This window comes from Heteronotia binoei, chromosome 12 (genome assembly GCF_032191835.1).
Source record: "Heteronotia binoei isolate CCM8104 ecotype False Entrance Well chromosome 12, APGP_CSIRO_Hbin_v1, whole genome shotgun sequence".
NCBI lineage: Eukaryota > Metazoa > Chordata > Lepidosauria > Squamata > Gekkonidae > Heteronotia > Heteronotia binoei.
In genome coordinates, this window is record NC_083234.1 from 45364753 (window position 1) to 45429044 (window position 64292).

At 44.9% G+C, this 64292-nt stretch overlaps 1 protein-coding gene across 1 annotated transcript; it reads right to left on the bottom strand.

Annotated features, from left to right (window-relative positions):
- Positions 1-43312: 43312 nt before the first annotated feature.
- LOC132579990 (SH2 domain-containing protein 6-like) lies at positions 43313-60041 on the bottom strand. Its single transcript, XM_060250597.1, has 14 exons — positions 60000-60041; positions 58049-58223; positions 56326-56387; positions 54948-55017; positions 51339-51458; positions 49765-49793; positions 49558-49594; positions 49206-49263; positions 48412-48442; positions 47326-47350; positions 46521-46552; positions 45782-45865; positions 44438-44596; positions 43313-43839 (listed from the first exon to the last, which is right to left on the bottom strand). The coding sequence occupies exons 1-14, from the start codon at positions 60039-60041 to the stop codon at positions 43723-43725; spliced, it is 1041 nt and encodes a 346-aa protein (XP_060106580.1). The 3' UTR covers positions 43313-43722.
- Between the last annotated feature and the right edge of the window lie 4251 nt (positions 60042-64292).

Below are 64292 nucleotides of genomic sequence, written 5' to 3' on the forward strand. Positions count from 1 at the left end.
ACCCTATACTATGAATCTCAAAGTCTCAGAGCGGTCACAATCTCCTCTACCTCCCCCCCCACACACACACACACAAAAGACACCCTGTGAGGTAGGTGGGACTGAGAGAGCTTCTTATAGCAGCTGCCCTTTCAAGGACAACTCCTGTGAAAGCTATGGCTGATCCAAAGCCATTCCATCAGGTGCAAGTGGAGAAGTGGGGAATAAAACCCAGTTCTCCCAGATAAGAGTCTGTGCACTTAACCACTACACCAAACTGACTCTCTAACCATCAGGCACAGCTGGAAATATCGCAGCTTTTGCTGAACATCATCAGCTAGCGAGTGAGTTCTAATAGCATCATTGAAGCAAACTGTTCTAATAGCAAACTGTGGCACAACAACAAGAAGTGGCTGTGCTTTCTGTTGTCCCTCCCAGTCATGGTGGGAACTTAGCAGGATTTGGGGATTTATGGCCAACAGAGGCCCTCTTTCTATTCAGTGTACACTTATCTTCTCTGTGCTCAAACCTGCTGAGATTCTTTAGCCAGAACGCAATCACCCCTGATTTCAGAGGAGTGAATGGGACACTCTGTGACCATGAGTTTTTGAAAGCACTGCACAAGCATTTCTTGTCAGAGAGGAATGAAGGAAACCAAGGAGTCCTCATCTGAAGCACAGCCTCATTCTCCCTTGCTTACATAAGAACATAAGAGAAGCCATGTTGGATCAGGCCAATGGCCCATCCAGTCCAACAGTCTGTATCACACAGTGAACCTCATCTGCCATGTTGACAGGGTGCCACTCACCCAGCCTCAACAGATCCCTTTGGAGTTCCTCACAATCCTCTCTGGTTCTCACCACCCTGAACAATTTAGTGTCATCTGCAAACTTGGCCACTTCACTGCTCACTCCCAACTCCAAATCATTTATGAACAAGTTAAAGAGCATGGGACCCAGTGCTGAGCACTGTGGCACCGCACTGCTTACTGTACTCCACTGCAAAGACTGCCCATTTATACTCACTCTCTGCTTCCTATTAATTAGCCAGTTTTTGATCCACAAGAGGACCTGTCCTTTTACTCCATGACTCTCGAGCTTACTAAGGAGCCTTTGATGAGGAACTTTATCAAAAGCTTTCTGGAAGTCAAGGTAAACAACATCTATTAGGTCCCTTTTGTCCACATGCTTGTTCACCCCCTCAAAGAACTGTAACAGGTTAGTGAGGCAAGATCTTCCCTTACAGAACCCATGCTGAGTCTTCCTCAATAACTTGTGTTCATCAGTGTGCCTACCCATTCTGTCTTTGATAATGGCTTCTACCAACTTTCCTGGTATTGAAGTCAGACTGGCTGGCCTGTAATTTCCCAGATCTCCTCTGGAACCCTTTTTAAAGATGGGGGTGACATTTGCTACCTTCCAGTCCTCAGGAACGGAGGCAGATTTCAATGAAAGATTACATATTTTTGTCAGGAGATCCACAAGTTCAACTTTGAGTTCTTTCAGAATTCTTGGATGTATGCTATCCGGACCTGGCGACTTATTAGTTTTTAATTCGTCAATCAGTTGTAGGACCTCCTCTCTTGTCCCCTCAATCTTTCAACACCCCTTCCAAAATTAGTGGTTCTGGAGTGGGCAAACACTTCTCGTCTTCCACAGTGAAGATGGAGGCAAAAAATGCATTCAGCTTCTCAGCCATTTCCCTATCCTCCTTCAGTAATCCTTTGACCCCTTGGTCATCCAAGGGCCCCACTGCCTCCCTGGCTGTTTTCCTGCTTCTAATATATTTGAAGAAATTTTTATTGTTGGTCTTTATGTTTTTTGCAATATGCTCATAGTCCCTTTTTGCCCGCCTGATCTGCTTACTCTGCTTACAGTTTGCAGAGTCTTGTTTTTATAACAGAGAAGTGGTTTGGTCCTCCACATGCACTCTGTATGTACAAGAGTGTTTGCATATGTTTTGTCTTTATCTGGGCTTCTTCCGTACTGTTCCCTCTCCAAAAGCCAAGGAGCAGCTTGTGAGACTGATAAAAAGGTAAAGGTAGTCCCCTGTACAAGCACCAGTCGTTTTCGACACTGGGCTGACGTCACATCACAACGTTTTCATGGCAGACTTTTTATGGGGTGATTTGCCATTGTCTTCCCCAGTCATCTAAATTCCCCCCCACACCCCCAGCAAGCTGTGTACTCATTTTACCAACCTCGGAAGGATGGAAGGCTGAGTCAGCCTTGAGCAGGCTACCTGAACCCAGCTTCTGCCGGGATTGAACTCAGGTCGTGAGCAGAGCTTAGGACTGCAGTACTGCAGCTTTACCACTCTGCGTCACGGGGCTGATACCTGTTCTTTTAAACCTACAGTCTACAACAGATAGGTACAAGATACTCCTATTATTACGGCGACATGAAGGCACAGAAATAACATCCTCTAGTATTTGCTGCAGATTGAATGGTTAATAAAAGGGACAGCTAGAGAGGGACCAATTTAAAGTTAGCAACCCTAGACAGCAATGTACACTTTTCTAGGGATAAGATACCAGCTCATTATCTTTACTTTAAATTTACCAGTGAATTGGATGGCATGACAGCTATGCTTTTCATGCCATTCCCCCACCCTTTTTGTCTACCTTTCCTTTCCACTATGGAGCGCACAGCTCGCTCTAAGGGTTGGTGTGTAGTGGATGTAAGGGAGTACAGGGGGAATGGCCAGGAGAAACAGCCTCTATATCACTTCCTGCTTCAATTATGCATTTATTGCAGTGTTGTTTTTAATATAGCCTGCTTCTCATCCCATGTCAAAGCAGTTTACAGTAAAAACATATTGTAAAATGGAAGAAAACAAAATAACCCCAAAGGGCTATGCCCTGGCAATGTTAGTTTGGACACGAGGAAATAGAAAAATATTTGCCATGCCATGCCTAGTTTTTGCATTTGAGGCTGCTGTTAAAGATGAAGGAACAGAAGAGCAGTAAGGAAACATAAAGAAATAGCTAACAGCAATTAAAGAGTGCTAGGAATAGTATTTGTTTTTACAAGAAATGCTTAATCTTGCTTTTTACTTACTAAAGAAGGCTTCAGTAAACAGAGATTTAGTATACATATTATTTAAACACAGTAGGTAACCACCAAAAATGCTTCAAATTAATACTTGGCAGATGTGGTATTAAGAAATTAGTTATGTGGCTGCCTGTGCAGAAAATACTTTTGATGCACATAAGCTCAAAGACTCAGGTTTCTGAGAGTTTAATGTTTCACAGTGGGAAGAAAAAAAAAAGCAGGGAAGTAGGAAATGGTTCAAAGCCCTAAGGGTGGCCAGAAGTACATTTACTGAATGATCTCCCATTCCAAGGTTTACTATTTGTTTCAATACCTTTATGTCAATAATAAACACCACAGCTAGCTGCAAGAAAACACTCCATAGGAAGGTTTGGAAGCTCCAGATGTGCCTGATTTTCAGATCATGTAAAATTATTCTTCAGAAGCACCTCTGGTTCTGGCCAGTCAATTCTGCTGTGCAATGAGTAATTTGTTAAACAATTAATGGGTCTGGCCCCTAGCTATGCATGCATTCCTCATTTACCAGGGATATTTTCTATTTTCCAGCCATGGCCCCTGGTAAATCATTGTCTCCATTTTGTCCCTATATTTGCCTTCTGTTTAATCTACACATGTATTCATCCTGCATTTTGAGTCAAAGGAACTCAAACCTGCTTGAAGAGGTCTTGTTAAAACATTGTTTGTGCAAGTTGTTCTTCCTCCCAAAAACAGTTGAGTCTTCTGGGTATTCATATGTGTATGAATGCATTTTGACTATAGCATAGATGCTATTTACAAGCTGTCATGTTACACTCTGCAGCTGGAAAAGCTGATTTTGATGTGTCAGATATGTAGTATAAAATAATTATGTTTCCCTGACACAGCTTTAATCCAAAGAATGACACCCCACCATATGAACATATGAAGCTGCCTTATACTGAATCAGACCCTTGGTCCATCAAAGTCAATATTGTCTTCTCAGACTGGCAGCGGCTCTCCAGGGTCTCAAGCTGAGGTTTTTCCCACCTATTTGCCTGGACCCTTTTTTGGAGATGCCAGGGATTGAACCTGGGACCTTCTGCTTCCCAAGCAGATGCTCTACCACTGAGCCACCGTCCCTCCCCTATCTTTCAAGACAGTGCTGGACAGGCTTTTGCAGCCAGGTGGGAACTGGCAAGTGGGAATAGCAGCCTTTCAAGCATGCTCTTATTTCCATCTGTTAAATGCTGAAGATACAGCGATGCACATCAAAAGTTAAAATCCCTTTGCTTTAAAAAGGGTGAATGTTTGACCTTATTGATAACATGGTTGTAGTGATTATATTAAAAAACCATGCGTACATAACCCAATTCCCTGATTAATAGCACATTTGAGGGCAGTCTTCTCCTGGTATCCAGCATATGATGGTGCTTATTCATCCATCATTGTAGCTGCTTGTTGGTGACCAGGAAACGTACCTGTTGTATAGACCGATCCATGGTCAGGTTGATGAAGAACTCAATAGACTTGCATCAGTGCTTAAGCGTAATTAGTTTTTAAAGTATGAGAAAGAAGGAAGATCATCTTCTGGCTCTGCATGGTCATAAAATACTTTTAAATATAGGACATCCTGTTATGGAGTCATTTAGTCCATTCAAACCAAGCCTCATTTTACAATCTTGTGTGATTTAGAAACCTTTTCAGGAGAGGAATTCCTTGTGGCCATATGCAGAAAGCTGATGCAACCAAAACTCATCCCTGCCTTACAGGAAACATCCACAGTGAGTTTACTAACCTTGAAGGAAATGGTAATTAAGGAGCATTATTTATCTACTGCAATCATTTTTATCCCACATTCCCCTCAAGGAGCTCAGTGTGGCATACATAGTTCTCTCTTCTACATTTTATCCATTCAGCTACCTTGTGAGGTTGACAAAATATAACTGGCTCAGTGTCACCCAAAGAGTTTAATGGCACAGCAGAGATATGAGCATGGATCTTCAGTATCATAGCCTTATATTCTAATTGCTAAACACTGGTCCCTTAATTCATGCTATACTTTTTATTCCCAGAATACCATCCCCTGTAGATCCTCAAAGACTCCATAGATAAACTATATGGCGACAAATAACACAGTTGATGTAATCAAAGCATCAGAAGATTTCAACAGATGCAGCTGTCAGCTTCTTTATTTCAAAACTCCTGTTTCACCAAGGAAGTGCCAAGGGGGGGGGGGGGCGAAAGCAAAGATGAATCACGGACGGAAACTAGAAAAAACAGAATGAAAGGGGTCTGCAGCCTTTTATAATCATACAGCCAAAAACTGCATCAACATTCAGAGCAAGAGATCAACAGTTTAAGATTACTGATAATTCACATGTTGATTGATAATCCATAAAGTTTCTATGGTCCAAAAACTGACTGTTGTGAATCTTTTATTAGAAAGCAGCAGAGATGAAATCTCACAATAAGTAATAAATATGTACAGGAGCACATTGCAGAGTTTTATTAGTGCATTGGCATAAATCTGTCCATAAGTCACTTACAATTGCCAACCCTGAGATTGAGAAATACCTGGAGATTTTGGGTATGGAGCCCAAGGAGGGTGTAGTTTGGGAAGGGGAGGGACTTCAGTGAGGTATAATGCTATAAAGTCCACCTTCAAAACCAGCAATTTTTTTCCAGGAGAACTGATTTTTATCACCTGGAGGTCAGTTGTAGTCCCAGGAGATCTCCTGCCATCACCTGGAGGTTGGCAACCCTATCTGTTCTTTACCTCTATAATTTCCCTTTCTATACAGTATCTCTAATAAATCCTTCACAAAATCTTTTCCTGCTTTACTCCTCACATACTGTTTTAGTATCCTGCCTACCCTGACAATATATCTTAGCTTAATTATTTCATTTTATTTTTAAAAGCCATATTTGGTTCCAGGCTAAAGCCATATTTGGCTCTAGAGCCATAGGTTGTGGGTCCCTGAAAATGAGGATAGAATTTAGCAAGTCAAAAGTGTTCATCAGGACCTGGTTCAGCAGACGTGGAGTTAGGGTGGAGATTATCGGATTAGGAATCTGTTCCCCTCCATCGAATCTGTGTTCGGTAGATCTCAGACTAAGAGTGTAAGAGTCTTGCTTGAATCTACACCAAACTACATTTGTTCTCCATTGTGACCACTTCATGCCCCAAAGAAACGTAGGAGCAGAGCATGAAAGCAAAAAAACCCACATACCTTACCCTGAGTTGGAACTGTTATTCAGAGACTTAGTAGCCCCAAATCTAGAGATTCCATTTAGTTATCAGGGCTAAATGGAGTCAACTAATGCTGATTAACGTCTACCAAACAGTTTTGCTAAGCAGACGAGTGAAGCAAAGTCTGGTTAGTAAAGCTTAACAATTATTGGCAGAGATTTTACTAAGTAACTGACGTTTTGTACCCAACCTTGCATTTATCAGATGCAAAACCATAGAGTACAAAAGGGCAGGCAGCTGAGACACAGACTCTCTCATTTAAAGTGCACTACAATCTATAAAACTATTTTTATATCAGAATTAAACTGGTACTGCTATTCATCGTGGTGAGCAGAAGGAGCCATTGCATCCACCCAGACTCTCAGCCAATCAGATCTTTTCTGCCAATATAGCATTTTGTTTTGTTAGCTCAAGGGAAAAGAAGAGATAGGAGATGTGGAAGAAACTGTATCGGCAGGCAGAGCTTTGACCCTGAAGAAATAAGAACAGACTATGGGTACTGAACAAAGTTTTGTTATTTGAAGCCAGAAGTTTAAGAATCTCTATAAATTGCTTAAGTGCCAAGAATGAGCTGAAACAGAGTAAAACAATTAATTCAACCAGGGAGCTTTATATCAGCATAATTTCTATTTATGGAGTGGAGCAAGTAAAAACAAACTCCTGCAGGTGCTGCTGTTCTTAGTGTTTTGGCACTATGATACCAAATATCACTTGGAGCCCTTGACAATGAGAAGTGGATACACATGTTCTAATAAGTAATTTCATTTTTAAAATTGTCAGGAAAAAACAAGTTTAGCCTTCCCTCCAAGATGGGAGTTCCATGTTTAGAACTTCCAAGTACAAATAGTAGCCACTTGGTACTCTAGTCTGAGACCACAGAGCAGGGAATGGGCTGAATCCTTTTGCCAGCATTATTTTCATGACTTGAAATGACCCCACAGAATGAGATGATATTTGTCCCTTTGATGCCTGGAAGCTTACTCCAACAGGGTGAATAACAGCTGTATGGGTTCACTTCAAGTTGGAAATGTGCAGGGGAAAGGGCTAAATAAACACGATTTCCCCTGGGTCTCAACCTTGTCCCAATAGAGAACTGCTCATTTAATAAACACAAATCCCTAAGCAAGTGAAGCTTTCCTGGCAGGAAGAGAGATATTGCCTGCTTATTGCCCAATGGACATGCACATCAAACTGCTGTTAATTAGTCAGCTAGAGGGGAGATGATTTCAAAGTTAACAATTGTTGTTGTGACCCATCCCTCACGTATAGCTATTCAACATCTCCGTCTCTCTCTCACACACACATACTTTTATCTTTAATCCGAGTCCCTTCATTAAAGGACCATTCTACAACCAAGAAAAACTCTTCTGCACAAATTCATAGTGATGAAAAAAATACTCAGTTACCAACAGGGCTTTTTTTCTGGAGAGGTGCCAGAACTCTCAAGTGTGAAATGAAGGAGAAACACATGGGTGCCCCACATGAACATTTAAACATTTTTTGAAAATTTTGTTTTCACAAAGAGGTTATGGAACTCCATTCCATCATGTTCCCCCAGAAAAAAAGCCCTGTTTACCAACAACTTCAGGCCTGTCATCAGCACTGAAAATTCCCAGGACATAGCATGGAGGATCATGCAGATCTCTTTTCTAAGGATCAAAAAAGGAAGTGCCACCCACAACACCACTCTGAGAGCAGAGTCTAATTTAAAATGTCACCACTCACCTTGGTCTTGTCCCAAGCCATCTGGAGTAAGAATGCAATGAGCAGCTGAGAATGACAGTTCCTTAACTATGGCAGGGGAAACGCCAACTTAATTTCACCCTTGGAGCAATATTTCCCGACTTTTTACTAGGAATTGTGCAATATTTATTCCACAATTATATTCAGAGCTTTTTTTTTTAGAAGGAATGTGCAGGAATGCAGTTCCAGCTGGTTTGGTGTCAGGGTGTGTGGTTTAATATGCAAATTAATTCCTGCTGGGCTTTTTCATAGAGCCGTGTGTGTGTATAATTTTCATACATACCACATTTCTAGAACAGCTCAGAGCCAAGATTAACCAAATACTTGCTGTAAAAAAAAGGTCTTAGAACATTTTCAAAGCCAGGGCTTTTTTGGTAGAAAAAGTCCAGCAGAAACTCATTTGCACATTATGCCACACCCCCTGATGTCACCATTGTTCCACACGGCTTTTTGTAGAAAAAGCCCAGTAGGGACTCATTTGCATATTAGGTCACACTCCCTGATTCCACGCCAGTTGGAACTGTGTTCCTGCTCAAAAAAAGCCCAGTTCAAAACAATAAAAGAAATGGGTTTACTAACCACTGGAAGGATGTTTTACAGTTTAGGAGCTACAGCCTAAAGGAGCTACTTGTATCCAAATAATGGCAATCATAAAGTGCTTTACAGTAAGCAACATACTTCACAACTATCTAAGAAGTTCTAACAATCCTGCAAGGTAGGTCTATACGGTTACCCCATTTTCCATATTGCAAAATGGGACCTGAGGGAAGGGTTGCCAGCTCTGTTAGAAAATTCCTGGAGATTTTGGGAGCAGAGCCTGTGAAGGGCAAGGTTTGAGGAGGGAACTCAGCAGGGTATAGTGCCACCCTCGAAAACAGCCATTTTCTTTAGGGGTGCTGACCTCTGTCATCTTCTGGGAGATATCCAGGCCCCACTTGGAGGCTGGCAACCTTGCAGAGGGGTATACATTTTGAAATGTAGTAGGATAATTACATTTTTCTAGTATACCTGTAACCATCTTGACTTTTAAATCCATTTTAAAAAGTAACTAAAATACAGCATATAACAAGCAAAGACTTTTCAGCAATGTGTGGTATGGAGGTAAGGACCTCTAATAGGAATATTAGCTATGAAAATAGAGGGGTTACAACTTTAGCTGTATTTTTAACCTGTGAAATTCTGGAAAGCATGCATAAGGATTCAAAACAGGCTCCCACCCAGTCACTAACCAAACCTAGTTGCTTCTGCAAGGTTTAGCCAGCTGAAGCAGGTTAAAATAGAAGGCTGTGCACCACATGGTTTCTCCACAAGAAAGCGAAAGTACAATCAAAATGAATTTAACCATCATTTCACTCAAAATTTTAACTTCCACAGACCTTAAGGAAGGAGTTGAATCCTGAAGAACTGTATCTTGTCATACTAACAGCATTTTTTTAAAAAAGGATCCCCCATCAAAAAATAAAAACAACCCTCAAAGTATGGATAGTGATTTATCTGGAACATCCACCAAAACCAAAAGGAACTGTCCATGGCAAATAAAGACACTTGGGACATATTCTATTTGGAAATGTGTAAGCTGAACAACAGATTTTGAGTATTTAACTTTAGAAACATCTCCTCAAATACGTTATCCCTAATCCCCTCTAAATATCTTGCTATAGTAATTAATTAGATATAGATCCATTGTGGGGATTGGTGGGTAAAACTGGATAAGCCAAATTAGTGGAGCCCAGGGCATTTCCCCTTTTCCACCACATCAGCTGGCACTGTTTTCAGGGTAAACAGCCGAGCCTGGGTGAGTCATGCAAGGTGCATGGTGCAAGTCACCGAGTTCTTGCCTCTTGGCCCAGCCCAAACTGATTGCCTAGCAACACACACAACAACCACTCAGAGAACATTTGTTTCTGAAAGCTACAGGCACTGCTTCTGTAATTTGGGGCAGTTTAACACACATGCCCCCCCCACACACACACCTTTTTATAGATTTCAGATTTTTCTGCAAACCTGGAGTCTTTCCGTGTTTGTCAAAAGATCTATCCTGTCTGTTCATGGCTCCAGTCTCTGGATTTAAGTATCCACAGATTTGGTCATGTTGAGAGTTATACTGATGACCAGGTGCTTATAGGCATTGCTCAGAATCATAGTCAGGAGTTCCCATGAAGGATAATATTGCTTTGTGAGGGGTGAATGTTATGTGTGCATGAGCACATAAAAGCCTACCAATTCACTAGGGTTGCCAGGTCAAACTCAGGAAATATCTGGGACTTTGGGGATGGAGCCAGGAGACTTTGGGGATGTAAGCCAGGAGCAAGGGTATGACAAACACAATTGAACTCTGAAGGGAGTTCTGGCCATTACAGTTAAAGGGACCACATGCCTTCCCTCCATTTGGAAATAATGAAGAATTGGGGCGCCTTCTTTGTGGCTCATAGGATTGGACCAGGGGGTCCAATTCTATGATCCCCAAAATAAGGTGCCCCCATCCTTCATTACTGAAACTTGGGGGGGGGGTATTTTGAGAAGAAGCACCAGATGCTAAGCTTAAAATTTGGTGCCTTTGCCTCAAAAAACAGCCCCCCAGAGCCCCAGATACTCACAGATTGATTATCTATTATACTCTATAAGGACTGGTCTCCATAGGGTATAATGGAGTGCCCAGCAGACATTTCCCTCCTCCACCCCTGTTTTCTGATAACCCTGAAGTAGGAAGAGGGGGATCCCCTGCCCACAACTGGGGATTGAGCAACAAGCAAAGAGCTACGCAGATCAGGAACAAAGAGCAGAGAAACAAGGTTAGAAAAAACCTCCATGAAAACCAGCCTCCAAAGTTATACACAAATCATACACTTTATTAATTATTCAAAAATATTCAAAATTATTACAAATAATCTGTATAACAATAAGAGTATAGAAGGAACATATAGCCTCACCCAAAGTCATTCAGAAACAAGTAAAATGTCCAGTATCTCTCAAAATTTATATTCCAACAGGGAAGTCTTTCACAGAGAACAATGCTCCAAAAAGTTTCTCTTCTGTACAGCAAGGCACAGGAAGTGATCTGCAGTGTGGCAGTACTTTATCCCACATTTTTCATTCGCTTCTACGAGCTTTCAAAAATTTTTTATCTAATTCAAATGCTGATGCTTGTATTAACTTCTATTCGGTATGGTCAATTTCCACTATTGAACAATTTAATTTAAAACATAATAAATACATAAATAAAATGAAATCTCATTCAAAAAAGTAGAATTTGCCATGATCATCTAAAACAAATAATGGTCATGTTATCTTGGCAAGCTGAAAAAGATCTGCTTTCAAAATTTTGCTTCGTAAACGCGACTTGTTATTTTGAACAGGCCAATTTAGCATCATACTGTTGATGTGAAAGCATATTATGTTATTATAGCTTGTGATAGCAAAAACAACAAACAAACCTTCCTTGCTCAATAAATTCATAGGAATTATATTTGAATGAAGGGTAGGAATTATTTTGTTTTGTAATGTTACCTCCAGCCATAAGGGTATCCAGAAATGTTTAGCACTAAACCTCTTATACATAGAATGTAGAATCTGGTAATTTTACACTGTGATGTTGTCCCTTCCATCATTCAAAGATTCTAAATTATAGTTCCCACCAGCAGATGAAAGTGACCCTTCCTCTCCTCTTCCAATCTATTTGTGTATGTCCAGGTTTAGTCAGAGCAGCTGATGCACGCACCTGAGGGCTCTTTCTGCTCTTCAGCCTGCAGGTTCTAACACGCTGGCTTGCCGTCCATCTCAGGCTTCAGAACAGCACAGGGCTGGCTAGGCCTGAACAAGTTGCCATGGCAACCAGTGATTTGAAATACCATCTTGGAGTGAGCTTACTGAAGCAGCATTGAAAGAGCAGGAAGGAGGGGGAGAAAGTAAGTATGCAAAGGCTGGCCTTTTGTCATTTCTCACTCCTCCTGCCAGCCAGGGCATTATGGTGTAGGTCATTTTTTAATCTCCTGAAGATGGCCTTTGGTTAATCTTATTAGAAACTGCAAAATAAATTACATTGGAGACGGGAAGAAAAATACTAATTTCCCTGCAGGTTTTCGTGGTGACGCACTAAAAGCTAAACCTCCAAGGCACTATTAAAACTTGGCACCTGTCCATTGTTAAGGGAATACAGCAGATTCTAGAAGCATTTGATTTTTTTTAATTACCTAGAATTATTTGTAAATATACATCATTCCTGTTTTCAATTTGTATCTGCTTTATATCATGTCATAAATTTCAAGCAGGCTGCAAGGTACTGTGTTCTGTCAAAATGTGGGAGCTGTTATCTTGGGGAAAGTATCTACAGGCATTGAACTACAGCACCCTCCCCTAGGCAACTGCCTAGGGCTGCCTAGTAGATGGGTCACCTCCAATTATCACCAAAACCTGCAGCACCCTAAATCAGGGATGATTCAATATCCTCCATGATAATTATCTGCATCATATTGGACAAAAAGGACCCAAACCATCCTGAAACTCCTAAACCAGGTTCCAGACAGTATACAGGATAGTATAATTGAACATATCATACATGTCTTACAAAGCAAGTATAGTTGAGGTCAAATATCCACTATCTTCCTGTAAATAGAGGTTGTCTACCAGCACAACCAAAACTGTTGTCTCGCAGATAAAAGCCAGTTTGGTATAGTGGTTAAGAGTGCAAACTCTTATCTGGGAGAACCAGGTTTGATTCCACACTCCTCCACATGCACCGCTGATGTGACCTTGAGTCAGTCACAAGTTCTCACAGAGCTGTTCCTTTCAAGAGCAGTTTCTGTCAGTGCTCACTCAGCTCCACCTATCTCAGAGGATGTCTGTTGTAGAGAGGGGAAGGGAAAGGAGATTGTAAGCCACTCTGAGACTCCTTTAGGTAGTGAAGGGTGGGGTATAAATCCAATCTTCTTCTTCTCTAGGGTTCCAAACAAACATGGGGGGGAAAGTCTTGTCCCTTTAATACTAATAATCAGCCGCTGAATCTTTTCATGGCATGGAGATACACATGAAGCTGCTTTATACTGAGTCAGACCACTTGTTTAGGTTTGTCTACTTTGTCTGCAAGTAGCTCTCAAGAGTCTCAGGTTGAGGTCTTTCCCATCACTTACTGCCTGAGCCTATTAACAGGAGATGTCAGGGGTTGAACCTGGCTGGGATCTTCTGCCAAGCAGATGCTTCATCACTGAGCCATGTTCTCTCCCTACCCAACATCAGCTGGTAAATAGTATCCATTAAGCCTTTATCAAAGGGACAGGACATTTTCCTCCAAGCAATTGGCAACTCTTTATCTTATAACTAGGCTTGAAGTTTTATCGAACTAGATCCTCCATTCTTCTCTCATCCTTTATTATACTTGTGAACAAAGGACATTTGTTGGAAAGCAAAAGTTCCATCCATATGCTATCACAAGATCTTTGACATTTAACAGAAGAAAATAGGGACATGCTCATAATACTCAGGTGCTCATACTAAGAATCACCACTCAAGCTCTAAGTCACTATCCCCCCCCCCCTTTTATATGTTGCATTTGTTTGCTTTGCAATCACTATTTTCCACTAGGAAGGGGGGGGGTTGTTAAAGATATACTAGAAAAACCTGATTATCCCACAGCAGGTTATAAAACAGTTCAAACTATGCTCTTTGGCTGTAAAATGGGAGGGTATGCACTGCATGATGCCTTATGGTTCATGGACATGCTATGACACTACTAGCAAGGTACTCTCTCCTGTGAGCTTTAATAATATATTTATTCAATGAATTTATATATTGTTCTCACCAATAATTTGCCCACACAGACACAAAAAGCATAAAAAAGAGAACAAGCCCAAAGTAGAAAACCAGCAACAATACTTCAGATAAAATTAATCCTGTTTGTTTCCAATGGGTATGCATCCAGTTCATTGCTTGATTTACAGAAACACCCCCCCTCCCATTGTGCAGTACGTCAAGACTGAGAACAGAAGTCTTCAATTTGCTCTACTTTGGTGGAATGTTTGAATGCAGTCATTGTAATAAACTGAGATTAGTTTATTCCACAGTAAAGTATTATTAAACTCTGTAACCTCAACAGTGATGATAGTTCACTTGACTAAGGGTGTGTTCACACTACACTAAAAAATGCATTTTGCAACTGGATTTTGCTGTTTTCATACAGTTAAAATCCAGTTGCAAAATGCATTATTTAGTGTAGTAGTGTGAATGCCCCCTAAGTGTTGGAATCATGGCTGTCTTCTCTCCAGGATAGGACAGGATAAAAGCAGCATCTGGCAGCTGCCACCACTGTTGCACAACCATTAGAAATCCAGTTTTGAGTTCCAGTGCCTTGACTACTGTGAATGGACAGCCACATTACAGACTGTTTACTGGCACATTAATTTCAAGTATATAGTAGGAATGCCAAATGCTAGAATAGCTACATCAAGACACGGATATTCCAAGCATCCACCCACCATGTTCAATTAGTATTACTCAAGAAGGGGAAGCAGAATGCCAAATGATAGCATGGAAGGAGACAGAATAACTGGTTATAGCTACCTATCCCATACTGGTTTCAGGGAAAATCCAGTGTGGTTGTGCTGAGTTACCTCTCTACTCTGGGGTATGTTGAGTTACTCAGTCCAAATTACATCACACTGGACTGAGAACCTCTTAAGTGGAAATGCTTTAGTTCTTCCCAAGGCAGCCAGATCCTTTGTACTAAAGTATTCCTTAGTTGTCCAGATTAATGGTCTGAGGGCTAGCTAAATAAAAAGACTTATTTCTTTCTGAGACTGCTGCCATTCCCAGTGGACATGAGGAGATGCTGAATTGTGCCTTTTTGACCTTTGAATTGAGGATGTCTCAAAAATTATTTATTGGGTTTCGTGTGATTGACAGAGAAAAAGATGGATAAAGGATGGGTGAGTCCAACAAAACAGAGGTGGGATGGCAGCAAAATATTGTTTGATAAGTATGACTTTATCTGTTAGAATACTGCACCTATCATAATTTGGCAAAGTAGGTCACACTCTCCTGAGTATGGGGGCAGAAAAAAACAATTTGGAACCTGTTTTACAGTTTGTATTTAGGTAATGACAGAAGATTGAGTTTAGCTGGAATTCCCCACTCCTTCATTCTTTTATGTTTAAGATCCTCCCTATGGTTGGAATATGAATTGTAGAAGCCCCTTCAGCTATCTGTGAAATAGATGTGTTACCCACCTCAGCTATTTGTGGAATAGATATGTGGTGCCATCCAACAGTAGATTAAATCATTGGACAGTATTAGAGTATAACTGTATTGTATGTATCTTACTATGTATTGATGTACAGCAGGGTATTTTTTTGAGCAGGAACGCAGTTCTCGCTGGTTTGGTGTCAGAGGGTGTGGCCTGGTATGCAAATGAGTTTCTGCAGGGCCTTTTCTACAAAAAGCATAACGATGGTGATGTCAGGGGGTGTGGCCTAATATGCAAGTGAGTTCCTGCTGGGCTTTTTAGTAGAAAAAGTATCGTATATGTTGTACGCTGCCACGAGTTCTGCTAGCAGGAAATGGAGTGGGATAGAAATCAAATAAACTAAACAGCCTGGAAGCCTGTGAGGATCCACATCATTGCTATCTGATTATTCATTTTTTCCCTACCTGTATTTAGGACAAAATATATCAAATAGGACATTTGCACCCAGTAGATTCTACTCATAGATCAGTAAAAACACATACGTTTCCTCTACTCACTTTTTCTTTCTCTTGCATGCCAAATCCTTCTGCATTGATCTGGAATTTCTCACCTCTCAGAGAAGGGAGACATGTAACAATACTAAACCAAAAGAGAGGTTAGGTCACAGTATGTTTGAACAGATTGCTGTTGCCATACTGTAGTCAGTTATTCTTCTGCTAGATATCATATGTAGTCTAAGGCAGCATTTGTTTGGTCTGTAGGTGATTGAGAGAGAATATTTAATAGGGTTGCCAGCCTCCAGGCGGGGCCTTCACTTTTACAACTGATCTCCAGCTGGCAGAGATCAGCTCCCCTGAAGAAAAAGGCTGCTTTCAAGGGTAGACTCTATAGCATTGTACCGTGCTGAGGCCCCTCCCCTCCCCAAACCCCACCATCTCCTGGATCCACTCCCAAAGTCTCCAGGTATTTCCCAACACATACCTGGCAACCCTGGTTAACAAGCTTCCTGACACTGCTGTTATGCAGTTTCCAACCATTTAAATTAGGCTTGCACAGCAGTCAGCAGAGCTTCCTGACAGACTGGGTCCCATGTTATTTAGCAAGGAAAAGGATCCCATTTGGATTTTTTTATTTGCCAGCAAAAGCTACTTCCAAGAGTTGCCAACATCCAGGTCGCATCTGGAACTCTCCCACTATTACAATTATTTCCAGACGACCAAGATCAGCTCCCCTGGGGCAAATGGCTGATTTAGAGTGCAGACTCTATGGCATCCTACCCTGCAGAGGTCCCTCTCCTCCCAAAGCTTCACCCCTCCCACACACACAAACACACTTTCTAACCCAAGCTGGCAACCCTATCCTTCAACTTCACTAGATGGAAATTTGCTACTGTGTTGGTCCTTGTCGCAGAGTGGTAAAGCTGCAGTACTGCAGTCGGAACCCTCTGCTCACGACCTGAGTTCGATTCCAGCGGAAGCTGGTTCAGGTAACCGGCTCGAGGTTGACTCAGCCTTCCATCCTTTTGAGATTGGTAAAATGAGTACCCAGCTTGCTGGGGGGAAAGTGTAATGACCGGGGAAGGCAATGGCAAACCACCCCATAAAAGGTCTGCCGTGAAAACGTTGTGAAAGCAGCATCACCCCAGAGTCGAAAATGACTGGTGCTTGCACAAGGGGACCTTTCCTTTCCTCATCCTTTAGAAAGAAATCCACCCCCACTCCCTATTGCGCTACTGTTGCGCTCCTGTTTGGATCGTCTTTCAAGTCTCTCCTTGGCTCTCCATGTGCCGAGATAATGTGTCATTCTTTCTTCGGTGGATATGAGTTGATTCACAGTGCAGCCAGAGTCATCCCAGATGAGAATTGGCATGCTGATTATGCGTGGATTAGGATTGACTGCCTGGGGGAGGGGGGTGGTGCATGATCATGCTTACCTCCCTACTTTGCAAGGAATTTGTGGGAAGAAGTTTGCTCATTATTCCTGTTACTGTTAACACCTGCCAGAAGCCTTAGTGCTGCATTTCAAACCAGTTGAGGCTTTTGGTCAGTCTTCAAGGAGCACATTGTAGCAATCTAACCTGGATGTAAAGAGGGCATGGCTGGCATGCTGTTGACCGCTCTGCAACAGCAAGAGTTCAAAATATCTCAGCAGCTGCAGCATGCGAAATGGCAGGCTGCACTGCACGGTGCACTCAAGAAGCATTCATTCCCCAGTTAAATCTCCCTTCCCAAAATTCCTTGCCATAGTTTTTGACTACTGGGACTGTAATGGGTAGAATGATATGCCTCCATTTAACAGTGTATTACCTAACAGTGTTAGGTAACCAGCAACTGTGGCCTAAATCTGGCTCCCTGAGGACCTGTTGCTCACCCAGCAGCAAAGGCAATAATATACTGCCACAAGTATAACAAATTTCTGGGATTGCTGGTCTAGCCTACAGTCTCCTCCCACTTTCTTTTTTAAAAAACCCTCTGCATATTCTAGTTGCTGACTGACTGGGGACATGAGGTATACTTGCAAAGGTAGCCTTGCCCATTTTTAAGCTGCTCACCCTTAGCTGGCCGTTTAATATCAGTTTGATTTGCTAGTACTTATCAGATCATGTATTTAACATCATGCTATGGAAAGTTCAACTGGCTATTTTCACTCCCTAGACAACTATTCAAGGGATATGACCTCCTCTCCCCCCCCCCTAATAGCAAAAGGCCATCTTGGACAAAGCATTTGAAGTGAGAATAGGCACAAAGATCCACACTGAAGCAGGACCCTGTACAAGCAGCACATGAGTAATAATTCCTGAAAATTCCTTCCTATTCTCTCTCTCTTCTCACTCACCTTTTTAAACTATTTTCTGCTGAGTAATAGCTGGCAAGCATCACCTATTTTCTACTGAGTCATAGCTGACAAGCATCACAGCAAAGGCATAACTATTTTTTACAAAGGGCAGGAGAGAGAAAGGATCCAGGACTGTAAATACCGCCTCCTCTGTTCAGGGATGCAAAACAGCTGAAGCCCCTCTGCCTACTTCTCACAATTAGTGCCATGTTAATGTAGAAAAGAAGAAGAGTTGGTTTTTATACCCTGTTTCTTTCTACCCAAAGGAGTCTCAAGCAGCTTACAATTGTCTTCCCTTCCTCTCCCCACAACAGCCACCTTATGAAGAAGGTGGGGCTGAGAGAGTTCTGAGAACTGTGACTGGCCCAAGGTCATTCAGCAGGTTTCATGTGGAGGAGTAATGTGATGTCAGCACAACAGCACATCTCTTCCTATCCAGACTGGCTCGTGAAGGCATTGAACAGTTTAATTTAAGGCATCTGCACCAGTCTGGTGCACAAAAAAAGGGCCCATTACACAAGTTGTTTTCACCTAGGGTTGCCAAGTCCAACTCAAGAAACATCTGGGGACTCTGGAGGTGGAGCCAGGAAACTTTGGGGGTGCAGCCATGATCAAGGTGTGGCAAGCACAATTGAACTCTGAAGGGAGTTCTGGCCATCACATTTAAAGGGACCACACTCTTTTTAAATGCCTTTCCTCCATCTGGAATAATGAAGGATAGAGCACCTTCTTTAGGGGATCATAGAATTGGACCCCCTGGTCCAATCTGTTTTGAGGAGAGTCACCAGATGCTATGCTGAAAATGTGGTGCCTCTACCTCAAAAAACACCCTCCCTGAGTCCCAGATACTAATGAATCAATTTTCCATTATACCCTATGGGAACTGGTCTCCATAAGAAATAATGGAGTGCCCAGCAGACATTTCCCTCCCCCTCATCTCGCACTTTCTGATAACCCTGAAGTGGGGGGAGGGCCTCCAAACTGGGGATCCCCTGCACCCACCTGAGGATTGGCAGCTCTGTTTTCACCGACTGCAGGAGACTCTTGACTTGTCCTTTGGGAATGTATGACTGCCCTTACCTGTAAGTAACATGGAACTCCCTTCTAAGTAAATAAACATATGCTAGAGGTAACTGTGTTATTCTGGTGCAAGCAAAAGAACAAACACTTCTATGGCATTTTAAAGACTAATGCACTGATTGTGGCATAAGTTTTAATGAGCCAGAATCCATGTCATCAGATGCCTGAAGTTGACAGATACATCTGTATACAAGTGGCAGCCTGCAACATTCTATTGCCCTCTGTTTTAAACTGATTCCTCCCTTCCCCTCCAACCCCAGTTCAATAGGACAATTTCCCTGCACGTCTGCATTTCGTAGCTTCAGGGCCTCAAGTAGTGTTGCCAGCTCCAGGTGGGGAAATTGCTAGAGATTTGGGCACTTCAGCAGGGTGTAATGCCATAGAGTCTGCCTTCTGAAACAGCCATTTTCTCCAAAGGAACTGATTTCTGTCATCTGGAAATAAGTTGTTATTCCAGGAGATCTTTCGGCTCTGCCTAGAGGTTGGCAACCCTAGCTTGATGATGATCCTAGTTTAAACATGACTGTTTAAAATTGAAGCTGGGAAGTTGATCCCATAGGGAAAATTGCCCTATGGTGCTGGAATGCCCTTCCAATAGCAGTTCTGCAGTCAAATTTCCAGGGTTATGGCTTGAAGAATTCCTGAACCTGAATTATTTGGTTTGCAATGCTATGGGGAAATTTCCCCCCAGCATTGCTGATAGGGTGGATGTTGGTAAAGTTTTTTGCTCAGCAAGTCCCATCTCCATCCGCCAACAACAGAGCTATAGTGAATTCCACCAGATGGTTGGAGACACAACCATGGCCCTCCAATTCCTGTCTGCAGGTGGTTCTGTCTTGCTACCATTGTGATAGGCACTTTAAGGTACTGCATGGATTTTATTGGTTTTGAACTGAAACATGACCCTACCTTAGGCCTTGAAATGCTCAGAGTCAGAAGAACAGCAGGCATATAAATATTTTAAATAAACTTTGGATTGTGGGGGCGGGGTGGGGGGTGGGAAACCATGCTGGACAGGGCCGGATTAACAATAAGGCAAACTGGGCACCTGCCTGTGGACCCCGCAACGTCAGGGGCGCTGGGGCAGCTTCCCCTCCCCCCATTTTCATAGCCGGCATGTTCCTCTCTGCCCTCCTGTAGTGCTGTGGGGACTGGTGGGGGCAGGGAAAGCATGTCAGCTGCCCTCCCCTGCGGCCGGACCTGACATAGTGGCCCTTGGGGCTGTAGCTGCCAGCCGCCTGCTCTGCTGGCTTCCATAGAGCAGCTGTAGCCTGCAAGAGCAGCTAGCCAAAAGCAGAGCTACTTCCTCAGCACCTCCTCTGCATTGGCTCTGGGGATTTAGCAGCAGCAGGCTGAGACTCTGGGGCTGCTCTTTGCCGGCAGCAGCACAACTCTGCCCCCACCCCCTTTCCCTTTTGTCATGTGTGTGAATCAGGCAGGGAAGAGGGTAAACAGGACAGGAGAGAGAGAGAGCGCGCATTGCCCAAGCTAAAGGGCCTCATAGAATAAACTGCAGCAAGCTGTGGGGGGAAGATATCAGCAGACCACAGGTAACTGTGTTTTGGTGGAGAGGAGGGTTTGGTATAGCTTGGTCTGCTCCCCAGCCTATGGCAAGGGAGGGTGAGTAGTGTGGGCTGTAGTGACTTCTTGGCCCGATACAGGGGAGCTTGTGCATTGTGAGGAGAAAGGAGCTGTGGATTTCTCCAAGAGGCTGCTGGGCAGAAAGACTTGTTGTGAGGGCAGTCCCTGCTGCAAAAACTTAAGTGATTGGCATGCACACGAAAGCTGATATTCTGAATAAAACTTTGTTGGTCTTAAAGATGCTACTGGACTCCTACTTTGGTCTGAGTGATTGGCTGTTTGTAGGGCTTGGAGTCATGTTGTTATTTACTGTTGCTTGTATGTGGCCTGATTTTGCAGTCGTTGACATGAGCCACACATATGCGCACGCACACACACAGTACAAACACAAGAAGGATGGAGTGGGAGACTGGGTTACAAAATGAGGCTAAGAGATCAAACAATCAAAGAAAGAGAGATATAACATAATTACGCAGAGTATATATGAAAGTAAGATCCAGACAAAAGATAAAACATATAATCCCAAGGGAGTATAGACCACTTTTGCTCTGCCAGAAAATATTTTTGAGATAAGGGAAGTGGATTTAAAAAAATAAATAACTACAATTCCCATGAGGCAGTGTGAGAATGAGCATTGTAAATTGACCCAAATCTGGACAGTTTTCTTGCCTTTTTGCCACTAACAGTCACAGAATTATGCAGTAAGAAGGGACACAGGGAGATATCTTGCAATTATGAGTCACTGTTAATAAATGTTAATATTTTATATGTTTAAAGAATATGATGAGCCAAACTTTTCAAGCAAAAATGCCAGCCTCTGGGAGAGGGGTTGGACATCTCCTGGGATTTCAGTTTATCTCTAGAGTGCAGAGATCAGTTCCCATGGAGAAAATAGATGCTTTGGAGGGTGGACTCTATGGTATTGTACTCCACTGAGATCCCTGTCCTCTCCAGGCTCCTGTCACGTTCTCAGGGTGCAGGCAGATGGGAGTCCAAAGCCAGTCCAAGGTCAAAGTCCAGGAAGTCAAGCAGGAGTCAAGTCACCAATGCAGAATCACAAACTGGAATCAGAAGTCAATGTCCAAAAGCCAAAAAGTCAGGGTGCCAAGGAAATCAAGCAGGTCAGGATCAGGAATCAGGAAGGAGCGTGAATGCAAGTCAGAGAATAGACATTGCTTCCACAAGGTTACCAGGTCCTGGGTGGGAGGTATATGGGAGTCTCAATCAGCCTGCTCCCTGGGTAGCAATGACTCTGCTAGAACTTGAGGCTGAGGGATCTGAAGCAACAGCATGCCTCATGTCTTCGCTCTGAAAGTTCTTTCCAGAGCCTGCTTTGAACTCTTGAGATGGGAGGAGGAGAGCTGGGAGGAGATTGATCGTCAGCAGCTGACACTGGTGCCTGGAGAGTGATTGATGGGCCAGCTGCTGTTTGTTCAGCAGAGGAACTGGCTGGCAACTCTTCCAGGTCTGTTAACCCTTCCAGCTCCTCCTCATCAGGGCTCATGACAGCACCCACCCAGCTCTACAGGAATTTCTCAACCTGGAGCTGGCAGACCCCCACCCACCTCACCAAAGGCCAGGGAGTACTTGGCAAGCCTAAGCCAAAGGAGAGGGAGTTGTGTCAGCAGATGGAGTGGCAGAAAGAAGAAAGCTGTGGGAAACTCTGGTTGAATGTCCAATTGCTCTGTTCAGAGCAGGTGAACAAGCTGTGAACCAGAGTAATGGATGATCAAGCATCTTTGAAGAAAATATCTTGGTAATATGGTCAAAAAAGTTTAAGATTGGAAAATTAAAAAATCTTGCATATTTGATTGTGATTCCTGTGATTCTCTATGTGTATTATACCTGCCCTGCTGTTGTTTCATTGGTTACCAAATAGTTTCTAGGTTCAAACCCATCATCACAACCTAGGGCCCTCATATCTAAAGCACTGTCAGTCCTGATATGCTCCACTGGGACAGCTGAGCAGCAGGCTTCTGAAAGTTCCACCACCAAATGGGTAAGATCAATAGCAATATTTCAATTACTATTATTTCAAAAATAAACCTCCTGATGAGCTAGGGGCTGAGAGGCTGGAGTAAGGAATGTGGGGTGAAAACTACCAAGCGGACACAGTTGCTGCTGCAGATGCCTCTGCATTCTCAGCGCCAGCAGAAGGAACACAGGAAATCACCATGCAGATATAGCCATAGACAGAAATCATTTTGGTCGACTGGTAAGCATTTCTTTGTAGCTACTGAGAGAAAACTGAGACAGCCAGTCTGAAGGAATATAGTACCAGAAAGTAATTTCACAGCAAACCTCTGTGGATATTTGATGTATCATTGATGAGCAGCTGTTACAGCCCATTTCCAGCTAGGTAGGAAGGACATTCTTTCTGCAGCTTCAACACACATTCAGTAAGCTTATCAATTGATCTAGGATTTCTAGATTATCACTTAGGGTGCTAGAGCTCTCAAGAAATTCCACACTGTGTGTATCCATAAACAGGTCTGACAAATAACAAGGAAGAGCCTTGTATGCATGTGTTTATTTAATTTCAAAATGGAGTTTTCAACAACTTGATCAGACTGAGTATGGGAATTAAAGCTGTAGTCTAAGATCTTCGGGAAGCTGGATCTGGCACAGGCCTACCAACAGCTCCCGGTAGATACTAAAACGGAGGAGGCCCAGACTATTGTGACACACAGGGGGGCCTTCAGAGTGCGGAGGCTACAGTTCGGGGTTAGCGTGGCTCTGGGGATTTTCCAAAGTATAATGGACGCTCTCCTTAAAGGGATCCCCGGAGTTCAACCGTTCTTCGATGACGTTTTAATCGCCGCCCCGGACTCCGAAGAATTCGCCAACTGCCTGAGAGAGGTGCTCTGCCGGTTCCAGGCAGCGGGGCTCAAGGTCAAGAGGGAGAAATGCTTGCTGGGGGTCCCACGGGTGGAGTTCCTGGGTTTCGCTGTAGACGCAGCAGGAATCCACCCAACGGAAGAAAAGACCCGAGCCATCGTGCAAGCCCCGGCCCCCACCTGCAAAGCGGAGCTACAAAGCTTCTTGGGGGTGCTTAATTTTTACCATTCATTCCTCCCCCACAAGGCAGCCCTAGCAGAACCCCTACACCGGTTGCTGGACAAAAAAGCCCCTTGGGTTTGGGGCAAACAACAAGCCGCCGCGTTTCAGGCGGTCAAGGACGTCCTGGTGTCCAATGCGGTGCTCCACCATTTTGACGAGGGCCTCCCCGTCATCCTGGCTTGCGATGCGTCGCCTTATGGGTTGGGAGCAGTCCTGGGGCACCAACTCCCGGACGGGAGGGAGGTACCGGTAGCATACTACTCCCGCACCGGCCGAGCGCAATTACGCGCAGATAGACAAGGAGGCTCTGGCAATTGTGGCGGGGGTCCGCAAGTTCCATGATTATCTGTATGGGCGGAGGTTCACGATAGCTACGGACCATAAGCCGCTCTTAGGTCTGTTGGCCCCAGACCGCCAAACCCCCCAAATACTCTCACAGCGTGTGTTGAGGTGGAACCAATTCCTCAACTCATACATGTACACACTGGTCCACCGGGCCGGCAAGGCTATGGGCCACGCGGACGCGCTCAGCCGTTTGCCTCTACCCGTCACAGAGCCTGACCCAGCCCCCGCACACCTGGTCATGTTGGTCGAATCCCTCCCGGAACAGCCCCTCCACGCTGCGGAGGTCGCAAAGGCTACAGGGAGGAACAAAACACTGGCAAGGGTTCTCGACTGGGTGGTGAGGGGGTGGCCAGAAGGGAACATGGGGGAAGAGTTTACGCCCTACAAAATGAGGAGAGAGGAGCTAGCAGCCCACAAAGGGTGACTCTTTCCCCCAGTGAAAAATTATGGGGCTGGCCTCTGTGTTTCTTCTGAGTTGGGTGAATTGGCTTTCCTGCCTACATGAGCTTGACACCCCGGGTACAGCAACTAACTGCGACTGGGGTTCAGAGGACAGACAGAGGGTGTAATTCCCCAAACCCAGCACCTTCACTTGCAAAATTAAGTGCTGGCTAATGCTCATATGTTTTTTCCACAGGGACTAGAAAATTCCATGAAAAATGCTGGGTTTGGCTGGAAGCTAAATCTTGCACTAGATCTAGATAAATGCTCTGCCCATGCTGTACTCACAGCTAAAATCAATATGGCAGGGAGCTCTGCCAAGCACATTTGTAGCAACTGCAGCACCTGCCTTTATAAATAAACCTTCCTTTCCTGTACTTGGATACTTCATGGTTAGATCCACTTACACATAACATCAGCCTGAAACAGCTGCATGGCACACAGCAAAAAGTTCAGGATGAATTCCTGGAGAGATAACGTGGGCAGCTCTCCAGGAATCTGTCAGGCCTGAGTTACATCTACTACTGTACTTTTCACTTCCCTGGCTATCAGCAGTTCAGCTAACAGATCCAGGAGGTGTGAATAGGGAGGCAGAGAAACTTACGTCAGTGCTGCATTTAATTCAGGGCTCTCCAGTGCCCTGCCTCTGGTTATATGTCATAGACCAATACTTGCCCTTATCTGAGGCCCTCTTAACCCAGCAGTCCTTAACTCAGTACAGCCCTCCACTGCTACCATACATTATAGCCTACTAGATCCTGCAAACACTCACATGTAATCACAGGCATTCAGTGAAAGACAGGTGCAGAAAACCCCTTTGGGATATCTACCACACACATACTAGGGTGCATTTAGACTGATGAATCAAAAGTTGCATGGGGCTATCTGTTCACCTCACTTAGCTCTCATATGAATCAGAAACTGGAATTCATTTCCCAAACATCTGCCATTTGGCTAAAGAAGTTAGTGCCTCTGAGCATGTGCAAAGTGACCTCACCAGTCAGGGAGCAAGGTTTCACTAGGAAGTTCTGTTATATCTACTTTTGGGAGGAGAAGCTGTTCAGTTGGGGAGATACTTGCTTAAGGAGACCACCTTGTGTGGCAACCTTAGATAGGTCTTCCAGAAGCCAAGTCCCAGCTTCTATTTTTTACTGGTGTATTTATATAATTAACACATACAAACACACACTAGTGATTAGCATTTCTCATGAAGAGCAGAAAAGACAAAGTTTGTACCTAACAGCATGGTCAATTTCATGTGGCTGATGTGTGGGTTTGATTCTCAAGCAGAGTATAATGTGGTGTTTTGTTTTGATAGCTGTGAACATCTTTTGCTTGGGGTTTGTTTCAACAATTTATCTGAAAGAGGTCAGAGGTGCAGGAAGTTTATGGATGGCACAGGAAAGCAAAGGTAAAGGCAATGATCCATGGCTCCGATGGGTACCAACATTAGTTATCATGTGGTACCTTTCTACGGCTGGGGTGTTGCTGAGAATCCCAGAGTCTGCTTTCTGTGGGCAGAAAGGCATGTGACCTCAGCAACTCGTATTCCAAAACCAACCTTTGCAAAGATAATGCAAGCAGGTGGGGATTTGTGGAGAAGAACTGTCACAGGGTGTGTTTGATCTTTTCTAAGCCTGTCACCCACCCACCCCAAGCATTTTTCTTTCTTTTGGGCTATTTCCAGTCTCCAGATCCAGCTAGGGGAAACATGGGTTAGGTAAAAAGACATTGCGGAGGGAAGGTTGATTTGCATAAGATGCCTCCCCTTCACCCTCTTTCTACATTATTACAAAGCAACCTTCAGTGCAGGAACCCCATGTTTGCTTTGCAATATGTACTTGTGCTGTAAGCAACACCTGCTTGGACTGGAACTGCCTCTTAACGCCATAAGAAAAGGCCTATTTAATCAGGTGGAAGATCTCGCTCATCCAGTATTCAGTTTCCATTAGTAGCCAGCCAGATGCCTCTGAGCAGCTCGCAAGAAAGGCATGGAGCCTACCCCTATTGCTTATCCCACCCCCACATCTGATATTCTAAGGCCTCTGTACACGGAGGGTCTAATGAACTAGTCCCAGCTGACAACCGCTGATAGTCTTCTGCTCCATGAATTGATCTGAAGCCATCAACCATCACTTGCAGAAACAGAAATATTATGCAAAGGTTTTTTTTTTGTCTGTCCTGACTACTTTGATGGATGACTGTTTAGATCTGTTATAATGAAAGAGGGAGGAAAGTCTTTCTGTGCCCCCTCTCCAGCCAATTCACCTATATTTTTAAGCCTCCATAAACAATATCTGAATAAGTGGTTTCTCCAGGCAGAAAGGGGCCAAGACCTGTCTCTATTCCACCCAGTTTTCCCACCCCATCCGTCACTCTGTCTGCTGTGCTGAGACCTGCCCTCCTTTCCCATGTTCTCATTTGTAGTTGCCAAGGCAACATGGCAGTTGAGCATTAGGTGATTTAGCAGCCGGATCCCTGCCTGGAGTTCATTTGGGCTGGCAGGAAGCAAGATAGTGACTATCACAATGACTTAGAAGGTTTCACTTATACCTGCCCTGCTCCTTCCTTCCCTTTTCATATGGACTCAGTATAAATAGCCCTTTGCACGATATTGTGTGTGTATGAGCAGCGGGAGGAGGAATCAGAATCAGTTCGGCCTTGAGTAGAGGCAAAGCCTTTACTCTGGGTGGTAGATCTGAGGCAGCTGTAATGCTGTTTTATCCCTCTTGCTTTTCATCCTATTAGTATCCAATCTTTCATTCAGTATACTCAACACTGCTTAAAGAATCACAGTTACAATGATACAAAAGAGAAGCTGGCAAACAGAGGCCTGTCTTTGAGCCTTCGCTCTGCTGAAGGCTGTGTCCTCTCTGCCAGCAGCAGAACGAGACAGGTCCTGGTTTTCTGAGGCCACTTCCTGGTCAATCCCTGGTCACAGATACATAGGATATTTGCTGTGGCTTGGATGCTGTTAGGATGTGAGGTTTCTTCCAGCTTCCCCCATAGCATCATGGATTTTTCCCTATTGTCCTCTGATAGGGTTGCCAATCCCCAGGTGGGGGCAGGGGATCCCCTGGTTTGGAGACCCTCCCCCCGCTTCAGGGTCATCAGAAAACGGGGGGAGGGGAGGGAAATGTCTGCTGGGAACTCTATTATTCCCTATGGAGATTTATTCCCATAGAAAATCATGGAGAATTGATCCGCGGGTATCTGGGACTCTGCAGGGGCTGTTTTTTGGGGTAGAGGCACCAAATTTTCAGTATAGCATTTAGTGCCTCTCCCCAAAATACCCACCAAGTTTCAAAAAGATTGGACCAGGGGGTCCAATTCTATGAGCCCCCAAAGAAGGTGCCCCTATCTTTTATTACGGTATTTCCTATGGAAGGAAGGAATTGAAAAGGTGTGCTGTCCCTTTAAATGCGATGGCCAGAACTCCCTTTGGAGTTCAATTATGCTTGTCACAGCCTTGATCTTGGCTCCACCCCTAATGTCTCCTGTCTCCACCCCCAAAGTCCCCAAATATTTCTTGAATTTGACTTGGCAACCCTATCCTCTGAGGCCACCATTCCCACCACACCCTAACCACAGGACTTTAAAAAGGGGGCACTGCCAAATCACTATTGCATACTAACTGCCTGATGATTTATTGCCACAGTCTCCTAATTCCTAGTTTTAATTATTTAAAAAGTAAGTATTTTGTCTCTTTCTTTCTGAATTGCAAGGGAAAACGTGCACAAAAAAGGTGCCCCCCAAGGTCTTTGGCCCACTAGGACTTTTCCAGGTGTCCATAATGGCTAATCCATTCCTAACTATGCCAATTCACTGAGACATTACATTGTTCATAGTCCCTTTACTATGTTGATAATTCCTTGGAAAACAAAAAACTAGCATGTGATGCAAAGAGCTAGCCTAGGAAAAACCCCACTAATTTAGTATGCAGGAGTTTTTACATGGGAGAGTAGCACACAAGTAGCTCTCTTCACTTACAGTCTGAACCTATTCTACCACCTCAGAATTTCTCCACTTAGGGCTGCAAATCTGGGTTAGGACATTTCTAGAAATTTGGGACAGATCCTGGGAGGGTAGAGTTTGGGGAGGTAAGGAAGCTCAGAGGGAATGTGATATCACACATCCCATCTTCCAAAGCTGCCATTTTCTCCAGGGGAACTGATCTCTGTGGATCAGTTGTGAATTCTGCAAGAACTCCAGGCCTCACCTGGAGGTTGCAATACAAAACACAACCTACAGGTTATAGTGACAAATAACTATGTAGTAAGCAATTAACAATACAATAGTCCCATCCAAAATCACAGTCTCTTCTTATTATTCAAATTACAAAAAGGAAGTCCATACTGTTCTTGTTCTTAAAGAATTTGCAGGCACTGCTGCAATAAAACCAGATCACAAAGGAACTTGTAAACAGATGTCTTCATGCAATGAGAAGGAAAAAATTCTATTCGTATCACTGTATCCACTGTGTGTGTAACAGCAAAACGAAATTCCCTGGGCAGGTCGTTTTCTGCCACACCTGTTTCAATTCCTTTATTGATAAGGGATATTTCACATTTCACTACAAAGATAAAAATATTACATAAATAAAACAGACCCCCTCCCCTCAAAAAAAGCTAAGAACCCAATTACCATATACCATTAAACATACTCACAATGATACTCAAAATCAAACTACTAGAAATAAATTCTAAGGGACACAAAGTCTCCAGTATGTTTTCTCTATGGCGGCTCACACTCACCACTTCTCTATGGTGGCTCACACTAGCCTCTGCTGTATGTTAAAAGCTTGATCAATTACACCTGTATCTGTTGTTAAAGGATGGGACTTTATTGTATTGTTAATTGCTTATTACATAGTTATTTGTCATCACTATAACCCACCTGGAGGTTGGCAGGCCCATATTCTGCTGCATGTGTGCCCTGGGCCATATTTCTCTTTGTTTTTAGCTTAGCTTCTATGGTGTTTCCTGTTGCTTGTCCATTTAAACAACTAATTATCAAAACTATGGTCTTGACCACCATAATTTCTACTTGTAGGCTTCATATGCTTTATCGCCATTCTCCCTCACCCCAAGAATTGCCAAGTAAAGTTCTTATAACTTTTTAAATGAGATGTCCAAAAACACACCTCCCACAAAGGAAAAAAAATTGCCTACACAATGCTTGAAATAGCTGTTTTTTTCTTTTTACAGTTCTTCCTGTTGCACCACAATGATACTAGATGTGTGTAACACTTGAAATGTAATCAAGGCTTTACTAAAACTTGTTTTCCTGGCAGGTCAGGGGGCTTCCTTCCTTCTTTCCTCCTTCTCTCCTCTCACTGCCCAGTCAGTGCCTCTCTGGGTGAGCTCAACTATGAGCTCATTGAGCACCTTGCAGAGTGCAGACAGTACTCCTGTTTTGCAATTTGTACTATAATTACATAAACATGCACTGCGGCAATACATTAACCACCCTTTCTTTATAACTAACAACCTGGTGGCTTGTAGTTTAAACTAGCCATTCTAAAGAATACTTAAAACACACACCACTAACTAGGGAGCCTCTTAAGGAGAGGAAAATATGTGTCTGCGTTATCCAAAATACAGACAAGCCATTCTCCAGCTTCTCCCTTTCTGCAACAGGTACCTCTTTTGGTGAACTCACCTAGCAGGGTGTCTGAAGCAAGAAGCCCTCCCCTTTCTGCAAGAAGAGTGCAGCATAGGCATCCACAACTATGCTTCTCAGGTGGGACAGCTGAAGTCAGTGGAGCTGGCCCTTTACTGAGGCCTGTGCTTACAGAGTGTGGTATATCGTATTTATTGTATATATCTGTGCATGTAATGAAATGGTCTGCTCCTCCCCTAATATCTGTGTGATTTAGTTTGGTCCAATTGGGTAGAACGTTTGATTCAGTTTCCAGTTTTGTATGTTAGCTGAAGATATTGGTGGTTGGAGTTGTCTCCTTGCCAATAAACAACCGATGTTTTGAGCCAGCTTGTCTCTGTTGAATGGACCTGAGAATAGGTACCTGAGTGAGTACTCTAGCCAGGAAACTCATAGCCAAAGGGGGATATTATGTAGAGGGAGCTCTCTAAGCTTCTAGAATAGAGATTTTTGGGGGCAAAATGCTGTTTAGCTGCATCTGTAGGCTGGGAAGTTCCTAGAGATTTTAGGGGTGGAGCCTGAAGAGAGTGGGCTTGGGGAGGGGAGGGTCCTCAGCGTGGTACAATGTCATAGAGCACACCCTCCAAAGCAGCCATTTTCTCCAAGGAAACTGATTTCTGTAGTTCAAAGATTGGTTATAATTCTGGGAGAACACCAGGCCCCACCGTGAAGTTGGCAACTCTAGCAGAAGCCCCATAGATTCCCAACAACTAGAGTTGCCAGGTCTGTGTTGCAAAATACCTGGAGACTTTGGGGGAGGGTGGGGTTTGGGGAGGAGCCTCAGCATGGTATAATGCCATATGTGGTCTCACATAGAGACCACTCTTCAAAGCAGCCATTTTCTCCAAGGGACCTGATCTCTGCCAGCTGGAGATAGTTGTAAAAGGAGGAGCTCTCCAGGCCCTGCCTCGAGGCTGGCAATCCTGCCAACAACACTGCATTCATGATTATCTGTTAGCATTTTGGTATGGAACACAGGAAAGAAGACTTAAAAGGAGGGCTGTCCTCTGTAAAAAGCAAACCAAACTATTAACATACTGTAATTTCCAGTACTTTAAAGACCAATCAGCCCCCCAAGGGAATTCTTCTAGTCATCTGTAGAAAATTGCAGTGTCTGTAATGCTGGGCTTGACCACTCTGCACAAGGAAATTCCACTGAGGAGAGCCCACTCACAGCCTCAGTGTCATGGGACACACCAGATCTTCTGGAGAGAGCCAACCAAGCCTGTAGCCACAGTGGGGCCTGGCGGGGATGCAGGCCCATCATTTCAAACCCCCCCCCCCCCCCAACCTGTATGGCCCCTCCATTGGAGGGCCCCAATCTGTTTTCTTTGCTTACCACCTGAACAAGTAGTAGCATTGCTTCTGGTCTTTTCATTTTTTGCTCTCCACTTCCCTAACGCAGCATGCAGAGCGCGGGGTGGGGGGAGCGTCTTCTTGCAACCAGCCTTCTGAGCACCCAGCTTCAGTTCTAGAGATCTCTGTCTCTCTGAGAGAGGGGTGCATAAGAAAGGGGTGGGGGGAGTGGAGCTGTTGTGCCTGCCCAGGCGAAGGGGGCTTAGCTTGTGGAAATCAAGGCAGCTTACAGTGCCTAGACTCCAGGGCCACCAAACCGGGTGCCCTTCCGGCCCTTCCAAACAACAAATCCTGCTGTGGGCCCCACCAAACATGAAATCCTGGCTACGGCCCTGGAGCCAACTGATGCAGCTGGTGCTTTTGCCAAGCTAACAAGACAGAGAAAGGGTAGGGAGGGTGCTGCTGATTTCGCAGCCTTGGCACATGTTCCTTTGGTAAGATTACAATCACCAGCAAGATGTCTCTGGCAAAGGCTTGGGTGCCAGGAGTCCCAGGCCACAAAGCCCACAAATAATGTGTGTACTACCCACATTAATGCTTCCCTGATGCAAATTCTCACAGTCTGAACTAGCTTAATGACAGAACAAGTTATGACAACAGACCAGAACATCATGTGCTTTTTTCTGATATTGCTTTTTAAAAGGGCTCTAATTCTAAAGGTTGCAGAGAATAACTCAGAAATGTGTATGTTCAGCTTGCTGGAGCCTCACTAATTCAGTTTCAACCAGCATCAAGGAAAGACTTTTTCCTAGGGCTATTACTATGTTTTTATATTAATAAGTTCCCATCTCTCATGGTTGCAGAGAATCACTGCCTGTGCTCAGTCTGTTGAGTTCTCAGAATCTCTGGATTTCAGACTTGAATGTTTACAGTTCTCTTTTAGGTCTCTGATTACCTCTCTCTCTGCTATGGGTGTCATTTATGTTTCTCCTTCCAGTCAGCAGCACTTAATGCACTGGTTTGGATTGAACGTGTGTCAATAATGCAAGATGAGTGCTGGCTCTTTTTCTGTGAGCTGGGAATTTTTTAAAGTATGTGGTGGGTAAAGCTTTGGTTGAATCCATTATAAACTATGTTCCTCTGACCCTCATCTGGCTGCTGGTAATAATAATTTTAAAAACCCACCTCCAGCACCCTTCACAGCTCTCTTTTGGACTACACCTGTCTGGTTGCACTGCTTCACTCACACCTCTGAAAATATCCCTTCCAATGGCTTCAGCAGCTGGGCCCAGCCTGCAATTACATCAATGCCTCACTCTCATGTGTTTGCTGGGGTTGCCAGCTTCCAGATGTCACCTGGAGATCTCCTGCTATTGGAATTGATCTCCAGGTGACCAAGATCAGTTCCCTTGGAGAAAATGGCTGCTTTGGAGGATGGACTCTATGGCAGGGGTGGCTAACGGTAGCTCTCCAGATGTTTTTTTGTCTACAACTCCCATCAGCCCAAGCCATTGGCCATGCTGGCTGGGGCTGATGGGAGTTGTAGGCAAAAATCATCTGGAGAGCTACCGTTGGCCACCCCTGCTCTATGGCATTATATACTGCTGAGGTCCCTCCACAAATCTATTCAAGCTCCATTTCCCAAAATCTCTCAGTATTTCCCAACCAAAGCTGGCAACTCTAGTGTTTGCCCTTTCTTGTGGTCAACAGAAAGAGAGTAGCAGTTTTCAATTTAGATTCCAGTCCAGCTACACTTTAGCAACTAACAAGATTTTCAGGGTACAAGCTTTTGAGAGTCAAAAACCTCTCTTCATCTGTCAAAGAGGGCTTTGACTCTCAAAAGCCTATTATCTGAAAATTTTATGGGTCTTTAAGATGCTCCTGGACTCAAATCTAACAGTTCTACTCCAGACCATCATGGTGACCCTCTGAAACAATTTTGAAGATTTAGGAGGTTTAAAGGTAGAAATGGATGCTACAAGAGACAGAGAAAAACAGGTTACTCACCTGTAATTGATGATCTTCGAGTGGTCATCTGTGCAGTCACACACATGGGTTTTCCCGTCAGGACGAACCCTACCTCGGAGATTTTAAAAGCTAGCCTAGGCGTTATTTTTGGCGCGCACTCCCTTTCGCTCTGGGGAGCAGGCATCCACTGCGCATGCCTGGAGCGAGAGGGAGGCGCCCCACCCACTCAGTTTCTTTCCCCGCCGCTGACATAGTAGATGAGCGGTAGTATAGGACCAGTAGCCAGCAGCGGGGACGGCTGGGCGGGCGTGTGTGACTGCACAGATGACCACTCGAAGATCATCAATTACAGGTGAGTAACCTGTTTATCTTCTTCGTGGTCTCTGTGCAGTCCCACACATGGGTGACTGATAAGCTGACCTGCAAGGTGGTGGGTGCTGGCACTAGAGTTGGAGAAAAGAATAACACAAAGGTTAGTGCAACACAGTCAGCACATAACAGGCTACAAGGCAAGCAATTACTCACCAAGCCGAGACCGCCTCCTTAGTCAAAGATGGAGCGGAGCACTGCCTGTCCGAAGGATGCATCTCGCCTAGCACGAACGTCCAAAGCGTAGTGCGTGGCGAAGGTCGAAGGGGAAGACCAGGCGGCAGCGGCGCAAATGTCCTCCATGGATACACCCCTGGCAAGGGCAGATGACGTTGACAAAGCTCTTGTGGAATGAGCTCGTATGGCAGATGGGACTGGTTGCTTTGCGAGTTTGTAGCACAGCTCTATAGCAGCAACCAACCATTTTGACAGTCTCTGTGTAGATATCTTTTTGCCCTTATTAAGGCGGCCGTAGGCCACAAAAAGTCTGGAGTCCGTACGGAACGATGCTGTTCTATCTATATAGTAAGCGAGTGCTCTTCTAACATCTAGACAGTGTAGAGCTTCTTGCCCCTTGTCCGTAGGACGTTGGAAAAAGGCAGGTAAGGTTGTGATTCTGTGTAAATGAAATGCGGAAACTACCTTGGGTAAGAAGGCAGGGTCTGGCCGCAACACCACCCTATCGTGGTGAAAAATGGTGTAAGGTGAGTCTGCTCTGAACGCACAAATATCACTTGCTCTCTTAGCAGAGGTGAGTGCGACTAATAGTGCCGTTTTCCATGAGAGAAGGTGAAGCGGTATCGTAGCCATAGGTTCGAAAGGCGGTTTTACTAGTTGGCTTAGCACTAGCGATAAACTCCAGCTAGGATACATTTGCCGCAATGGTGGGTGCAAATGTAAGATTCCTTTTAAGAAGGATTTCGCAGCAGGGTGTGAAAAGACAGTCCGACCCTGTACATGCGGGTGAAAAGCTGAGATTGCTGCAAGGTGCACCTTTAAAGATGAGTACGTAAGGCCCTTTTCTGACAAATGCAGTGTATATGCCAAGATTTGAGGTATGGAAGCCGATAAAGGTCTGAAGTTATGCTTGGTAGCATAGATGGAAAATCTTTTCCATTTCATGGAGTATGACTTTCTCGTTGATGGTTTCCTCGCATTTAAGAGAACATGTCTTACTCCTTCAGGAAAGTCTGAGAACATATCCTCCAAGCCGTTAAGCGAAGCCTGTTCGGGTCGTGATGGAGAACCCTGCCGTTCTGCTGAGACAGGAGGTTCTGTGCTGGAGGAAAGTGATGGTAAGTATTTTTCGACAGAAAGAGGAGGGTTGTGAACCATGGCTGGCGTGGCCACCATGGCGTCACTAAAATGCAATCTGTGTTGTCTAGTTGAATTTTCTGTATGCATCGTGTTATCAGTGGGAAGGGTGGGAAGAGGAAGTGTAGTGGACCGGTCCATGTCTGTATGAAGGCATCCCCTGCAGACTGTTGTGAGGGCGGACCTCTCATAAAAAAGATAGCACACTGTGCATTGTCTGGTGCAGCAAACGCATCTATTGAGGGGGTTCCGAATTTCCGGAATACTGGCAGAAGATATGACCTTTGGAGGGACCACTCGTGGTCGTTGATGAGATATCTGCTCAGCCTGTCCGCTTGAGCATTCTGGACGCCAGGAAGATGTACCGCAGTGAGATGGATCTGGTGAGCAATACTCCAGTGCCAAAGGTGCATTGCTCTTTTGCAAAGACGGGTGGAAGCAGTCCCTCCTTGCCTGTTTATATAAAAAACCGTCGCCACATTGTCTGAGGCAATTTGTACATGCCGGCCTTGAAGAGATGGGAGAAACGATTTTAAAGCTCTGTGAACAGCTAGAAGCTCTAAACAATTGATGTGGAGCGACTGTTCGTACGGTGTCCATTGCCCCTGGACAGTGAGTATGTCGAGATGGGCTCCCCAGCCCCACCTCGAGGCATCTGTTGTAACTACTGCTGATGGGCTTGGCCTTAAAAATGGCATTCCTGCAAGCAGGTGAGCTCGTACTGTCCACCATTCGAGTGAGGGGAGGATGTGGTTTGGAACAGTGAGGATGGTTCTTTGAGACTGGCGTTGGGGCCGAAACGCACGGACGAACCAGATTTGCAGGGTTCGCATGCGTAGTCTCGCGTGTGTTAAAACTGCAGTCGTCGCTGCCATAAGTCCTAACATGCGCTGAATGTTGAAGGCCGTTTGTTTGGGTTGTTGTATTATTTGTGTGGCCAGTGTCTGAATGGAAGATATCCTGTCTACAGGAAGGTATGCCTTGTGGTCCGTGGTGCACAAGCGAGCCCCTATAAAATGGATGTCTTGAGTTGGGGTCAGGTGTGACTTTTGATGATTGACCTGGAGGCCCAGTTCTGCTAAGAGCGCAAGTGTCATAGAAATGTCCTTCATCAACTGTGCCTTTGAAGTTCCCACGAGGAGCCAATCGTCTATGTATGGGTAGGTTGCAATTCCGCGTTGTCTGAGGTATGCCGCAATTACCGCCATACATTTCGTGAATGTCCGTGGTGCTGTGGAGAGTCCGAAGGGTAGGGCTCGGAACTGGTAGTGGTTGCTGCCCACGGCGAAACGCAGGAACTTTCTGTGGCATTGGTGTATTGTCAGGTGGAAGTATGCGTCCTGTAAATCTACCAGTGCCATCCAAGAGTTTCGGGGGATTAAGGGCAGAATCGATTGTAAGGTGATCATTCTGAATTTTCTGTGACGGATGAATTTGTTTAGGGCTCTTAGATCCAGAATCGGACGCTGTCCCCCATCCCTTTTGGGAACTAGAAAGTACCGGGAATAAAATCCGGTCCGAAGGTACTGGTCTGGGACAGGCTCTATAGCCGCTTTGGCAGTTAAGGTGTGTATTTCTTCCTGAAGGGAAGGGGATGGTGGAGTTGAGACAAAATGATGTTTTGTTGGTGGTGTTTGAAACTCTATCGAGTAGCCTCTCAAAATGATGTTTAAAACCCATTTGTCCGTGGTTATTTGTTGCCAGTTCTCGTGAAATGGAAGAAGTCTGGAAATGTGTTGAATTGGTAAAGGTAGGAAGTCAAAGAGACTGCTTTGATGAAGACGCAGCCTTTTTAGGTGGTTGTGGTCTCTGCTGTCTCTGGTTAAAAGATTGCTTCGGAGGAGGAGCCTTACGTTTCCAGTATTCAGATTGTCGAGGAGATCTGGAACGTTTAAACGGCGTTGGTTTCCATGGTCTGGGCTTATAGCTCTGCTGTTGTTGTTGTTGCGCTACTCCGAGCCTTTTTGCTCGTTTGCGGCTGTCGTCCACGGTGGTCAATATATCGTCTGTCGTTGCATTAAAGAGACCTTGGCCGTCGAAGGGAAGGTCTTCGATTTTAAACTTAAGATCAGGTTGCAACGAAGAGGACCGAAGCCAAGCGTGTCGTCTTAGGGCAATTGAGGCAGCCATCGCCTTTGAAGTGCACCCCACAGAGTGGCGGATAGTATTTATCTGTTGCTTTGAAACCCTGTTGAGCTCCTGTAGCAGCTTGCAGGCTTGTTTCTGGGAAGGTTCAGGTAGGGCAGAGACGAGCGTATTTAGTTGGGAGGAGATATTGTGGGTATACGCGGCGAAGTATGCTAAATAATTGTTGATTTTGGCATTTGCCGTAGAAATTGAATACATTTTCCTTCCCAGGGTGTCTAATTTCCTGCCTTCCTTCTCAGGAGGTACAGGGTGACGAGTCTGTTTCGATTTAGAAGAAGAATGAACTATCAGAGAGTTCGGGGCTGGATGGCTAAATAGAAATTTCGACTCCATTGCTTGGATCCTGTAAAGAGATTCAATTCGTTTTGAAGTCGGGGGAATAGATGCTGGGTTGTCCCAAGCTTCTTTGATGGCCTCTAGGTGTACCGGTAACATCGGCAGAAAGGACCCAGCAGGTAAATCTGAGTGCACCAAGTCGTGTACCACGTCTGTTACCTTGGGTGCATCTGAGGTGAGGGTAACGTTAAGTGCAGAGGCCATGTTGGCAATCAAGTCCAAGTATGTCTTTGCCCCTTCGGAAGGTGACAAATCCGCGGGCTTGGCGATATCCGAGGCAGGGGATCCAGGGGACATTGATTGTATCGAGTCCGATGATTGTGCGTCGGATTCGGCATCCGAGTCAGGTTCGGGTGCCGGTGGGTCCGGTCTGGTTGGAGTCGTGCTTTTAGGTCTGGTTGGACTCGTGCCTTTAAGCTTAGAAGTCGAAGTGGAAGGAGTCGGAGATGGCTGTTTTGTTAGTTGCTTACTCCGTTGGACAGGAGTCACTTCCTTGGATTGGTTCCTGTGGTAATCGGTACGGTACCGAGAGTGGTGGTAGCCGCAACAAGCATGGGAATCCATTGATGGAGACCTCGAAGCGTAGTGGCGTCGTCTCGGGGACATAGATGGAGACCGAGACCTCGGGTTGTAGCGATAGCGGTCCCTCCCCCTACTAGGGGATCTCTCCGGGAAACGCGTACGATGGTACCGATGTCTCTCGATGCTGGGAGACCTGGCTGGGAACCGATGGGTATCAAAGTACCTATAAGCGTCATGTCTGTATTGGATGGGATTCGACATATCGCGGAACGATCTAGGATTGATGTGCTGTTGAGTCCACTGCAGCGGGTCTCGGATCTTCTCCAGCGAAGGGTCTGGTATGGATCCTTGTAGAGAAGGGGATCGGGACGGAATCGGAATAACCTCTTCCGTCTGCTGATGCGGTGATTCCGTAATCGGAGTGGTCACTTCCTGGGTATCGGTTCCAGGTGTGGAGGGCTCACATTGTCTGTCAGGCTCGTGGGCTGTTTGTTGTTCCGAAGATTTGTTCGAGTCGGTAGGTTTTCTCGAGTCCTTCGGGTCGGTAGATTTTTTCGGGTCCTTCGGATCGGTAGGTTTCCTCGAATCCTTCTGGCCCTTCGGATCGGAGTGCTTGTGTTTCTTAGTGTGCTTCCCACTTTTCGTTTTAGTAGACGCGGCCGTTAGCTCTGACGTTATCGCGCCGTCGCCGACTTTCGCGGCATCGCCGGGCTTATGCTTGCTGGGAACAATGGCCACTGAAGCTGCCGACCGTGCGCCGTCTCCTTGGGGAGTCAGGAGGGGAGGCGACTTACTCACAGAAGAAGATTGAGACATTTCAGGGTGAAGCACAGACTCCATAAGATGGCTTCTTAGTCTAGCGGCTCTGTTTTTGCGCGCCTGTTTGCCAAATTGAAGGCAATGCGCACAGGCGTCCACTTTATGGGTTTCTCCCAAGCAGAATAGGCAAAGCGAATGTCCGTCTGAGGTAGGGATTTTCGCCCTACAACGCGAACACCTTTTAAAGGTTATTTTACTGTCTCTTCCTTCCATACGCCCGGGGGGGGGGGGGGGGTGGGGGAAGGGAGGTCTGAGGTAAAAGCGGGGAAGATATTTATGCTTTTTTTTTTTTTTTTTTTTAGAGAGTATAAGAATAAAGGGGAAAAGTGAAGAAAAACGGAGGCTAGACGTTTGAGGTAAACGAGGAGCGCAGCGAGGTAAGACTATCCCGGGCGGCGGTTGGAAAGAAACTGAGTGGGTGGGGCGCCTCCCTCTCGCTCCAGGCATGCGCAGTGGATGCCTGCTCCCCAGAGCGAAAGGGAGTGCGCGCCAAAAATAACGCCTAGGCTAGCTTTTAAAATCTCCGAGGTAGGGTTCGTCCTGACGGGAAAACCCATGTGTGTGACTGCACAGATGACCACGAAGAAGATCTGAAGCTGCTGCACATGAACCCACATTACCCTGCATCAGATGATTGGGCTGTCAAGGTATTGATTGCCAGTATTGCCTATTCTGACTGGCAGCCACCAGCAGTTCTCAGAGGCTTAGGTCACAGTTTTTCAAATCACCCACTCTCTAGGACCTTCGGCACACAAAGTAGATGCTCTGCCACTGAGCTGCAGCCCTCCCTGGCTGACTGCCTTTTTCCTGTCTCTACTAGTAATCTAATCTAAAGACATCAATGGGGTGCTGTGTTCCCCCTGCCCTCAACTCACACATTATTTTCTGGAGCCAGAAGTGGGGAAACATACAGCATGGCAACTTCACATCACACTTTGTTCTATTCGATATTATGAGGTAGAAGGGGGAGGAGAGAGAGCGCTACAGCAGCTGCCACCCTTATTCTGAGTCTCTTGCAGTGTCTCCTTTTGCCCTAAGAAAACACATAACATTGTGTGGCTTTGACGCCTGGTGTGTGGAGAGGGTTGCTCCTCTGGCTTGTTGGAGATTGAGGACACCTGGTGGGCCTTTGGATGTACTACCACTTACAACAACACCCCAGCGAATGGCTTTCTGTCCTCAAAAAGCAATTTTTCCCACAGCAGCTGTTATTGAGTACTTTCTCATAATGCTACTTTATTATCAGTGAGCAACACCCGCTCCGATGGGATCTTGTATTGATCTTTGTTGCACATAAAAATGGGACATACCTCTTATATCTTGTTGTAGTCATTCCTAAAGTATATCCAAGAGGCTAAGATGGGCAAACTTGCTTCTTTTAGTGGGCAATAAGTGGTTAAACATCCTTCCATAGGGATGGATGCTCTATGTCTTTTGTGGCCACACAACATGGCAGCCATTTGCATTGTGAAGATTTCCCCTTTGTGGAGCTATGGTATAAGGAAAGCAAAGAAGAGGAAGAGAAGAGATGGATTTATACCCCGCTCTTCACTACCCAAAGGAGTCTCAGAGTGGCTTACAATCTCCTTCCCCACAACAGACACCCTGTGAGGTAGGTGGTGCTGAGAGATCTCTCCTAGAACTGCTCTTGAGCAGAACAGCCTTGAGAAAACTTGTCAGCAGGTACATGTGGAGGAGTGGGGAATCAAACCTGGTTCTCCCAGGTAAGAGTCTGCACTTAACCACTATACCAAACTGGCTCTTACCAAAGGAAACAAGAAGTTGCAGGAGCAAAATGGAAAGTACAGCTTTGCCAGCAGGAGATTACAGCTTCCCATGATATGCTCCAATTCCCTCCTCTGCAATTTATGAAAGGTAAAGGAGCCCTGTCCTCTACTGGGTCTAGTCACCCTAACTCAGGCTCAAATGACAAGTCTCAAACTTACTGGTTTTAAACAGTGTCTAAAGGAGGGAGGGAAGTGCAAACTGATTCTTGAGAGTAAAAAGTGTACATGGAATACAGTTGGCCCCTCCACCTGCTTGCTGCTCACTTTGCGTTACCCTCCCCCAGTACCTTTTTGCCAGCAAAGCTCCTTTCTCCCATCAGTGCCTAGCAGAGAAGAAAGTGCCTGGGGAAAACAGACAAAAGGGATTCAGGGTCCCCCACCTGCATGCTCCGTTCTGACCCCTGGCAGGGCTTCCTACCTCTGCTAGAAAACCTCACCCCTTTTCGCAGCCCTTGTCCAGATCATATCATTTTCCTAAAGGGCATGCACCAAGAATCTCTCCAGAGCATGCCACTGAATTAAACTGGAGCTGTGCCACCATAGTAATCATACCCTTTGGGCAGTTAATGACAGACGCTGGGAAACAAAAAGGCAAAAGCTCTAGGAGGTTTATTGAAGCCCTTTAATATTAACACAAGTTACATTTCAAAAATCAAAGCCCAGAGGTTCCATAGGTTGTAAAATAGCTGAGAATAAATAAAGGAGAAAGACTACCATTCTCAGTACAGAATGGATCTAACAGTCAAAATAGCCTGGTCTTTTCCTACTGTGTGCAGGAATGGCTGCCAGTAAGTATTATGGGGAAATCACTAAAAGATTTAAAGAATTGAGCCAGGGCATGTTTGTCATGATGGTTTGCATACTATTTAACTTGTGTACCTTTAAGACCTGGATTCTCACACACATGTTCTTTGCCCGATTGAACAGTGAAAGCTCTATATAAATGCTAAGTATTATTATCGCTACTGAATATCCCACTCTATTTTATACTGCTGTAAGCACTTTTCTGCCTTCTGTATTAATTTTGCAGGAGTCAGTCCTGTATTGATTAAAAACCAAAGAAGGGATCAATTCTTTTGGTCAAATAAACCTAGCTGGCCTACAGTATGTTCTCATATTTTGTCATTCAAACGAAACATCATCAGTGGCAGTGTATTAACTGGCTCACAGTCCTCTTGGAAACATCTGAAATTGTTGGAAACAGGATGCTGAACAGCAGGGTTTCTCTCATTGTCTTCTCTTACTAGAGGGTGCCTTTGTGTTTGTGCACATGTACTAACTATCATAGCCTTTGTATTCAACTTGATGCAACGCCACCAACTTCTAGAAGCTCAGGACATCTGAAGGACAGCCTCTTTCAATATATGGGTCCGCCCACCTTACCAACAGCCACAGTGGGTGATGCATTCAACTGTCTAGTCAAGTTTGCGATGGTAACAAACAAGGCATTTTTGCCTTGGGAACAGCTTGCCCAAGAAGATGAGGAAGGCAACCTTACAGATTTCACAGAGGCCTACCTTTTAACGTCTGACAGGAGGGATGAGTGATTTTTATGACAGATGCTTTAATGCAGATCTGTACTATTATTTATTTCAGTTATACCCTGCCTTTCTCCCCAATGGGCACTCAAACCAGTTTACATGGTTCTCATAATATCCATTTTTCTCTTCACAATAATCCTGTGAGGAAGATTAGGTTGGGAGAGAGTGACTGGCCTGAGATTAGCAAGCTTTCATGGTAGAGGAAGGATTTGAATTTAGATCTCCCAGATCCTAGTGCAACCCTGTACCTCTTGTAAGCACACTGGCTTTCTATTATTAATGGTTCGTTTTATTTATTCATTTTTAACTTTATTCCATTTGGCATCTTTATATACTGTAAGCCATCTTAAGTGCAGTAGAGGCAGAGCACAAATCTCTAAATAAATACAGAAATGAGAAATCTGAAATCTCCAGTAGTGATAACATGTGTACCCCACTCTAACAAAATCCTTAAAAAGGTATTCCCAAACATTTTCCCTAGGAGCAAAACCCAGACAAAATAAAAATAGTGATTTACTAGAGAGAAAACAGGAATTGTCCCTAGTAAAAAGGGACTTATTTGAGTCTATGGGTTTGGGCACATAAACACTGTGTGGGCACATAAAGGAGCTCTGAACACAATCAGTTTCAGACTTCAACTCCGTCACTCCATGGAAATTGGGAAGGTGGATACTACTGGAAATCATAAGTCTGCAAAAATTGCAATATCCTAAGAAGAGTTATACTCTTCTAAGTCCACTGAAGCCACTGGGCTTAGAAGAGTAGAACTCTTAGAACTGCATTGCAAGTGTGTTCCTGGAAAATACAACATCAGTGCCATTCAGTGGTACATGTGAGAGAAGAAGCTGCGGCTCTGTAGACAGCGCACACTTTTCAATCCAGTTCAATCTAGATGTCAGGTGAGGTCATATGTGTGTTTAACACAGGGAACAAAATCACATCTGTCTTTGGAGGGAAAACAGCTGCCAGTCCTTCTGTGGAGCTAAAACGGTTTATGTGAGAGAAATGCAAACCTATTTTCAGAAAAGTAATATAACATAACAAGATGTAGTAGCAATATATTTAAACTGAGATTAACTAAAATGTATAACTAACCCAATACAACTCTCAATGCTTTATAGGAATTTTAAAGAAACAAAAGAGGACAGCATAACTTTCCTGCAGCTGGGCAAAGCTGATGCCCTGAAAAGGGAATCCCATTTAAACTTTGCTCACTGCACCAGCATCTCCTTAACTGAAGAAGTTAAGTCCCTTCAACACCAAAGGAATATCACAGATCAAGCATTCTCTTAATTGACTCTGGAAGGATAGCTGGAAATAGCATTCATTCTGCAAGATATCAGGACACTCCAACACCAAGCTTCAGTACTTTGGCATTACATCAAACTTGCCAGGAAACAGAAGAGTTCAGTGCCTGGTGCCAAATCCCTCCCCAGATAGGCCTGCTCTCCAGGAACCTGGCTCATGGCTTCACGGGAAACAACAAGCAAGTCTGTTCCTTGGCGGAAGTGGTGCCATCAATCAGCACTAGCGGGCGCTCCATGTAACTCTGGATGATGCTGGATATGTTGTCAAAGATCTGGCAAGAGATGGAACAGAACAGGGGAGAGTTGGGACAAGGGTCAACCAAAACTAATTGGCTAACCTGTTTGCTCAGCAGCCCCCTTTGTAAGATTTGAGACTAGTTTCCCTCAAATTGTGGCAGAAAGGGAGATAGAAAGGTCTGGCCCAGAGGGTACAGTCCACCAGGTTGCAGGGCTGAATCCATGCCAAGGCTCAGACACAGCATTTGCTTTTGGTGCCTGGACTTAACCATGGAATATACAAAGTATGAACATAAGAGCCACGTGCATGTGCTTCACCTCTGAAGCAAATGAGTAAAGGGTTTCTAGACAAGAGCAAGCGATTCCAGACAGTCCTAAGCCCCTGATCTGTCCTTCTAGAAATAAAACACAGGAGAGAAATTCCCCTGAAGTTCTCCCCACTGAAAAGTTATCATGAATTATTTACATTATTTCATTTATACCTGTTACAAAAGGGCAAGGGTTTTTTTCCCCTTGGTGGGTGCAGAATTTGGATTACTTTTGCATGAAATTTTAAAATTTGTCTTTTTCACACAGAACAGGTATATTTCTGGAGAGAAGTCCCTCATGCCCTAGAGGGGCTCTAGTACACACCTCTTCTTGGTTCTTGCCATCCTTGCCGAGAGTGTACTGGTGGCTGTTCTCCAAGTAGCGGATGGGGATATTGTAGACACGGTTCTTGTACAGCACAACTAAAGTGTAGGGCTGATTCCAGCCATGTCCTGAGCTCCGTCTCACCAGGTAGGCGCTGTCCTGCCATAGGAGAAAAGGAGAAGAGGGGCAACTTTACAGGAAGAAAGTGGGGAGAGAAGGGGCACATACCAGTAGGGCTCTCCAGCACCACGGACTGGGCTGCCACACAAAGTCTAACCAGTGCCAGACAAGACCATAGAGAGACAACCAAGGGCTGGGGGCAATTCCAACTCTTTCCATATTGGGATTTTGCTTCACAAATTAACATTCAGCCATGATTTCCAACAACAACAAGGTTTCAACACTCACAACCACCATGACTACTATTCCCAAATATTTTCTTTTCATGCTTGGCCAAACAATCTAATGTACTTGAAAATCTAGGTTTTACAGTTAGAATCAGTTCTCTCTCTCCCTTATATACCTTTGCCTTGAGGAAGATTTTGGAGGCAAAATATTTTAAACCCATAACATAAATGAAACATTCCCCCAGTTGAGACCTAGTCCAGGCATGATTAATCTCTAGTTAAAATGTGATACAGTGGGGACCTGACCAAAGTACAAGACCTTTTCTCAATAGTGGTGGGGCATTGAGATCTGGCACAAGACATTTTGATGCCTGAGGCAAAAAATCCAAATACCACACCCTTTCACACCACTTGCCACTTGGAACAATTCTGTTAATATCATCAGAGGTGATTTGCCAGAGAATGTATTCACAGATCGTGCCCAGTACATCAGATCTGTCCCTCCAGTTCTGTCTACCAAAATGTGTCTCACAGATGACCCCATCCTGCCTCATGGCACGGCCATCTCTGACCTAGATCCTTTTCACACAGAAGTTTGGGTGCTAAACTGCAGCATTTCCCCCCTCTGATCTTCCTACTTCATAGTGTTCCACTTGTTGTCGCTCTGTATTCTCTTCATCATTTCTCTAGGCTTTCTCAAATGATTTGAGAAAACACAGAAAAACACAGAAAAATGACAAGTGGGAAACAGTGATACGAGGATACTCAGAGAAAAAAACAAGCGTAGCACCCAAACTCCAGGAAAGCCTCTGTGTAAAGAGATCCTAGTGACATGTAGCAATCTATTAAAAAATTCAGATACTACTGCTAGATCCGAAATGTAGTCAGCTTCAGCCAGCCGAGCTGGAGGACAAACTTAATGCAAATATTATGCTTTTCAGCTGCAAAATATAAGATCAACCACCATGCAGGACAATTTTGGGGCACACACCCATACCTTATTAAATCGGAGGAGCGCAGCCTCTGCTGTGCGCCGATCACAGCTGCCTGCATACCAGACCTTGTTCTGCACACTGGAATCCTGAGGAAGGGCAGCAGGGATGGGTAGAATACAAAATGCAGGAGTCAGTTGGGGGGACACCTAAATAAATGGAACACATGTACCAAATGGATGGGCCTAGTTGACCACATCCCCCCACCATTCCATTCCATGCAATGGGGCCCATAAATTGTTCCCTCTGAGCACCTTGAAGGAACAGCAAGACAGAAGAGCAAATTAACTTGAAAGGCTTCAAGGTTCATTCTGGGATAGTTTAAATATTAAACACCAATTAAAAACAACAAACCCCCCCCCCCCGATGTATTTGGTATGTTTTGTTTCTATTGCGGGGCTCAGAGCTACCTCAGAGGGCAAGGCCTGAGCCCCAACAGGTCCTCCTTATGGTTTGATTTTTATGGTATCCCTTCTGAATCCCTCTCATCAGTGGTTGTACAAATGAGGGTAAAGGGTGGTATAGAGAGAGGGGTTTCCCTCCTCACAAATCCTGTATTTCCTAACAGGGTGAGTGATACAAGTACAATTTAATCAGTTGCAGACATGTTGGTGCTGTCAGGAAGTAAGGGAAGAGCACCGTGTCCCTCTGAAGCACTATTTTCTCTTCCTGTGGCCTGACACTCTTTGAAAAAACAACCTGATAGTGAAAGCAGTGAACCCCAGGCAAGGGTTTTGTGCTCACCTCTGGTAGGGATCCACTCTTCAGACCCTCTCCTGAAAGAGAAATAGCACACAGCATAGTTTTAGGAGCATGATAATTACTCAGTCTCAGGATAGAACATTCCCCTCTGCAGGAAACATGGGATTGCTGAGAGCATTTGCAGAGAAGAATCAGATGGGAGGAGGGGATGTCCTTCCCTACCTCCCACCCTCCCACCCCATCTTCTCCTGTCTTCTGCCCAATCTGTAGGGACAATAGCCCAGGAGGAGACTGCTTACAAGGGAGAACCTGTGAGCGTGCAAAAGAGTAAGCCAATGCTCATTCTCGGCAAATGCTGTTGTGACCTCACAGGGCAGGGGAGGAATGATGGGAGACCCTCATCGACCCTTTTCTCTTTACCCTCATTTGTGTCCATTTATGTCCATTTTTTACTTACTTTCTCCTAGCCATCCTGCAAACCCAGAACTAAGCCCAGCTGGAGAGAAAATGGGGAGGCAGCATGGGCTAATGCCCCCTTCCATCTCACCAACCCTGCCCTGCACATGTGCATGCAGACACTCCCCTTTTCATGTCAGGTTGCCCAGCACAGATTTGAGCACATGCATTTGCTTTCAGGATGCCACAGAGTGGCTTCAGATCAGGGAAATGAGACTAGAATAGCGATGTGGGACTGGGTCAGGCTCAATACCTTGCTTGAGGTGCACTGACAGAGGCTGGAGAGAGATGAGATGTCGAGAGGTCAAAAGTGACTCTTGCTGTTCCTCATATTGTATAGTAAAGAAGAGATGACAGGCTGAATGTAAATACTTTCCCATGTGGCACTTACCCTGAGGTGAGTTCTCTGTAAGGCCCTGGAAAGAGGGAGAGGGCAGAGTGCTTTCGGTTCCTGGCCCTATGCATTAAACATCTCCACCAATTCCCCACACACGTCTCTCCACTTCCCCAGAACCTTTCTGCACAGCACAAGGCTGCACAACTCGCAAACCCCAAAGCCAAATGCAGCCCTGTGTGTGTCCCACTGAGGGCTTCAGAAACATTTCATGTTGGTTGCCTACTTGGGATGGCAAACACAAAAATATGTGGCAGGCCACCATATATGGCTGTTGGGTCATTAAAACAAAACTAGGGTTGGCAGGTCCTTACCTCTTGCCAGTGGGGGGAGGAAGGGTGTTGCAGGAGACGCTCTGGTTTGAGGGCAAAACTCTGTGGTAAAATTACCCTCAGACCATAGAGTTTTACCCTCAAACCAGAACATCTCCAGCATGTTGACATCACTCCCACTTGGTGTTACTGTGTTGGTGACATCACACGGGGATGTCACTGTTTGGGGGCAGGGAATCCCCCACTTGGGCCTGGGGGCTTCCAACCCTAAGCAAAACACACCTACACCAATCAGCAGGGGCCCCTGTAGCAGGGTGTCCAATCTCCAGGTAGAGCCCAGAGATTTGAAATTACAGCTGATCTACAGACAACAGAGATAACTTTCCCTGGGGGAAATGGCTGTTTTGGAATGTGTCTAGCTCTTTTGGCTACAGAAATACACCTTATATCCTGCTGAGGCCCCCCCCCTCCCCCAAAATCTCCAGGAATTTTCCAAACTAGAGTTGGCAGCCCTACTCTGAAGTTACATCCTGAAATGCTGACTGCCTGAAACCTTTCTAGTGATCCCTACATCCTGCAATGCTTAGGGTTGCTGACCTCCAGGTAATCATTGGAAATCTCACCATTTATCTCCAAGCAATAAATATCAGTTCACTTAGAGAAAGCAGCTGCTTTGGAAGGTGGACTGTATGGTATTATACCCCATTTAAGTCCCTCCCTCCCCAAGCCCCGCCCTCCTAAGGCCCCACCCCTGAAATCTCCCAACCCAGAACTGGCCACCCTAGCAATGCTTTCTCTGCTTTGCACTCACTGGTCGTGGTCCAGACTGGAAGATCTTTGCCCTATGTGTGAGAGAGAGAGAAATAATGAGACTAGGATGGGACTAGTGGGAAAATCCCATGATGTACAGGTTTGAGACCCCATCTGAGAACATAGGCCTAGGGTTGCTTCTACAACAAAGTTTTCTTCTGGTTTGGCACCTGAACTTGGATAAGTTTTCTCGAAGTACCCACGCAGCAACATCTCCTAATCATCCATTTTCCAAGTTTTTCCTGCTTTGGTCCAAGATTTCCCAAACCTGATTTGATACTACCTTTTTGGAAAGACTGCAGTCAAAGCACATTTGGACACGTAAGGTTTGTATTTTTGAAGATCTCTCCCACATCAGCACCATGTTCCTTGCCTCTTCTTCCCTTCCTACAGCCACCACTTTCTACATACCACAGTAGGACTTTTCTTCTTTTTTTAAAAAGATAATTGTTCAATTATTATATCATTATAACATTAATAGTTTGCTGCCATAGTGTATTATTTCCTCTGAATCCATTAAAATGTGTCTAGCTCTTTTGGCTACAGAAATACACCTTTCCTTTTTTGTCTGTGCAGTGAAAAGGGGATCAGTAGGGATCTAGCACAGCTTAAACAACTCACATCTCCTAGGGGAACAGGATGCATACAAACAGTGTATCTGGTCATCTAAACTGCACCTGCCAGGCCAATGAAACCCCAAGTCCCTGTTTTAAAGATTTTACAGAGATTGCTGGGAGGGGACTTTTCTTCCCTCCAACCTGGCTTTGAATGTGTATGTATGGGATGCACACTCACCTAAGTTGCTTCAAAGGAGTGGAGATTGGACAGGGGGGTAGCCTGCAGGGTATTGAGTCTGTAAGGAACAGGGAAAAAATCAGACTAAGGAGAAATGTGGTAGGCTGGACTCTCTTTGTATGAGTTTAGGGTTGGTTAGTTCCAGATGAACACAAACACCTCCCAGGGCATGGTCTCAAGGCATGATGCAGCCACCCTAACTATGAGAGACTGTCTAGGATTCTGGTGTATGTTGCTCTGAGTTCCTTGGAAGAAAGCTGAGAGACGAACAAAATAAGTAGATACCTAGCATCATCAGTGCTACCACAACATACCAACAGAAGATGTCAGAGTCTAGATGAAGGACCCTCACCTGTGCTGGGCTCACATATCAAGTAGATGGACTCCTCCTGGGAAAGGGAGAGAGATCTTAGATACCTGAGAAGCCCACAGCTTGCTCCCCACTGACTTCTTGTATCCAGTCACTACCATGAAAACTTACTTCATTGCAAATGGTCACAAGGAGCAAATACTGTAGAATAGCAGATGCTCCTCATGAATTGAATGCATCAGTGCTTACCTCGTCATCTTTCAGGGCTGGGAAAGGATCTGCAAAGAGATGCAAAGATTGGGCAAGAAACAGCAGCTTAGAGCTAGTCCTATTAGCCCATTCCTATTCTGAACATAGCTAGTCTCCCTACCCTTTTTCATATGTGGCATCAGCTGGATCCTTGTCATCTAAAAAGATGCAGAACTTCCAAGAAAGCAGCAAAGTTGTGTTACAGATGCAGTTTCTCGAAAATCTCAGGGTTGGTTTTAAAAATTAAGTTTATATTCCTTATAGTTACGGTGTGCTTAAAAAATGTGTGTAACTCCTACAAAAATTATAGAAAACTGCTTACCCATGGCTAGCAAAACCAAACCTAGTATGCAAATTAAGATAAATTACACACATATGCTTATTTGCATAACTGATATTACAAATAGCAGTATTCAAGTTTTATGTAGTACACAAACATGTTAATTTTGTTCTAATTCCATGGGGGCTGAAATGAAACGTGCTTCATTGATAAATGAGGGCATAGGTTTCAGACCAGATATAGGATGGCCAAGAAGGATAGGAGGATCTAACAAGGATGAAAGGACACAGGAGTAAGGGGAAGACAGAAATGATGGGAAGCTTTGGAAAGAAAGGTTAGTGTTAGGGGTGGTTGAGGTTTTGGTTGTACTGAATTATATGCAACACAGTGAACATTTTTGTAAGCTGCTCTCAGGTTTCTGGATAGGCCAAGGTAAAAATAAAAGTTTTATAGTGAGAGTATTGACAGTGAGAGTATTGACTATATGCATAATTGAATGCAATCTGTTCAGGAGCTTTGGCTGGGAAACACAATAATGCAACTTTTCCCAGTGTAATTTTTCCCAAGAGCCAATGCAGTTTTCCCCAAGAGAGCTTGTAGATTACAGCAAATCAATACACAGTAGAAAGACAAATCATGAATTGGCAAATTAGTTTGGCTGCAAGCTTTGATCTACATCCCATTGTGCTTGTGGTAGTGAAGCCTCTGAAACTAATTGGCTGAGCTGGTGTAATGGCCACAAAACATTCACAATCATTACAACTGCTCTGAGAACAAAACTGCCTGCCTCTGGGAAACAGGGATGCTAGCCTCCAGGTGGGACCTAGGGATCACCTGGAACTACAGTTCATCTTCAAACCATAGAGAACAGTTACCCCACAGAAAAAGGATGTTTTGGAGGGTGCACTCTATGGTATTGTACCCCACGGACGTCCCTGTTCTCCCCAGGCTTCATCCCCAAATCTCCAGGAGTAGCTTTGCAGAACAGACTGTGGGGAAGAGGCCTCAAGAAGTGGGGAATCTTCTTGGCTCAGTGGTAGAGCATCTGCTTGGTAAGCTAAAGAAGAGATAGCCTTCAGGCAAGATCATTACAGAAAGGATGCAGAGTAGGTGGGTGAAATGAGAGGCACAAGGGGAAATAAAGGGAAAATACAGAGATATTTCCATGTGATTCCTTGGCTGCAGAAATACTCATAATTTTAAAAGGAGCTTAACCAAGGACATTTTGAACTGCCAATTCAAATTTGCCCAGCAGTTAGCTAAACACAGTCCAAACTGCAATCCTGTGACATACCTCTGTTCGTGGAAGTTTTCATTTGTTGCCCAGAGGAACTCAGCACTGGCAGGGATACTCGACGGGCAGAGAGTGGAAGAGGAGGAGGTGGGGGAGGTTTTGTTTTTCCTGTTTTCAGAGCTGGAAAGAAAAGATTGCATTAAGTTGTGGGAGGCCAAGTGATACTGGAAGAATCAACAATATGGAAGACAAACCCTCGAAGAACCCATTTATATCATACTGTTGTCAAAGCTACATTAGGTACTGCACAGGCCACCAAAAGAGCTGGCAGTTTTAAAAAGCTTTGGCTCCTAAAGGCTAAGTGCCACAGAGCACATGCGAGATGCCTTTCCATTAAGAGGGGAATGGCACTGTTTTTAATAGTGTGTAACTAGGGGCACAGAGCCTTTGAGAAAAGAAATGAGTCAATTGCCTTTCCATTTTAACAGGAAGTGGCTCAAAAATAAATACCAGTACTGAGATCATCAGAGCATGTGGAGAGTGCCCCATTCTTTCTGCCAAAAACTACCTGATAAGCTCTAAATCCTTACTCTGTCTAGTGTTCAATGCAACAAAAACACATCCAGCTCAAAAACAATGCGTTTCAAACACATCCAGCCATGGCCCACATCACATTGCCATGGAAACTCATTAGTCTGAAGCCCAAACTACATGTGATGTTGGAGTTGGTTATATGTAATTTGGCCCTTTATGAAACATGGATCAGGACTGCTGTGTTGGGGAGAGGTTTAACTCCCTCCCCCCTTTTCCATGGTTGCTTTAAGCCACTGGGAGAAATGAGGGAGACAGGCTGTTCCCTAAAGGGGCTTAAAATAGCCTAGGCATTTTCAGTCTGGAAAATGGAATGGGTAGTAAATAGGTCCCCTTTCCTTTTGCTGCAGGCTATTTCTATTATTGTGACAATGATCAATGATAAAACAGCATGTGGCTTTTTATTCTGTGGTTTTTATAAGAATTGGGACCCTCCAACGGGCATAAAAATGCTGTGGAGATCTGATCATGGATCTTCTTGGCTCAGTGGTACAGCATCTGCTTGGTAAGCAGAAGGTCCCCGGTTCAACCCCTGGCATCTCCAGCTAAAAAGGGTCCAGGCAAATAGGTGTGAAAAATCTCAGCTTGAGAGCTGCTGGAGAGCCCTGAGAGCCGCTCCCAGTCTGAGTAGACAATACTGACTTTGATGGACCAAGGGTCTGATTCAGTATAAGGCAACTTCATATGTTTATATATATGCTCACTACACCACAAAATAAACATGGGCAATCTAGACATACATGGCGGGCGGCCGCATGGGTGTGGGTGGATCTACAGCGCTGCTTGTTGGCTTCCAAAGGGGAGACGGTACGCCATGCTGGGAGAGGGAAGAGGGGCCCGACGAGCAAGAGAGAACCCATCACCATGGTGAGTTCACCCAGGCGCACACCATTGGCCCACTGCCGAGGCGGGGGTGGGGGAGGTGCACGTTCGCGCGGGACCACAGGATTGGCCAGCCCGTTGCGCGTGACCAGGCAATGGGATGGAAAGCCCACGCCTGAGAGGCCGTCAATCCCCCCACTCCCTCCTACTGTCAGAGACTTTGCCAATAGCAGGCTGGCAGCCAGGGGCATGCGTAGACAAGCAGGAAGTGCCAAGTGCAGGAGTTCCCTGTCCTAGACAGCGGCTAGAATGTGTCTCTGGAAACAGCCAGACCAAGTCCAAAAGACATCACCATCTGGAGCCCCCCACTCCCGGTGTTGCCCTGCTGCCGCCCCCCACTATGTGCAAGGAACAGATTCCCTGGGGGCCGCAGAACTCGGGAGTGCGAGCCGCTGGGCATGCATGCACTTCAGCAACCCCCCCCCAAGTGCCCAGCACACAGCAGCCTTGTGCGGTCGGGTAGGCTGTTAGCCTGGGCAGGCTGAGGGGCGGCACCCCCCCTCCGCTGTCCAGCCATGTGGGGGGCAGCATGGCGGCTCATAGCCCATTCCCCGCCCCCAAGAACCAAGTCTGCCCACCCTCCCAGGCACTCCCTTGGAGAGGCCACTGACGGGGGGGTTGCCCCGGGAACGTGCAGCATATGCCAAGCAGGAGAAACAACAGAGGGCACAGCTCAGACTTTATTTTTCTGGAACAGAGTGCAGCAGTTTCTCTGGTGCGCACTTGGCAGTCTCGCTGTGGGCGGGGTTCTGCTCTGAGTGGCGGGCAGAAGTAGCTGAGGGAGTGGGGGGGCGGTGGAGCGGCACATGCAGAAGCCTCTGTGTTGGAGTCCAACCTGAAAAACGGAGACAGAGATCAAGAGCACCAGCAGGGGTGGCGGCTGGAAGAGCAGGCTGCGTTTCAGCCGGGCGCTCTCTTAAAGGGACAGTCTTTGACCCACCTCCTCGCAACAGGGCAGCTGCCACACACACACACCCTGTGCCCTGCTAGGGGTTGGGAACGCGGCAGAGGGCAGACCAAGGGAAGGGAGCAGGCGGCAGCACAGGGGAGCGAGGTCAGCAGATGCCCTCTGCCGAAGCCCACTACCCGGTTCAAGTGACAGAGATGCTTGCACACCGAGTGGTCGAGAGCGAGGGGAGGGGGAGGCGGGGGGGGGGGACTGTGGAACTTACCCAGCCATGGGCGACAGTTCTCGCATGCAGAGACTCTGGAAGCCTGGAACCTGTGGAGACCTGGAAACAAGAGCAGTTAGCCCGAGGGGAGAGACCTCTCTCTCCCCCTCGCAAGTCACAGATACTGTCAAAGCAACAGCGAGGTGCAAAACCCGTCACCAACGTGCCTGCCTGTCCCTCACTCTATGTCTGTATGGCCGGGAGCTCGCCGGCAGAGCTTCCCGCCATGCGCTCCTCTCCCTAACAACTGAGTTGTGCGAGGCCAGAGCGGAAGTATTTCTAGGAGGGAGGAGACCGCGATTGGGTGCTGGGGAGGGGGCTTGTCAGCCTGAGGCACGAGGGGATTGGCGAGGCAATCACGCCGCTCCCTGAGGGGTTTCTGAGCTTCCGCAGCGGCGGAGGCAACCTTTGTTTTTCGTTTCAACGAGTGCCTATGGGGCACACCGGTGTTTTTGCAGGCATAAAGTTGTGTCTCTCGGGGGGGGGGGGGCGTGTCATGGGCCAAACTGCTCAGGAAGCTGCCTAAGCCTGGCCGTGCCCCCAACTCCACCCCCTCCTCTGCCTGAACACCACGCTCCGCCTCACTTCTGCCCACGCTTGGGCACAGCCCTCAGGCACCGCTGCCAGACAGAGGGGCACTCAGGCAGCCCCCCACCCACAGAACTCCCCTTCGCTGTGGCGGCGCTGGTTGTACGTCGACGCAAACCCTTTCTGCACTCATGTAGCGGCTCATCTGCTCCCAAAAGACTTTCTGCCCACCCACCCCCCTCTGGATTGCACTCTTACTCTCCCATATGGGAGTTGACTTGGGCTCTAGCACAGACATACTCAAAGACTGGATTCATAATGTTTGACACTTGCCTATCATCACCATAGTTCTTCCTCAGCCTGAAATTCCAGGGCCCAAAGATAAATTATTACATGCTGTTCAAAGCTGACCATTTTTTAGTGAATCCTCCTCCCTTAGTACTACCCCATCCACAACCACCCATCCACTTGCCCAGTCCCTAGCCTCTTCTCTCACCTTTCTCTGTTGCCCAGAGCCTGGTTATTGCTTCCTCATTGCTGCCTTCGGCCCCATGCTTTGACAGGTGCTGCAGGGCATGAAAGGCAAGGAGTTATTAATAAAGGTATGTAAAGTATTATTGTTTGTATACTTTGGACCTACCTTTTTATATTATACACCATCATCTTTTATTATCAGTATAAATTTGACAGATATGTTTTTAAACCTTTGATTAGGCTGGCACAGATTATTATGCAGGATATAAATTGGTGCTTTTATGATATACTATCTCTGTTTTCTGGATTGTCTAAAAATTCCCACAGATGGCAGAAGTAAGTGTGACATGGGTGAATATTCTATAAGGAAATACTGCAAAAAAAAAAGAAGAAGAAGACTCGGCAGTGAAGAGATTTTGTAAATGACCTTTTTGATTGCAACAGTAATGTTATGTAATCCTCAGGACAGTAGCCCTGTTTACAAGTTACAATGAACACATGCACAATCTGTGTACAGCATACACATGATTTTTCTTTATATAAGTGTTGAGTACTTCTTATGTAACATTCAACACACATACAGTTGAATGGATGATCATATTTATCCAGGTACTAGTCCCTTGTAAAGTCAATGTAACATGTGAACAGGCTGACAATGTATACTTGATTTTTCTTTATATGCATGTTGAGTAATTCACAATACACCTGCTTAAGGATACTAAATTATAAGATAAGGGAAGAGGAAGGGGGGAGGGGGCCGGAGGTGCACAACAGGGTAGAAAAGGAAGAGCAAGAGAAACAGTGGAAGAGAAAGAGGAAAGATTACCATACTTAGGGTAACTGGATTTGTTCATATCTAAAATAACCACAATACATTTCCTATCCCACTCCACCCTTGGCTTTTACATTCTCTTTTTATGGCACTTGATGAACATACAAAACTACTGTGTCAGACCTTTGGGCCTTTCAAAGTCAGCTAGGGTTGCCAGCCTCCAGGTAGTAGCTGGAAATCCATTGCTATTAAAACTGATCTCCAGGCCAGAGAGATCAATTAACCTGGAGAAAATGACAGCTTTGGAAGGTGGACTCTGTGGCATTATACCCCATTGAAGTCCCTGCACTCCTCAGGCTCCATCCCCAACTTCTCCGGGTATTTCCCAGGCCTTAGGTTAGTTCAGTCTGCTCTGAATGGCAGCAGCACTGCGTGTTCTCAGACAGAGGACTTTCACATCTCCTCCTATCTGATCCTTTTAGGAGGTGCAGAGTATTAAACCTGGGATGAAAATGCACTAACACTGAATCATGACCCATCCCCAAATCAGAAAAATCAGATGAATTCTGGCCTGCTATTAACTTGAGTCTCAGTGTAGCTCTTCCCCATATCCAAACACATCACTTACCAGATGAGGCTTTGGCTGCAGGAAATTGTTTGGCTCAGAGAAGCGCCTCAGGACTGGTTGATCTGAGGGCAAAGAAACAGCCAGAAGGGGTGGCAAAGTTCACAAGAGCCATCTGTAACATCCTCCCAATCACCTTTCAACTATGCCCTTCTTCTCCCTGGTCAATCCATCCAACTTCATCTTCCCCAGTAGTTCATAACCCATGCCGACCTTTCCCAAAACACTAAAGAGGTGCTCCTAAGTTTATTGGGCTACTTACTTGGTCATTATGGTAGCATCCCTACCCACCACAAATTATTGGAAGGAGCAGTGAAAATCCCAACAAACACGTTCAGCCCAAAACATTTGTAGCACAGGTGCATATTCTGGATGAATTGTGTCCCTTGTCTACCTGTCTGCTACTTTTAGACCTAGTTTACACATGAAGAAGAATTCTAAGGCAATATACAGGTGGTATAATAGGTTGCACCATTTCAGGCTGCTGGTGGACAACCACATTTTGAAATCTCCCCATTACCAGCACCTGCAAATACAGACCCAATGCGGCAAGTAAATATTGGTGGAAATGGTTAGACTTGGGGAGTGTCAAACATGCATCCTGCGGGCTGAATCTGGCTCATGCAGGGTTCAAATCTGACCCAAAACAATTTCCTTCTGCTTCCTTTACCTGGGTTGCTGCAGTGGCGAAACCATAGCTTGCTTTCCCCCCACCTCCATGAGCGGCTGCTTCCTGTTTCCTGCCTCCCTCTTCCCTCCCTCTCTTTCTCTCAGGAACACAGGCACCCAGAAAGCTCTGTGGCCATTTAGTGTGGAAGAGATACAAAGGCAAATCTCTCTCCCTCCCCCAATTTTATTCCAGGTATAAGCTTTTTTGCGCTTCTTCAGAGGGTGGGTAGGTGGATTCTTCTGACAAGCATTTGTACATTGAGGAAATTACTTTGACTTATTCTGAAAAGTTGTTTTAAAAAGATTTGATTTCTCTGTTATTTTCTTTCAAAAAGACTGTGATTAGGAATTTGAATGCCTGGATTAGTCCTTGTATCTTGGAGAGTGGAGTGATTTCAGATGCCCAATGATAATAGCACACATTGGTAACAAGACAGGAAAACTAGGTCAATTCAGTCCAGAAGGGTGCATTGTCTTGAGTTTCATTATCAATTGCAATTCAGCAGTCTCTAATCTTCCTTCGGGATTCCTTTGTAAGAGCACTGCCACTCTTAAGTCAGCAACCAAATCTTGTGATTTCTAATGTCAGACTTATGTCCATTTATTCTTTGCATCCTCCTGGAATGAAGCCTCCTGGGTGGAATTGAAACCTAGGTTTGCTGTCTCATTTCTAATGCTGTTATCTCCATGCCTACTACCCCCCTGCATATCCAATCAGGCCTGCTATTGCCATTCGGCATCTTAAATCACCATTATAATAAAGTTTAGATCTCTGGTACCTCATATTACATTTTATGGTGCACATGGCCCAGTCCAACAAAATGACATTTATGTCAAATCCATCCCTTGTAACAAATGAGTTCAACACCTCTGGGTTAGACTATTTCTCTTTTTTGTGCTCATTTTTATTTGCATTGAGGGTTTGGGGGGAGCAGTAGCTACCTCATCTTGCTTCATGGCATGAGCACACATGGAATCCCCTGTCTATAAAAATTCCTCCACCATCTTCTAAACGATCATCAGCTTCCTGGATTCTTATGCATACTTTCGCCCTTACCAAGATACACATCCTCTGCAGCCTCCTGCTGCTTGGCTGGAGCCAGTCTCTTGTTATGGCTTTCATTTGGTGGAACCTCGTATGTATGTTGGTCGTCATCGTCTTCTTTCTCCTTCTCCTCTTCCTCTGTGTCAATGTGAGCCTGAGAAATGTCCAGAGCAATCTGGGTAGAACTCTGGCTGGCCAGCACTCAAACTGTGTTGCAGGGAATCTTATCAGGATTCCTCAAACAGAAGACAATTAATGGCTGCAAATCTTCCCAGAAAGACTACTAAGCCTGCAGTTACTGAACTTGTCCACCAATGCACAACATCGGGGAAAGTTGGATGTATTCCAAGATGTATTGTACATGTACATAGTATAATGCAGTGTCATTCATGGGGGAGGGGCACAGGAAATCTGTCAGAACTTTTTGAAGCAAAATGAAATTTTAGGCCTGACATACAGCAGTGGAACTTCAAAGGAAGGCAATGTGTAACAATGGGAGGAACCAACAAATTTTGTGAGTGGATGCTGGGAGAAGGCCATTCCAGGAAACACCATCAGAACTGAAACCTAAGGCAGCAGCCATTTTGAGTCCAATTGTGGCACCATGTTAGAATTTGCTTATGCTACACTTCCATGGTATGATTTTACAAAGCTTGCTGTCAAAACTGTTATAGTCTGTCAGCTGCATGTACTTTTGTTGTAGGTAGTTGAAGCTTTACTATGTGACACTGCAGCACTGAAACCCTGCTTTCTCAGTGAGACTTCAGAGTGATCTGTTTACTTACTGTATGTCACATGTCCACTAAGTGAATACCCAAGCCATGTGTATTTATACCACATGGGTAAAAGCGCTGCTACTGGTTAAATACAGCATGTATAGCAAAAAGATATCTTGGGGAGGAGTAACTGAGAGGTGCCTCAATACAATCTCTTATTCTAGAATAACTACCAACATGGGTTCTATTTTTGAAATCATCAGTATGACGGACATTTCACACTCTGGTAGTGGATGGGAATAGAACCCACAATTTTACTTTTTTTTTTTTAAACCAATGTGGAGAGGAGGATAACTAATGCATGTCTGAATCAAATGATTGATCTGAAATAATTACTATTCCTCTGTTTATAATCACCAGGGTGCTTCATTTATAGGCATTTGCTAAAAGGGTGGAACAGATCTACCTGCTTCCCACCCTAACAACAAAATATACAAGGTAAAAGGTTCTTTGAAGACTTGAAGTAACCACTGTACAAGTGATCTTGAAGCACACTCTGAATCAGTGGATGACATTGAATTTAAGAGGTTGGATTCTCTGAGGGTGAAGTTTAGGAGTACCAGAAGTACTGGGGAAGAATAGGAGGCTGTGACATAAGAACCAGGGAGATGATGATGGGGGATATGGTTAGGGGTTCAGATTACTTACCGCTGGCTCAAAATTCTCTGGAAATACACAGAGGAATTTGTGTGAGTAATAGACAATAATTTGAGTTCCACTGGTACAATGATTCACCAGTTCATTATACCAGTGATTCATACGGCTGCCAGTTCCAGGTAGGGAAATATTTGGAGGTGTTGGGGGATGGAGCCAGATGAGAATGGGGTTTGGGGATGGGAGAGACTTCAGTTCACTATAATGCTATGGAGTCCACTGGCACTTTCCAAAGCAATCAGTTTTTTCCAAGTGAACAGATCTCTATCACCTGGGGAACAGTTGTAATCCCAGGATGGCAACCCTAAATTCAGGATGGGGTAAGGGGAAGCAGAAAGATACTTTGATTTGGACACTAACACCCTTAAACAAAAATGAATGCCAATGTCAACCCCAGAAGATAAGTATTAATAAAGAAGAAAAAGCAAGGCCCAGTTACCAAAAGTTACCAAAATTTCCTACAAACAATAATTTCTAAAAACTATTTTAAAAACTGGAAGGTACCAGTGCTCAGTCCTGTTTGTTAATCATACTTTGGAGTCATTTAGGGCCAAAATAGACTTGATGACATCCATCGGGACACCACCACCACCATTTAAAAGTGATTTAAAACTGCTGCAAAGGCCCAGTCCTTCCTCCCCCACAACACACAGCCTGTGAGTTAGGTGGGGCTAAGAGAGCTCTTACAGAAGCTGCCCTTTCAAGGACAGCTCTGCCAGAGCTATGGCTGACCCAAGGCCATTCCAGCAGCTGCAAGCAGAGGAGTGGGAATCAAACCTGGTTCTCCCAGATAAGAGTCCATGCACTTAACCACTACACCAAACTGACTCTCAGGAGGAAGTTAGCATGAATATATCTATTCTAGGCAGAGTGGATCCCTTTGAGCAACAGCATGGTCAGGCCCACCCCATTCACTGATCTGCTGCATGAAGTCCTCTAAGTTAATGGAAAGCAAGGCCCATCACAGGCACCCCACTTACCTGGTCGGCTTGGAGGAGATGGTGGGGCCTGGGGCCTTTACCAACAAAATAAAGAAGAATATATTATAATAAATCCTCAGGTGATGCTGTATTCACCCATTTCCCTTTACATTGTGCAATGAAAAATGGCATATTCTTCTTTATGTGGAGATTTTCTAGAAAAAGTTGGATGTTTTTTGTTGGAGATGCTTTAAACTAGTGGCTTTCAAAGTGTCTGCCTTCTCTCCACATCAGAAGAAGAAGAATAGCAGATTTATACCCTGCCCTATACTCTGAATCAGAGACTCAGAGCGGCTTACAGTCTCCATTATCTTCTTCTCTCCCTCCACAACAGACACCCTGTGAGGTGGGTGGGACTGAGAGGGGTCTCACAGCAGATGCCCTTTCAAGGACAACTCCTGCGATAGCTAAGGCTAACCCAAGGCCATTCCAGCAGGTGCAAGTGGAGGATTGGGGAATCAAACCCGGTTCTCTCAGACAAGAGAGACTTAACCACTACACCACACTTAACCACTACACCAAACTGGCTCTCATCAGCTTGTCTAATGAGGGCCTTGGGGCGTTGGGAATATCCAGGAGCAGTTCATCAGAAGAGCTGTAGGTAGCATTTATTTATTTATATTTGATTTATTTAATTAGATTTCTAGGCCTCCCTCCCCTGCAGAGCAGGGCTCAGGGTGAATGACAAGAATAAATACAAGCAATAAATTTAGGACAATTAAAACATATTTACACAAGATCAAAACCTATACAAAACCTCAGCCAAAGCAATTCACAAGATGGCAGTCAGGCAAATTAACGAGTGCTCCCTAGAAAGGTCTCTACATAATGTGTGCCCCAATGCCTATAAAAGGTAAAGGTGCAAGCACCAGTCGTTTCCAACTTTGGGGTGACGCCGCATCACAATGTTTTCACAGCAGACTTTTTATGGGGTGGTTTGCTGTTGCCTTCTCCAGTCATCTACACTTTACCCCCAGTAAGCTGGGTACTCATTTTACTGACTTCGGAAGGATGGAAGGCTGAGTCAACCTTGAGCCGGCTACCTGAACCCAGCTTCTGCCAGGATCAAACTCAGGTCGTGAGCAGAGCTTGGACTGCAGTACTGCAGCTTACCACTCTGCGCCAAGGGGCTCATACCCAATGCCTATAGATGATGATAAATACTGGGCAAGCGGGCAAGGAGCAGCAAAGTAGACAGCGCAATGACAGCATTCTTTGCTAGGTAAAACTGCTCTATCTCCTAGTAGGGCTTCAAAGAAAGGGAGTCTTCTCAGAGACTTTGGACATTCCTAGAACTCCAGTGCTTATAGGCACTGTAGCATTTCTGAATTGTTAGTATCTGAAATGCATTTATTGATTCAGAACAGATAAACATGAGTCTTGTGACAGCTTAAAGGACCACAAGACTCCTGAGTATTTTTTCTGCAACCAACCTATATTTTGCAAACTCCACACATTCCCCTCCTCCCCATGTGTCTCTCTCAGTCCTGTTGGGCAGATGCGCTCTGGGAATTATGTGGTCAGAATTTAATTCCCAGGCTTGTGCAGGCTAAATGTAGACTGGGAACACAGCATGTGGGGAGAATGGGATTAAGCATCTTCCCCCCACACACCATTTTCCTGACCTGAAACAGCACTTGGGAGCTGTTATAAGGTGAAGGTTACCGAAACTGAACAAATGGGCTTTTCCTTGGGCCATTTCAAGATGAGGAAACTGGGGGGGGATGCTTTTTCTCACATGCTGAACTCCCATTCTGAATGAAGCTTCCACATAGCTCTGAGAGGCAGGTTAGTTCTTCTGATACGTTCCTGATAACTGATTTCCCTTTTGGTTTGGCCCCAAAGCATCCTGCGTTACTGATTCCTGTGCAGGCTGAGAGAAAAGGCACTGCTTATGTTGTTTGTTGGTGGGGAAAGCGCAAGTGTACCACTTACTTCCTCTCCCCCTACCAGTCTGCAGAGCAATAAACATATTTGCTTGTGTGTGCATCTAGCAGGTGGAAGTCCTGAAAGAATGAGACAAGGACTTCCCGGGCTACGTTGCCTTGAGCTCAGCAGGGTCCGTGGGTTCTCCTGCCTGTGACTCCTCTGAATCAGGCAGGTGGAGGGGTGCCACGGATGTGACACCCCCAAAGAGACCCTGAAGGGGTCTTTCAGTAGGGGGCTTTTACAGCAAGACAGGGGTGCAGCTGCAGCTGTTCCTGTTCTCCCTGTATGCCCCGAAGCTCTCCCCGTCGTGATCGCCATTACAGCAGAAAGAGGTGAACGCCCCATTGCTTGCTTCTCTTCTTTTCAATAAGCTTTTGATCTATCGCTTCTCTGCCTCAAGCATGACAATTCTACGTGGCAAGTAAGCCTGTTGTCAATACCACTGGCTAATGGGGTGTTTTACATTTCAACAAATGGCTAGTTCAAAGGAAGAAAAAGAGATCGATATCTCCAATTTCCCTGTGAATGAGGCCTCGAAAAGCTAAAGAACATTTTTAAGTACTGGAAATAATTTGAATTAACCTGAATATGGATACTTAAACCAACCCGGATTATAATTGGATATTTGTTAAAGAGACAATTATTTGGCTGCAATACGGTCTGAACAAAACAAGATATTTGTTAGAGAGATCTCTCCTTGTTGTCTGATTGGAATTGAAATGCTAACACTCAAAACTCCGGGTGGAGGAAATTGGGAAGGACGGACTATCTGGGACTCTGAGCTACTTTTCAACTTGGATTAATAGACTGAGTTTGCTGACAGAGAAAAATGGCTTTGCTAAGTGAAATCTTCTACAAAAAAGATATTTTAAGCAGGATCTCTGAGGCAGGATCTTGGCTTATTAACAGAGTTGATTAAGAAACAAATGGGAGCTTTTGTGCTGAAAGCTAGCGAAATCTCAAATCTATATGAGCAAAGTGCTAAAGAGAACCTGGTGATGTCTGTGGAATTGAAATGGGAGAGTGACTCGTTGGGAAATTAACAAAAGAAAATCAAAATGGAACCCTATGGTGCAATTAAAAAAGAAGACCGGAAATGGAGAGTGACTGAAGCTATGCCGAGAGGAACAAAGGTTGTGGAATTTTCCCCACTTTCTTCAAGAGGGATGACTGCATTAAGGAGCATGAGGGTGCATTTTAATCAGAAAATCATGATGTGGAATTCTTTCAGGAAGAAGGGCTTCTTGAACTAGATCTCTCTCCGTGGATAGTTGGATATGGACTTTGCAAGAAAATAAGATATGTGATATTAAAAGGCTAAATGAGATTTTTTTTCCCCTTGGGCTACAATAAGTTATCTTGTCTAGAGTAATATGGACATAAAAGCTAAAGTACTGAAAAGTTTTTGAAAAGAATTTTATGTAAAAATAGTTAACTTAAATCAACTTTTAAGAAGGCAGACAGCATAATTATTTTGTAATTTGGTAAACTTGTCTTTATAATGATATTAGCTTTTTATGTTTGCTATCAGTATGGGTAAACCTACAAGCTAGTCTGTAATTGTTAAGAAGGCAGATATCATATTTTGTAAATTAGTAGATCTCCTGCTAATATGTTTGTTAAAAGAAATTGTCTATAATGAGACAGATAAATGATTGTGTTCTATTTCTAGCCTGTTAAGGATAAAGATACCTTGTCTCAGACTGTATTAAGGAGAGAGAAGGTGCATTTTAGTTATAAATTAGAAGATAGATTTCTTTTTAGAAAGAAGGGTCTCTTGAACACAGATTGCCGGTGATCACTGTTTGGAATTTTAATGCCGCTTATAATGTATGGATTCAGCACTATATAATGGTTTTTAAAAATTGTAATATGTTTTTAAACTGTGAATTGTAAATTATGGTTTTATATATTTTA

What these genes read in the sequence shown, in the direction of transcription:
- LOC132579990 (XM_060250597.1), bottom strand. Translation starts at nt 60,041, where the DNA reads ATGGATGTCATCAAGTCTATTTTGGCCCTAAATGACTCCAAA. An exon ending in TGCAGAGGATGTGTATCTTG is followed by an intron (nt 56,388 to 58,048) that starts GTAAGGGCGAAA and finishes CTTTGCCCTCAG; the next exon opens with ATCAACCAGTCCTGAGGCGC. An exon ending in GAAAACTTCCACGAACAGAG is followed by an intron (nt 49,794 to 51,338) that starts GTATGTCACAGG and finishes ATCTCTTTGCAG; the next exon opens with ATCCTTTCCCAGCCCTGAAA.